Source organism: Lissotriton helveticus, chromosome 10 (genome assembly GCF_964261635.1).
Source record: "Lissotriton helveticus chromosome 10, aLisHel1.1, whole genome shotgun sequence".
Taxonomy (NCBI): Eukaryota; Metazoa; Chordata; class Amphibia; order Caudata; family Salamandridae; genus Lissotriton; species Lissotriton helveticus.
In genome coordinates, this window is record NC_136071.1 from 650,930,710 (window position 1) to 651,002,798 (window position 72,089).

Here is a 72,089-nt window from a genome sequence, read left to right on the forward strand (position 1 = left end):
GCGAGGGCGTGGTTGGCTGATCGGAGGTGGCGTTTCGGAGCGTAGAAGTTGACTCGGCTGTTGAGGTAGCTCGGGCCTTGGTCGTGTAGGGCTTTGTGTGCGTGGGTGAGGAGGCGGAAGGTGATTCTTTTGTTGACGGGGAGCCAGTGAAGGTCTCTCAGAGGTCCGGAGATGTGGCTGGTTCGTGGGATGTCGAGGATGAGTCTGGCTGAGGCGTTCTGGATCCGCTGGAGTCTCTTCTGGAGCTTGGCGGTGGTACCGGCGTAGAGGGCGTTGCCGTAGTCCAGTCGGCTGGTGACGAGGGCCTGGGTGACGGTCTTCCTGGTCTCGGTGGGGATCCACCAGAAGATCTTCCGTAGCATGCGTAGGATGTTGAAGCACGCCGAGGAGACGTTGTTGACTTGCCTGGTCATGGAGAGGGAGGAGTCCAGGATGAAGCCCAGGTTTCGTGCATGGTCTGTCGGTTTGGGTGCGGTGCCCAGGGCGGGAGGCCACCAGGAGTCGTCCCAGGCGGAGGGTGAGGAGCCCAGGATGAGGACCTCCGTCTTGTCCGAGTTCAGTTTCAGGCGGCTGGTCGTCATCCACTCGGCTACCTCTTTCATCCCTTCGTGCAGGTTGGCTCTGGCGGCGGCGGGGTCGTTGGTCAGGGAGAGGATCAGCTGGGTGTCGTCGGCGTAGGAGATTATGCTGAGGTTGTGTTTGCGTACGATGGCCGCGAGGGGGCTCATGTAGACGTTGAAGAGGGTGGGGCTCAGAGATGATCCTTGGGGGACGCCGCAGATGACTTCGGAGGCCTCTGACTTGTACGGTGGTAGGCGGACTCTCTGTGTTCTTCCGTCGAGGAAGGAGATGATCCATTCCAGCGCCTTGTCCTGGATTCCGATGTTGCTGAGGCGCCGTACTAGGGTGCGGTGGCAGACCGTGTCGAATGCCGCGGAGAGGTCTAGGAGGATGAGGGCCGCTGTTTCTCCATTGTCCATCAGGGCTCAGATGTCATCGGTGGCGGCGATGAGGGCGGTCTCGGTGCTGTGGTTGGCTCGGAAGCCGGACTGTGAGGGGTCGAGGGCTCCGTTTGTCTCGAGGAAGGCGGCCATCTGCTTGTTGACGGTCTTCTCGATGACTTTGGCTGGAAACGGGAGGAGCGAGATGGGGCGGTAATTCTTGAGGTCGGTGGGGTCCGCTGTTGGTTTCTTGAGTAGAGCGCTGAGTTCGGCGTGTTTCCAGCTCTCCGGGAAGATGGTGGTGTCGAAGGATGTGTTGATGATGTCTCGCAGGTGGGGTGAGCTGGCAGGAGGGTGCTGGCTCAGGGAGGTGGCGAGCTGGTGTGCAGTGATCTTGTTCCAGCTTCTGCGGGCGGCCTGTTGCTGGTGGTGGTGGGTCGTCGTTCTCTTGAAGGTGAAGTGGACGCAGCTGTGGTCCGTCCATTGAAGCTCAGTGGCGTGGCTGAAGTCGATGTCTGTGCTGGATGAGAAGACTGCGTCGAGTGTGTGTCCGGCGAGGTGGGTGGGGGTGGACACCAGTTGCTTGAGTCCCAGGTTGGCGAGGTTGTCGAGCAGGGTGCTGGTGTTGCGGTCGTTGTTGGTCTCCAGGTGGAAGTTGAGATCCCCCAGGAGGATGTAGTCTGCGGAGGGGAGGGCATGCGGGCTGACGAAGTCGGCGATGTCCTCGCTGAATTGTGTGCGTGGTCCAGGGGGTCGGTAGATCAGGGTGCCTCTGAGGGTGGTGTTTGGGTTGGTGTCGATCTGGAAATGCAGGTGTTCGGCGCTGGTCAGGGTGTTGTCGGTGCTGGTCGTGAGATGGATGGTGCTCCTGTGGACGATGGCGATGCCTCCTCCCATCTGGTTGGCGTTACGGTCCCTCCGGACGATCTTGTAGCCCTCTGGGATAGCGATGGCGATGTCGGGAGCTGAAGAGGTGTTCATCCAGGTCTCCGTGAGGAAGGCAACGTCAGGGGCTGTGGCGTCTAGGAGGTTCCAGAGTTCGATGGCGTGTCTGTGGACGGAGCGGGTGTTGAGCAGGATGCACTTGAGGTGGGTGCTGCTGGTGTTCGACTTGGCGGGTGCTGGTGCGAGGCAGGTCCGGATGCAGGTGAACTTGCAGGCGTGGCAGCTGAAGGGTCCGTGGGTGTGCTTCGGAGTGGCTCGGTAGCATCCGTGGGTCCCGCCGGGGTTGAGTGCGATGAGTGTTGCGGCGGAGTACGTCCTGCGGGTCGGTCGGGATCTTCGTGGGCCAGGGGTCCTGGCGCTGGGCGCGATCCGATCGCGGACGGGCGCAGACGGGCTTACCTTTGGCGCGCCTTCGGCGCACAATCGGCGCGCCCGCTGCGCGTGACCGCTGCGCGTTCGCACGGTCGCCATTTAAGGCGAAGTGCGCGGGTGGGCGGAGCAGCTGGGAGGCGGGAGCGGGGAGGGTTACAGAAGAGAAAAAAGGGGCGGGGACAAGCGGCGGTGGCGGGAAGGGAGGGCGGAGGGCGGCGAGGTAGGCGGACAACAAGGAAGGAGAGCCAAAAACACGGGCAAAATGAAATTAAGCTAAACAGGCTCAAATATACGACAAAACAAGGGAAAAATGAAGTTAAACGAAGTTAAACAGAAACAGGCACAAATAATCGACAAAACAAGGGAAAAATGAAGTTAAACGAAGTTAAACAAAAACAGGCACAAATAATCGACAAAACAAGGGAAAACAATCCCCGCAGCGGAGGCAGCCGGCAACCGGCAGACGAGGCAGCAGCGAGGCAGAGGGCAGGCAGGGGGCACACGCAGCAGCTGGTGGCCGTGCGGCGCGGGGGTGTCCCACAAGTGGGTCACACTCACCTGCGTCGCACGGTCGCCATTTAAGGCCAAGTGCGCGGGTGGGCGGAGCAGCTGGGAGGCGGGAGCGGGGAGGGTTACAGAAGAGAAAAAAGGGGCGGGGACAAGCGGCGGTGGCGGGAAGGGAGGGCGGAGGGCGGCGAGGTAGGCGGACAACAAGGAAGGAGAGCCAAAAACACGGGCAAAATGAAATTAAGCTAAACAGGCACAAATATACGACAAAACAAGGGAAAAATGAAGTTAAACGAAGTTAAACAGAAACAGGCACAAATAATCGACAAAACAAGGGAAAAATGAAGTTAAACGAAGTTAAACAAAAACAGGCACAAATAATCGACAAAACAAGGGAAAACAATCCCCGCAGCGGAGGCAGCCGGCAACCGGCAGACGAGGCAGCAGCGAGGCAGAGGGCAGGCAGGGGGCACACGCAGCAGCTGGTGGCCGTGCGGCGCGGGGGTGTCCCACAAGTGGGTCACACTCACCTGCGTCGCACGGTCGCCATTTAAGGCCAAGTGCGCGGGTGGGCGGAGCAGCTGGGAGGCGGGAGCGGGGAGGGTTACAGAAGAGAAAAAAGGGGCGGGGACAAGCGGCGGTGGCGGGAAGGGAGGGCGGAGGGCGGCGAGGTAGGCGGACAACAAGGAAGGAGAGCCAAAAACACGGGCAAAATGAAATTAAGCTAAACAGGCACAAATATACGACAAAACAAGGGAAAAATGAAGTTAAACGAAGTTAAACAGAAACAGGCACAAATAATCGACAAAACAAGGGAAAACAATCCCCGCAGCGGAGGCAGCCGGCAACCGGCAGACGAGGCAGCAGCGAGGCAGAGGGCAGGCAGGGGGCACGCGCAGCAGCTGGTGGCCGTGCGGCGCGTGGGTGTCCCACAAGTGGGTCACCTGCGGCGCGGGGGTGTCCCACAAGTGGGTCACCATGAGATGGTAGCTGAGGATAGTTCTCACTGAGGCTTGGAGAGTTAGAATTTGTCCCAGAGACAACTAGATTCTGACCTATATCAGTCCTATATCAGTCCACAACCTTGAGATTCCATTGCCTGGTTCAGACCTTTGGCGGTGCTCTGGCATTCCTGAAATGATTTTAGTGTCCTAGGAGCGCAAGTATAGTAGGGTTATGATTCTTTGATTGTGCATTTGTTGAGCAGGGGGCAATTATTATTTTGTCAATATATCAAAAAATGTGAGTAGCATCAAGAAGGCTTGCAGTGTTGATGGATATATACTGGAGACTGGTTTAAGGAGAACATGTCTTTCAGAAACTGTAATACCGGGGGAATATTTATAAGGATTTCAGAACAGGGCAGTGCAGCAAGTCACCCTACTGAGCTGCCGTTCATCACAGGGAAAGGGCAGGAATATGCCGTATTTAAGGCATACAGCGCATTCTTTTTGGCAGCCTAGCATCAACACAGGCACCCTTGTACCATGGTGCCAGCGGGCCTGCATTGAATGCAGAATTGTTATCTTTAGGTAGGGGCACCTTCCTGCACAAAAATCCTGCTTACCGACATATTCTTTCTATGTGTGCTGCAGAGGGCAGCACACATAGAAAGAGGAAGTAGCAAGGAGAAATAAAGATATTTCTCCCTGTTATGCCTCTTCAGAGGAGGCGTATCTTTTTGGCGCATTCCCAGGTTTACCTGGTTAGGTAAATCTGGAAATTCTTCAAAAACCATGGGAGTTGCCTTGGAACACCTGTGCAATGCCCGTGGAACACCTCCCTGGCACAGAGAAATGCAAGGCAGTGTCATTTGAGCTGCGTTGCATTACTCTGGATTTTTGAATCCATTTGAAGCACCGCAAAGTGGCTTTGCGTGGCGTCATAAATCTGACTTAAAGGTTTGTGTCACATATGTACCACGTTGTGTGGTGCAAGCACAACACAAACCTCTCATAAATATGCCTCTGGATGTTTCAAGTAGACGCATGAGCTGCTTGATCATCACTCACCACAGGAGGTCCAAGAAGCTGTAGGGAAACTTCATTGAGCAGGTAGGTGTCTCACAAACTCTTCTGTGCAAGGTGTTTCTTACCTTGCACACAATTTTCCATGTGGAAACCGCCTAAGTGTAATTCGCATAATATGTACAATTTTCAAGTAGATAGATTTTCACCCTAGCTTATATCTCCCTGCGGTGAACCAAATGCGTGACACAGAGTACAGGTAATAACATCCTTTCCATCAACATCCCGGCAGCTGTGTGCTAGCACCTGTAAATGCTACGCACATTCTACGTTACTAGGCCGTATATATATCACATGCCGTATCTGCCTCAGTGTTGAAGAGGTGTGATACGTGAAACAATGCCTTTGCTGTTGTTTTACAATATGTGACAATATCAGACTCTAGAAACATCTGGAATTGCAAGCAGCTAATATGTGTTTCCTTCTATGTACTCATGGTGAGTATCATGGGGTTTTATTTTCTATATCTCCTTCATCGTAAATGGTCACCGCCCTGCACTTTTAGAGCAATGGTGATACATTTTGGTAGAAATGCTCTCTGCTTCTGACCCTTCAGGGTGACAACACACGGCCCTAACTCCTTTTTCAGCTACAATAGTCCAATGAATCACTGACAATTTTCTCATTTACCTTAGACTTGGAGGCCCATCTTTCACTGTCCTCCCGTTACTCCAAGATGGATGCTGTCTTGATAAGTAATGGAGCCAGGCCCTGCAAGAAAAGCCAAGATCTCAAGATTCTATTCCCGCCCTCGAGTCACAGAGACTTTAACCAGTGAACTCAGCAGATATAATGTGACAACAAAGAGTGGACCCATTCAAAGAGACAAGAGAAAGAGAGTTTGTGAGAGGCCATTCATCACCAAGTCCCCTTTACAGTATTTCAAACTCTCATTTCAAAAGATACCACAGGTGCACCTATCATCAGTCACACATTACACACACATGAAAATGTCTGTTCCTTGGAAAGCTGACAGCATGATCGAACATCTGCGGCGGCAGATATGCTTTTGTGAACTTTGCTGAGAAAACGTGCCACTTATCTTGCAGCAAAGGCTGTATTTGTCATACAAAGAAGGAAAGTGTAATCCGGAAAGGGTGCCAAGCTGCTAAAAATGTCCTCAGAATTAGATCACTCAAGGCAGTTAAACAAGAAAAATTGAATCGAATCGCCATGAGCAGAGGCAACATTGAATGCTGAAGCTAAGAATCAATTTCAGAAGAGGCACAGAAATGTGCCATGAAGTTAAATAAAATATTAGAGGTATTCTGGCACTACTGAACAACAAAAAAAGTCGCCCAAATATAAAGGCCTAATCAAAATGAAACCCTTTTGTTCAGAGTTTTCCTACTATCTTTGGTTATGTTAGAGAAAGAATCCTGGAGGTTCTTGTAGAGAGTTCGCAGTGGCCTCTTAGCTGCAAACAATAAATAGTGGGGTTTCTGTGATTGCCGGATTATTTAGGGCCCTTCAGAGTTCCGACTCACGCTTTCCTCCGTGGTTTGTAATCTGTAATTTTAGAATAGATTTGCAGTTAATTAAGGAGGGTCGCCTGCATATTAAGAAATTAAACTTTGACCAGGATTCCGTTTTCTCATAATCTGCACATTTTCGTATAATGTTCAGTGATGTGAATGTCTAATCATGCTGCCTGTTTGCCTGCTAAAGTGCTTTGGTGAACACCCAAACCGAGAAGGTTCAGAAGTGAGACCCACAACATCTTTTCATGTTTGTTTAATAACATGTTTATTCAAATGATATATGATCAGTGCATACTTATATTTAAGTATGACTTTATCTTTAGATTGATCATAATTAGTGATTGTACATTAATGATTAATCGTTAGTTAGAGTGTGTTCACCTTAAGTTAGCCTTAGTCACTATAGGCTTTGATTTGAAAGGCCCCATGTTGAATGAAATCATGTGTTTCTACTTGATATGCATATTGTTTTTCTCCTTTTAGAAGCCAAGTTACAACAGCATGCTCATTATGTTATTGTTACATTTTGTGTGAAGGCCATTGAATTTATTTTTTAACAAGCTGAAGAATAAATCTTAACACCCGCTAAGATGCATCCTCCTTTGCATGATATCTATGAAGGCCATGAAGCTGAAATCTTCCATTGTATAAGTCATGAGGAAGGGGCTGACTCCAGGGGTTTTCAAATGCTTTGCTTTGATTCGTTCCTTCTTGGTGGGAACAGTAAAGAGTGTCTAGATTATTGAATTATATGGTTTAATGGTGCATGCTAAGCTAGACTTGCTAGATTCGCTTCCTGTCCCCCTTTAAAGATGGATGCCCCTCTTTATTTCTGCACATAGGGTTCATTTCTCGAGCAAACACATTTCTTGGTTTGATTGGAACCTTCATTTGGTTCTGCCTAAGAGGCCTTATTTGCTGACACTGACTTCTAAATTTTACTGACTTCACTTCTGAAACCTTAGCTTGGCATTAGGGACTTTCCATTCAGGTGAACTGAATCCTTCGGGGCAGATTTATGATGCCCTTGCGCCTCCTTGCGCCGCAATTGCGTCACGTAATGTGACGCAACGGCGGCGCAAACAATGCGCCCTATTTACAACGTGACGCATCTAGGAGATGCGTCACATTGGAAACCCCTGCGCCATAAGGAGGCGTTCCTGCGCAGGGGGGCGTTCCTGCGCAGGAACGCCTCCTAAAAGTGGCTGAGTGAAATCTATGAGATTTCACTCAGCCACTTTCTACGTCAATTCCTTACGCCTGCTTGAAGCAGGCGTAAGGGTGACGCACAATGCATTGTATAGGTGGCTCCTGTGCATTGCAGGAGTCATGTCGCCCTTGCGACATGACTCCTGCAATGCGCCGCCCGTACGCCGAGAGATGCGTCACGCATCCTCACTGCCTTGCACCATGGTGCGCCACATCATAAATGCGGCGCACCATGGGTGGCGGAGCGCATGTTAACTGGCGCATCCCTGGAGATGCGCCAGTTAACATAAATCTGCCCCTTGGACTATATTGGCCTATGCAGTCATCAGGGGACAATTTATTTATGACTAATTGGACTGATCTGACTTTGTAATTTTGCTAACTTACTAATAAACCTTTATGATTTGCAAATCTATTATTCTCTGTCATTCTTGTGAGGCAAAATGTGCTTCACTGTTATTGATATGCTATTGAACTTTTGAAGCTAAGCCTCAATTCGAGACAAAGATCCATCCACTCTAGTATGGTTGAGACTCAGTCAGTCAAAAATCTTTATTTCGATTAATTAAAATCATAAAAGAAGCAAGAAATATATACAACCATTGTGCATAAAATAGATAAAATATATACAATAATAAGAAGTGTGCATACATTTGCGAGCATTCATATATATACAATATTTACAATTCGTAATTTGTACAAAACACTTAATTACAAATATCTCCACAGAACCTGTGGAGTCGCAATGTGGGCTAAAGAAAAAGCCTAAAAACATTGTATATATTTCCTTAAAAAAGGGACAAGTGTAACCCCGCCTTCTCAATCTGTTATACTCAGTGCATACAAATACTTCTTCTGATATTCACTCTGGTAGCGGCCACCAAAAAACTAGCAACACTAAAAATAACGTGGACGCTACTCAACAATTGGAGATGTAAAAGTGCAGGCCTCACCTGCAAAAACCCAGCGTTACGTAATATAGGCCAAAGGATTTTTTTCCGTGCCCTGGCGAAGTTATCGCAAAACATAATCAGGTGGAGGGTGTCTTGTGACGAGAAATTATCGCAAGAACATGGTGGAGACTCATCTGGTTTACCCCAGTGTGGAAAGGTTCCTAAAGTGAGGTGAATTAAATTGAACCTAAATCGTGTCAATAAAAAGCGATGGAAGGGCTTGGTGACAATCTTAAGGTAAGGTTCAATAGATGGAGAGGGTATGTTACCGTTACAACGAAACTTTTACAACGGACTACTTTTACAACGCAACTTTTACAACGCTGGAACCATTACAACGAACTACCATTACAACGCATTTTTTACAACGCAATACTATTACAATGCAATACCTTTACAACGTAAGTATTGGTAAGTATATTATTATAGTAAAAGGGGTGTAAAGGGGTATTTTTAGGGTTCAGGGCCAGGTTTGGGTTTTTGGGTAAAGGGGTATTTTTAGGGTTCAGGGCTAGGTTTGGGTTTTTGGGTAAAGGGGTATTTTTAGGGTTCAGGGCAAGGTTTGGGTTTTTGGGTAAAGGGGTATTTTTAGGGTTCAGGGCTAGGTTTGGGTTTTTGGGTAAAGGGGTATTTTTAGGGTTCAGGGCCAGGTTTGGGTTTTTGGGTAAAGGGGTATTTTTAGGGTTCAGGGCTAGGTTTGGGTTTTTGGGTAAAGGGGTATTTTTAGGGTTCAGGGCAAGGTTTGGGTTTTTGGGTAATGGGGTATTTTTAGGGTTCAGGGCTAGGTTTGGGTTTTTGGGTAAAGGGGTATTTTTAGGGTTCAGGGCCATGTTTGGGTTTTTGGGTAAAGGGGTATTTTTAGGGTTCAGGGCTAGGTTTGGGTTTTTGGGTAAAGGGGTATTTTTAGCGTTCAGAGCAAAGTTTGGGTTTTTGGGTAAAGGGGTATTTTTAGGGTTCATGGCTAGGTTTGGGTTTTTGGATAAAGGGGTATTTTTAGGGTTCAGGGCTAGGTTTGGGTTTTTGAGTAAAGGGGTATTTTTAGGGTTCAGGGCCAGGTTTGGGTTTTTGGGTAAAGGGGTATTTTTAGGGTTCAGGGCTAGGTTTGGGTTTTTGGTTAAAAGAGTATTTTTAGGGTTCAGGGCCAGGTTTGGGTTTTTGGGTAAAGGGGTATTTTTAGGGTTCAGGGCTAGGTTTGGGCTTTTGGGTAAAAGGGTATTTTTAGGGTTCAGGGCTAGGTTTGGGTTTTTGGGTAAAGGGGTATTTTTAGGGTTCAGGGCAAGGTTTGGGTTTTTGAGTAAAGGGGTATTTTTAGGGTTCAGGGCTAGGTTTGGGTTTTTGGGTAAAGGGGTATTTTTAGGGTTCAGGGCAAGGTTTGGGTTTTTGGGTAAAGGGGTATTTTTAGGGTTTAGGGCTAAGTTTGGGTTTTTGGGTAAAGGGGTATTTTTAGGGTTCAGGGCCAGGTTTGGGTTTTGGGGTACATGGATACAGGGTAAAAATAAATTAAAAATAATATTAAATTAAAATAAATTATATTAATTTTAATTAATTACATTTAAAAAAAATATTATATAATTACCAATACAAGGATACAGGGTAAAAATAAAATAAAAATAATATTAAATTAAAATAAATTATATTAAATTTAATTAATTACATTTTAAAAAATATTATATACTTACCAATACTTACGTTGTAAAGGTATTGCGTTGTAAAAGTATTGCGTTGTAAAAAATGCGTTGTAATGGTAATTCGTTGTAATGGTTCCTGCGTTGTAAAAATAGCGTTGTAAAGGTATGCGTTGTAAAAGTATGCGTTATAACGTCATACATCCAATGGAGAAGTCTGTAAGACATAAATACTTCTTGCACCTTGTTTTTTAAGCTCTACCTCTTCCCTCTCTGCCTCCAACATCTTCCTGAAGTTGTGTTTAATGCACACCAAATCCTCTTTCTTAATTCCCTCTGGGGCTGTATATAATTCTGGACGTCACAGTCTGACACACGCCGCTCTAACGTATGCCAGCCATGGGATGCTGTCTGCCTTATCGAGGGCCAAGCAATCTTTAAGGATAAGACGGTTTAAAGTAAGTTCCTCGTTAAGCCACGTCTTTGTCCAACAAATCAATGGTGCAGCTTTTAAGTAATCTGTTATGTAGCCCAGGCCTAATTCTGAGTGAACAGACAAAGTCGGTGACGACTGGGGGACCGACAGTAGGGATATGAGGAACCTATTTTCTGCTACCTGTATTTTATCCACAGGCGCATAGCCCCATACCGATGCCCCGTAAGATGCGATTGCACAACACTTAGATTTATAAATTTGAAGAATGGCATCCATGGGCCTAGAGCCCAGCCTCTTGGCAAAATTAAGAAGGGCTACTGTGGATCTTACAACAGCGTTGCCTTTTAGTTTCTGCTGAGGGCCCCAGTTCCCCTTTTTATCGAACAGTACTCCCAAATAAGTGAACACTGGAACCCTAGAGACTTCCGCGCCCAGGCATCTAAAAGTTTTAACCTTACTGGCCCTCCAATGGGCCCCAACGATCATGACATGGGATTTGTTGCTATTTACTTTTAGATCTAGGGACTCCATAAATGTGCCGAAATTATCCAATAGTCTCTGTAGGCCCAGGCCTGTACGGGCGATCAGTACGGCATCATCCGCATACTGGAGGACCGGGGTACCCGAACCCCCTGCATGCGGGATGTCCGCACCGACCCCAGCCAGCGATTCTTCCAGGCTGTTGATGTAAATCGTGAAAAGTAAAGGGGCCAAGATGCAACCTTGTCTAACACCCCGCCTGGAACTAAATTTACTAGTACATCTGCCATCCTGCGTGACCCTAATGACTGCCGCTAAATCCTGGTGGAGATCACTAAGAAAGTGAACCAGGGGTGCATCTACACCCATTTCTAGCAAGATGCCCCATAATTTGGATCGGTTCACCAAATCGAAGGCTGATGATAAATCCATGAACCCGAGATATAAAAAGCCTTCTTTTGCTATCGTGTACTTATTGATCAAAAGGTGTAGGTTTAGGCACTGGTCCATGGTACTTCTGCGTTTCCTAAAACCATACTGGAGGTTCGAGAGCACCCCCTGCCATCCATCCAATCTCCCAGTTTCTGGAGAATGACTCTGCCCAGGATCTTAACGGCAGAGTCCAGTAAAGAGATTGGCCTGTAGCAGGCGGGTTCCCCTATACTCCCCTTTTTGAATATGGGCACAATAATAGAAGATGCCCACGAAGTAGGAAAACCCACCAGAGTTGCAGCGTTAAATACGTTGGTTAGGATCTTCGCCCAGAAATTGGGATACATGATGAATAGGTCCGCAGGGACCCCATTGGGACCTGGGGCCTTGTTTTTAGATGTGTCTCGAATAGCCCTTTCTACCTCAACCAGCGCAAACCTGACAGGGTTTGTGGGACAAGCCATGATGGCACTTCCCGAAGTTGGCTCCTGATGTTCCTTTACCCCATAAATGCCCTTAAAGTAAGCATGGGCGTAAAATCCGCTCCGCTCGCGGATTTTTCGGATTTTCGGCAAATCCGCAATCCGCGAACGCTCGCGAATTTGTCGAAAATCCGTGAATCCGCTTGCGGCGGATTTTTTGCTTGGTTGCGGCGCGCGGCGTGGTGCACGGCGTTCACTTTCCGTCATTTAGCGTTTGCCGAGTTGTTTTTCTTTGCGAGTGACGCGCCATTTTAGATCTTGCTGCGTGTTCCCGCGGGAGTTTGTCGCCCGCGAATACGTACTCGCGGCTTGCCACCTTGCACAGCACACCTCGCGAGAGTTCGCAATTGCGAACACGTAGTTGCGGCGGAAAGGAACAATCTCGCACTTGCGAAATAGAGATTTTGCAATTTCGCACAAGAAAATCACCAGCAAACAGGATAAACCTTCAGAAAAATATGATTTTTATCAGAATCACTCCTCAGGTTGACATTTGCATGGCCTTTTTTTTGCAAGGAGTCCATTTTGGGGGGGGGGGAGGAAGGAAGTGCCCCACAGTCTCCAACTTCCTGTTCCTGTCCAGCAGGCTCCTCCCAGTGCTTTGTCCATCTCCTGGTCACTTTCATTTGGATCTGGAGCTGGAAGGATTACTTTTTGTGGGTGCTGCTGGATGTTTGGATTTGAGGCCTTTTTGACTGTCTTTGGATCACTTTTGGATTAGAAATCAACTTTCACAAATAAGTTTGTTTGGGGCATTACAGTTGCTGCAAGTAAAATTTTGGAACTTTTTCAGAACATTAAATAAATTATATTGTGGGTAGCCACAGTATCCAGTAGGACCAGGGTTGGTTAGGGGTGCATGATACAACTGTTTTGTTGAATTTAAACACCATTTAGGCCATGGATGGGCTGGGATTGTGCTGATTTTTGTCCTTTTTTTGGGCCTGCTGGTGGGGCCCTTTGCCCAGGGGTGGTGAGTGTTGCATGGGCCTAGTCTTTCTGTGGGGTGTCTTCTTAAATTTAAACATAATTGAGGCCAAGGATGGGCTGGGATTGTGCTTATTTTATTGTTTTTTGTCGTTTTTGGGGGGCTGCTGGTGTGGCCTTTTGCCCAGGGGTGGTGGTGCATGGACTGAGTGTGCCTGTGGTGTGGTCTCACTCTCTTTAATGTAAACATCATGGATGGCATTGGATTGTGGTGATTTCTGGCTGTTTTTCTGTTTTTTGGGGGTGTACTGTTGATGTGGACTGGCCATGTGGGTGGTGGTGGTGGCCATCTTGAGTGCTGGCTGGTACAGGCAACATGTGCCTGGGGTGTAAGGGGCCATTTTGAGGAGAGGCAGTGTCTGAGGCCTGCACTTATTTTGCCTACTTTTCATCCATTATGCCCAGGGGTAGTGAGTGTTGCATGGGCCTAGTGTTTCTGAGGGGTGTCTTCTTGAATTTAAACACCATTGAGGCCATGGATGGGCTGGGATTGTGCTGATTTTATTGTTTTTGTCGTTTTTTTGGGCCTGCTGGTGGGGCCCTTTGCCCAGGGGTGGTGAGTGTTGCATGGGCCTAGTCTTTCTGTGGGGTGTCTTCTTGAATTTAAACATAATAGAGGCCATGGATGGGCTGGGATTGTGCTTATTTTATTGTTTTTTGTCGTTTTTGGGGGGCTGCTGGTGTGGCCTTTTGCCCAGGGGTGGTGGTGCATGGACTGAGTGTGCCTGTGGTGTGGTCTCACTCTCTTTAATGTAAACATCATGGATGGATTTGGATTGTGGTGATTTCTGGCTGTTTTTCTGTTTTTTGGGGGTGTACTGTTGATGTGGACTGGTCATGTGGGTGGTGGTGGTGGCCATCTTGAGTGCTGGCTGCTACAGGCAACATGTGCTTGGGGTGTAAGAAGGGGCCATTTTGAGGAGAGGCAGTGTCTGAGGCCTGCACTTATTTTGCCTACTTTTCATCCATTATGCCCAGGGGTAGTGAGTGTTGCATGGGCCTAGTGTGTTTCTGAGGGGTGTCTTCTTGAATTTAAACACCATTGAGGCCATGGATGGGCTGGGATTGTGCTGATTTTATTGTTTTTTGTCGTTTTTTTGGGCCTGCTGGTGGGGCCCTTTGCCCAGGGGTGGTGAGTGTTGCATGGGCCTAGTCTTTCTGTGGGGTGTCTTCTTGAATTTAAACATAATAGAGGCCATGGATGGGCTGGGATTGTGCTTATTTTATTGTTTTTTGTCGTTTTTGGGGGGCTGCTGGTGTGGCCTTTTGCCCAGGGGTGGTGGTGCATGGACTGAGTGTGCCTGTGGTGTGGTCTCACTCTCTTTAATGTAAACATCATGGATGGCATTGGATTGTGGTGATTTCTGGCTGTTTTTCTGTTTTTTGGGGGTGTACTGTTGATGTGGACTGGTCATGTGGGTGGTGGTGGTGGCCATCTTGAGTGCTGGCTGCTACAGGCAACATGTGCTTGGGGTGTAAGAAGGGGCCATTTTGAGGAGAGGCAGTGTCTGAGGCCTGCACTTATTTTGCCTACTTTTCATCCATTATGCCCAGGGGTAGTGAGTGTTGCATGGGCCTAGTGTTTCTGAGGGGTGTCTTCTTGAATTTAAACACCATTGAGGCCATGGATGGGCTGGGATTGTGCTGATTTTATTGTTTTTTGTCGTTTTTTTGGGCCTGCTGGTGGGGCCCTTTGCCCAGGGGTGGTTGAGTGTTGCATGGGCCTAGTCTTTCTGTGGGGTGTCTTCTTGAATTTAAACATAATTGAGGCCATGGATGGGCTGGGATTGGGCTTATTTTATTGTTTTTTGTCGTTTTTGGGGGGCTGCTGGTGTGGCCTTTTGCCCAGGGGTGGTGGGTGGTGCATGGACTGAGTGTGCCTGTGGTGTGGTCTCACTCTCTTTAATGTAAACATCATGGATGGCGTTGGATTGTGGTGATTTCTGGCTGTTTTTCTGTTTTTTGGGGGTGTACTGTTGATGTGGACTGGCCATGTGGGTGGTGGTGGTGGCCATCTTGAGTGCTGGCTGGTACAGGCAACATGTGCCTGGGGTGTAAGGGGCCATTTTGAGGAGAGGCAGTGTCTGAGGCCTGCACTTATTTTGCCTACTTTTCATCCATTATGCCCAGGGGTAGTGAGTGTTGCATACTTGCATGTCCGTAGTCTTTCTGTGGGGTGTCTTCAATGTAAACATCAAGGATGGCATGGGATTGTGCTCATTTTTCTGTGTTTTGTCGAATTTTTGGGGTGTATAACTGAACTGATGTTCCTCTGTCTTCCATTGCTTTTAGGTGCACAAGAAGACTCAAGAGAACCACCAGTGCCAGGAAGAAGTCCTGCAGCGGTGTGTGCAGCATAACGTCACGCGACGTCACGTCTGGACACAGAACCCTCTGCAACTCGTGCAACTGCTGCCTGCTGACCTGCTCTGAAGAGGATGGCCCCAAAAAAAGTAACCCGTAGCTCCTCTAGCAAGAAAGGTGCCAGTAAGGAGCAGAAGAAGCAAGTTACCAAGGAGACTGGTGTGCCGCCCGCCCCTTTTTTTGGGAGTAAAAAAAAAAGTATGCCTGCAGCAGCAGCGGGATCTGCTGGGGACCAAGCTGGCAGCACCCCCCCCGCTCCATTGGGCTCAGTGCCACCACCACCACCACGCCAACTTAAGTCCAAGCCCTTGAGTGCTGCAGAGGCAGCCAGTATAGTTCTTCAATCACCATCGACCAGTGATGTTGGCTCATCGCAAGAAAGCAGCAGCAATGTCCCTCAATCAACACAGGTTGTTGTAGCTCATCTGACGAGTGTTGAACAACCACAGCCACAACAACAATCACATGTGCAAGTACAAGCCCAAGTACATGTGGAAGGAGAGGCAGCGCAAGGAGATGCGCAAGCAGAGGTGCATGGAGGGTCACAAGTGCCCACAATAGTTGTTCCTCCCGAAGTAGGGGCACATCAGGAAATCGACAATCAAGGCGAGGTATCATTTGAGGAAGCCACTCCTCCTGATGATCCTTCATTGTCTTCCACAACCCTAGCAAGGAAGAGATCAAGGGTGGTGTCTACATCCTCTTCAAGCACACCTCCTTCTGATGATACGGATCAAACTTGGGAACCAGCACCACAGCCGTCTGAGAGTGAGGCACACCATGATCCAACAAAGGTACTTAAGCGTAAAAGGAAGCTCGTCCAAAGTCTCATAGTTATGGAGTGTGATGAGGCTCAACAAGAAGTGGCGGATACTGCTGCTGATGAAGACTCTGCCAACGACGACCCAGTCATCATAAAGGTCACTGCAGCCCCAGCGGGCATGCAGCAAACAGACATTTTGATCCTAGCCCGAAGAGCTGCTGCGCGTGATGATGATGATGATGTTGTCGATGAGGAGGCAGTGGAAACACCACAATCATTGGAGTTAAGTAGTACACCAACTCGTCCCGCTTCCATATTTCTTTCTGGCAAGAAGAGACCTCCGTCAACCTCGACCTTAATTAGTGGCGGTGAAAGTGGAAAACGTACAAAAGTTGGGCAATCCAGATCCTCCACTTCATCTGGCATTAGCTTCATGACCACCACCACCAGTATCGCCGCCTCCTCCAGGTCCCACAGACACTTCAAGTCCCCAGTTTGGGACTTCTTTACTGTTTGTCCCAAAAATCCAAAGTTTGCCATTTGTACCCTTTGTAAGCTTGCAGTTAGTCGTGGTAAGTCAGGTACCAACTATGGTACCGGCGGCCAGAGTGGTCATCTTGAGAGAAAGCACGCTGTCAAATGGTTTGCGCACCTAGCTGCGATCAAGAAAGGCCAAAATCAAGGAAACGTTGATGTTTCATCTGATGATGACGAGCAGGAAGAAGACGTGTCAAACACTTCCCTTACACCCAGTACCCCTGTCAGCAGCACACCCAATGTGAGGCACACTAAGAGTGTTGGAGCGAGTGAGACACCAACGCACAAAAGTTCACCAGCGAGCAAAATTGGGTCAACGAAGTCATTATCAGCCCGTAAATGCTTGGTCCAGGGCAACATTAGAACAATGCTTACTTCAGACGTGCCATATGAACGCAACCACCCACTGACGCGTCTGTATAACACTAAGCTGGCTAAAATGCTAGCTGTGGACCTTCTACCTTTTTCTTTTGTAGAAGCGGTAGGTTTTCTTGAATTAGTTGCAACGCTCTGCCCTAAATGGAAGGTTCCGAGCCGGTTCTATTTTGCCAGAGTTGCGGTTCCAGCACTACATGAAGATGTGCTGCAGGCGATTGGGGCAGCTTTGCAGAAGAGTGCTGTTCACACAATACATCTGACAACAGACATGTGGACCAGTGGCCCAGGCGATGATTACATGTGCATCACTGCACACTGGGTCTCTTTTTCAGGTGTTAAAGCAAAGCTAAACGCAGGTGTTGACCCGGACCAAGTTTTCAAAGCTGCTCGGAAACATGCAACACTAGCCATGTTTGGCTTGGAGAAAAGTCACACAGCAGAAAACCTTTTGGAAGAGTTTGACAAAAAGGTCTTGACAATGCTATCCCCCCTAAAACGCAAGATTGGTTATGTTTCCACGGATAATGGCGCCAATGTAGTTAAGGCCATGTTCATTGGTGACCATGTTAGAGTGCCGTGTTTGGCGCACTGTATCAACCTGGTAGTTCAAAAATTCTTGAGTGATAAAGAGAGTCCAGCGTTCGAGGTAATGGCCACCTGCCGCAAAATGTGCAACCATTTCAGCCATTCTTTTAAGGCCCGGAAGCATCTGCGGAGACTGCTACTTCAACGTGGAATGCCAGTGAAAGCACTCATCCAGGAGGTGGCAACACGTTGGAACTCAACCTTCTACATGCTTGAGCGTCTGTATGAGCAGTATACGGTACTCGATCACTATTTCTTGACAGAGGCTACATCTCAGAAGGAGGACCTGCGGATGAGTAAGGCGCAATGGGACATAGTTAAAAGCCTGACAGACATGCTTCGTCCTTTTGAGTTCTTCACGCGTGCAGTCAGCCAGGAGGACTGTAATTTGGGAAAAGCTATCCCATTGTTGTGCATACTGGAGCACCAACTGATGGCGGTTTCTTCTGAGTTTGAAAAAGATGAAAAAAAAAAAAACATTTCATTTTGTCTGAGAAATTATTACATCGCCTACGTGGTGATGAACGTCTTCAAAACATCAACTCAGATCAGCATTACATTTGTGCTACTATTCTGGATCCACGCTACAAAAAGGCGCTGGCAGACAACGCATTCTTTCCTTTCGCTGATGCAGATGTTCAAAAGTACAAACATTGGTTAGCCTGGTCAGCCAAGAGGTTTGAAAAAGAACGGCAGGTTATTGAAGGAGAAGCCAGTACATCAGCATCAGCATCAGCAGGCCATCCGCAGTCACAAGAATCCACTTCTGCACCTGTGGCTGGGGCACAAGTGACCTCTCAGCCGTTAAAGACACCGGCAACTGGATCATCTGCACCACACACAATGACAACACTAACAGTGGCTGGGGAGGAGGATTGGCTAAGTTTGATGGGGTATGGTTCTCGGAAAAATGTCACAGGCACAGCAAAAAGTAAGCAAAGTGGAGGAACAGTTGATGACCTTGAGTCGATGGTGCAGGACTATCTGAATGACTCAACAGAGGTCTTCCTTAATGATGAGCCATTGCAGTATTGGCATGGCAAAAAACAATTGTGGCCACAGCTCTTCAACCTGGCTATAAACTATTTGTCTTGCCCACTCGCAAGTGTGTCTTCTGAACGTGTTTTCAGTGCTGCTGGTGGCATTGTAACTCCCAAACGGAGCCGCCTCTCGCCCAAAAATGTGGAGCGGCTGACAATGATCAAGATGAATCAGCACCTCATACCACCAGATTACAAAGTACGAGAAAGCACGCCGCATGAAGACGAGGAGGACAGCAACGTAGATGAGGGGATTTTTTCTCTGTTCGGTGCCACTGACCTCATCCAGCCTGAATTCGCAGAGTATGATGACGAAATCTTGTTCTTATTCCCTGACACCGAGCCCTGAAAATGAGACAATCAATCAAGAACTTTCTTTTTCGTCCTTATTCACTTTTATTCCTGTGTGCTTTGTGTCTCTCTTTCTTTGTTTTGCACAGTTAATTTAATTCAAACTTTAATCACCTAATCCCAAAAACAAGACCATCATCAGAACTGTCTTCACTTGTTTGCTTATTGATTTGAAGGTGCCGCAGTCTACATTCCTCAGGTTCACAAGTTCTGAAGAACATGCTCCTCTATCCTCCTCCTCCAGACTGCGATTTCCCTCCAAGCAGAGTGCTGGATTACGCACAATGAAGAAAGACTCAGCACTTGTGGGGGTGTTGTACTTCTTTGCGGGTGAGTTGACGGATTTGGGCCCATTGCTGTGAAGCTCTAATAATGGACAAAAGTGTTTTGGACCAAATATGAGGTGGAAATTTCTTGCCGTTTTTGCTGACTTGCTTGCCTTTGAGGTGCTCTTTGGCGGGGTTCCGGGGGTTTGTGTGTAATTTTTGGTGTCTGTCGAAGCACTGCTGCGACAGTCTAATCTTGATTGCATTTGCTTTTCAGGAAATCCGTGGTGGAAAACAGGAGTTATGATGATTGATGATGATGACCTAGCTGAACAGCGCCGCATTTGGAACGAAGGCCGAGAGATATTGTAAGTATGAGATTTAGCTTTTTCGCTGTTTGGGGGTGTTGTCGGGTGGTTTTTTGCGGGTGGGTTGGCGGGTCTTGCCTGGGGCATTCCTGGGAAGGTCTAATACCGGATAGAAGTGTTTTGGACAAAATCCATAAGGAACAGCCTTTTTTTTGCTATTTCTTCTGACATCTTGCTCAATGTAGCGTTTTGGGGGGCTTCCTGCTGTTCGTGGGTGGGTTGCGTCCGGGGTCTCTGTCGAAGCACTGCTGCGACAGTCTAATCTTGATTGCATTTGCTTTTCAGGAAATCCGTGGTGGAAAACAGGAGTTATGATGATTGATGATGATGACCTAGCTGAACAGCGCCGCATTTGGAACGAAGGCCGAGGGATATTGTAAGTATGAGATTTAGCTTTTTCGCTGTTTGGGGGTGTTGTGTCGGGTGTTTTTTTGTGGGTGGGTTGGCGGGTCTTGCCTGGGGCATTCCTGGGAAGGTCTAATACCGGATAGAAGTGTTTTGGACAAAATCCATAAGGAACAGCCTTTTTTTTGCCATTTCTTCAGACATCTTGCTCAATGTAGCGTTTTGGGGGGCTTCCTGCTGTTCGTGGGTGGGTTGCGGCCGGGGTCTCTGTCGTAGCACTGCTGCGACAGTCTAATCTTGATTGCATTTGCTTTTCAGGAAATCCGTGGTGGAAAACAGGAGTTATGATGATTGATGATGATGACGACCTAGCTGCACAGCGCCGCGTTTGGACCGAAGGCCGAGAGACATTGTAAGTATGAGATTTAGCTTTTTCGCTGTTTGGGGGTGTTGTGTCGGGTGTTTTTTTGCGGGTGGGTTGGCGGGTCTTGCCTGGGGCATTCCTGGGAAGGTCTAATACCGGCTAGAAGTTTGTTGGACAAAATCCATAAGGAAACACCAGTTTTGGCACTTTTTGTAAGTTAGGGTTCGTTAGGGTTAGCCCTAGCAGCAGGATTGCATGTGTTTAGGGGGGTTCTATTGCAACGCGGTTCTGTTGTTGTAGAGCACTGTTGGAGCGATGCTGGCTATGGATACTTTTGCTTGCTTGCAAGTGGTTTGAATACAATCCACGGTCTGTATTTGGGCCTACTGTTACTTTCAAAGTACGTTTTGTAACCATTTTTCTGCTAGGCATCGTTTTTGGAGATATGATTGGGGTTCTTCTACATTTTTGCGACTGGCTTTAGTAAGGGTCTTGGTGGGAGCATTGCTGGGAAGGTCAAATTTTGTTCTAAAACACAGTAGTACACCCACCTTGAGGGGAAAGATCCGCTATAATATTTTGGCCATACTTATTGATCCTTAAAAAGGTGACTCAGACAGAGCACGCAATTTCAAAAATATTGTACTGTCTATTAGGGAAATCAAAGTGTCACTTTTTGAACCACACAGCGTACATACCTTTTATTTATTTATCAGTGGTATTGTAATAGCACTTCCTGTTTTCCGTTCAATAATTACAGGCCGGGTTTCAGTCAACATCCGCCAGGCAGGCAGTGGACAGGGTGTCTCTTCTGTCAGTGGTCACCACATTGATGGACGAAGCGTCAGCTGGAATGGAGGAGTGCCGCCAATAAGAGGAATTGTTTGCTGCATGCAACTTACTTACCAATTTTAACAGGACAACTCCAACAACATACGCAATACAGATACAGTATCCATTGTTGTCTTTTATTCTATGAGTGTGACTGCATGTGCTTACCTTTAGTTTGTAACCAAAGATTGTCTGTAAACTCTGTATCTTCAATTATTGTTTGTCCATGCTCTGCTTTTTTTTTCTTCTCTCAACAAAACCTACCCAAAAAGAAACCCCCATTCCCATCCATTTTACAAACCCTAACCCTCTTCCCCCGGGCTGTGTTGTTTTGCTTGATGTCTGACTAAAATGACATCAATAATTCCACACACTTGCTGGGGAGGATAAGGTCATAGCAGCAACAGGCTGGTGAAGGAATACGAGGATATCTTCTAGACTTACTCAGCTTCAGTACTATATCTTCTAGTAGTAGTAGCCAATGTCAAATAAATTCAACGCAAGTACTAGTTATACTTGCAAGCAAATACTTTACCATTTGTTAGGCTACATTATGGCACTGTTCTAGTGTACTGTCACCTGCTATTTTCTCGATCGTACCGTAACCGTTGTAATGCTACAGTAAGGAGGACAAACAAGGTTTCGTTTTCTTTTTTTCCATAGGCATGCAACTGCCACTGTGTCACACCACTAGTACCACCGCAATGAGGAAATGTCACCCGCCCAGGATTGACAACGTTAATCCCCATTTCACCTGGAGCCAGCCCTGGGCCTAGCCCTAATTTCTAACACAAATTACAGGTAAGATAAGCGTTTGGTGGGAGGTAGTATAATGGAGTATTATTTCGGAGTAGACAAGAGATTGACGGTTGTACTACTAAAGTCCTACGACTGTTCAGGAAAACAAAGTTACTGTTACACCCCCGCCCCCCACCCACCAGACTGAAAAGCAGTAAAAAACAGGTATGGTCAGATAAAGTTGAAAAATATATTTATTTATCCCTAACAAAATAATCTCCCTCACCCACCCTAACCCCAACGATTGTCTCTGAAACGTCCCAAAACGATCCCAACTCCCAAATCCCACCCCCCAAAAGTCTATAAAAAAAGGGCAAGGGACACTCCACTACTGGAGGGTGCTGGTGCTGGTGCATGATGCGGCATGGGCATCATACTCCTTGCGGAGGGTGGCAAGCTCGGAGCGGAGGCCCTTAACCAAGTTCTTATACCTCAGGACCTCCTGCTCCAGGTTGGACATGCGGACTCGTAGGCGGCGTTGGCGTTCCTTGCAGCTCCTGTGGGGGGCAGCTGGTATTTCGGTTGCTTGGCGGTGGCGGTCGTCTTTCTTAGCCCGGCTCGGTCCCGCTGGCTTAGTCACGGAGGAGGATGCAGTGGTCACAGTCGAGGATGTTGCCCCGCTCGACTGCGTGTCCTCCTCCTCCTCCAGGGCCACCAGCCGCCGATACTCGGCGACTGTGGCCTCCAGCCTCCGTTGCCGGGCCAATCTAGCCTGCTCCCTCCTTGTTGTTGATTTGGAAGGAGCAACTATATGAAGAAAGAAAGACATAGTCTGTAACCAATGCTCCTTATTAATAACACAAAGTGATTGAGCCGAAAGTTGGGTCACAGAGTACAAGTAGCAAATTGAAAGCACAGTACATAACTATTGAGGACAGTATCTATGTAACCTCCCACTTTTGCATCCTTGCTCTAACAGTAGTGGTAGTTTAATGAACTAATTCTACGACCACTATGGACTTCCATTACAGTCGACTATGACAGTACACCAGTCTTATTCTTCTTCTTCTCTCTTGTTTAGGGAAATGGGTACGTTATCTTATGCAAGCCGGCAGAATGACATGGACACAGCACAGTGAAGTTGCACCCGAGAAAAAAAGTTGCACACCATGATGAGTGGGACAGACTTGCGTTACTGTACCGGTCCAGTACATGCAGGTGGTGAAGCTATTACTTTTCTATTACGGGTGGCACTGAGAATACTCTGTTACAAGGGCTACTGCTTAATTAATTTACCTTTCACCCTACAGTGCAAATGAGTACTAGAAAAGGAAACTGAAGAAGCTAACTAATTTGATTATCTATCACTTCACATGGGACGTATTTAATGACAGATGAGATGACTTTAGGTGCTTTGCTTAATATTGAGTGAACAGTGATACACCCACACATGAATGACGTACTACAAGTAAACTAAAGTTATTAAGAGAGGTACGGAGTGTCCACCGTAATAACCAGATATATGCTGTGAATGCAAACGCAATACAAAGTACTGCTACTATTCATGGTAGTATTGGACACATTTACAATTTCTTTTCCTTGCCTTCCCTGCACTGGGACGGACGTGCGGGTGCGGTGGTACATGCTCTTCAAGGTAACACTTACTTCACCTGGCGACCATCTACTCTCTCTAGATACACATGTGCTATCTAAGAGTCAGAGAATACCATGCTCCAGGCATCCATTCAGTCAAAGTATACGCACACATACAGTTTCTGTTTCACCCACCCAGGCTGCTGTCCTTCCACCCATCCTTGCTTCATCATTGACCCAGCCATGCACCATACCATATTCTTTCCTTCCCAGCCACCTCTGGGTCCAAGCAAACACATATCGTTCTTCTTTGCCAGCCATCATACAAGTTCGCGTCCCACTTACTTACACCCTTCTTTCGCTTTTCGTTCATCCCATCCATCACGTTCGTCTAAGAACTTATTGGGATTCTTCTCACCAAAAACTTCACAGCTAAGTCGAAGTACATTTCGAGGAGGCTACTACCTGGTTGATTTGTAATTGTAATACACCCGTGCAGAAAGCACACTATGCAGTCTTCAATCTCAATAAGTAAGGAATATATAGCTTACCTGTTTCCGCCACCACCGTTTGATCCCCCACAGGAACGGCCGCCAGCTCTTCTACCGCCGCCTCCTCCCCAGAGGCCTCCGAGTCCTGGTCCAACACAGCCACCTCCGCGCTGGCCCCGTCACCAGATGTTACACCTACAAAGTACATTTAAGAATGTTAGAATACACCACTCACTACTATATAATATTTGGTCTAGGAGAAATGTTAAAAAAACAGAATACAATGTAATAATTTGTGACTGTCTACTCCATAGTAAAAATGTCCCATTTTCCAGGGAAGGCTGTTGTCTTGCTGCACTTTTATGCACAACTGATGAATGCTTGCTTTTGATTTTTAACACGCACCACTTTTTCTCCTAACAGACAGAAGCTTGACTCCTGAGTCCTAAGAACACGACCAGGATCAAGTTCAAACTAGGTGAGAGTTCGGCTCGACCACAAGAAATGTGTCCAATTAATCGTCAGCACTAACCACTTTTCCGTTTACAGTTAAATAGTTTTATGACAAAGTAGATTTTAATAAATGTGTTTACTTTTAATAAAGCTTTTAAACTTAAATAGACTCTGTGGTTTTTGTTCCTCTAGACTAGAGTGGATGAGCTAAAGGTTTTGGAATTTTTGCAAGCATGAGTGCCTCTGACACTTCTTGACTGTGCTGTGACTCCGTACTACTCTCTTGTCCTGCGTACGATAATCTAGAGATCATTGGGGATCTATAATCGGTGACTTCGGGAGCTGAATGACTCTGCCACACTATCTAGTCAGTAAGGAGACAGTGCATAGAGGTATTGCTGAATATAATGGGAGTCCAATGGAATTGCCAAATGTCCAATCTTAGTTAGCTACACAGACAGACTAATAAGAATAGTCTAGTAATACCACAGGGAGTCATATTCGAGGCAGGATAAGAATTTATATCCAGTCTACAAGAAGATCAAAGACGATTTAGAAAAAATCGAATGAGGAACGCTAGGAAAAAATAGGTACTGTTTATTAAAATGTAAACTTACTGGGGCCAGCAAAGGAGCCCTCGCCTGCCCGATCCTGGCCTGCATCCTCAGCACCCTCCTCCTGTGTCCTCTTGCCCTTGGGGGGAGCTGATGTACAACATGAAAGAAAGAAAAACCAGAAAACATGGATGAGATTTTTCAACCAAATCAAACATTTCACAAGAACAATAACAACATATTTTGGAAAAATAGCAAATAGATAGACAACTATTCCACGGGATCTATCTCATGTGGTATACTACGTTATTCGTATTGCCTGATTTGCGGAACGTTGACTTAGAAAGTTCCTATGTAACTCAATAAACAGACTACTAAAGAGGTTTGCCTAGGCCTGGCACTGCAGGCAGCAGTGCGCAACACGTGACAGACAAAGTCCATCCTGCTTGCAGATCAGTGAATACTCAAACTATCAATCCACCCGCCACCACCGCCACTATTTCTTCTTATAGCCATGTGACTGTCTAAAGGAAGGACTGGACTTCAGTCTGTTGGGGCTGATTTAGAAGTCCCTTGCGGAAGTTGCGGCTGATTTTCCTCCATTGTTGCGTGCCTTTTCTGACGCAGCGGCAGAACAAAAGACTCGCCATGGTGTTGGTGCGGCGTATATATTAAAAAAAAAAACACATATGGGCATATGGGCAATGCATCACGTTGTAAAGCCCTGCGCCATCAGGGGGCGTTCCGGCGCAAGGGAGGGCGTACCTGCGCAGGAACGAATCCTAAAAGTGGCTGAGGGAAATCTACAAGATGTCAATCAGTCACTTTTAGGACAATGATGCATGACTCAAACCCTGCGCGCTTGAAGCCGACGTACGGCTTGATGCAGCATTGGGGAGATAGGGTACCCCAGAGCATTGCTGGAGCTGCGCCATCGTTGGCACGCAACTCCAGCAATGCGCTGCCTTTACGGCACAGATGCGTAAGGCTTCTGTGACGTTTTGGGCCAATGGGTGGTGGTGGCATGGCACACAATTACTGCCGCATCCCTGCTACTTTGCAGGGATGCGCCGGTAATTGAAAATATGACCCTTACTGTCTAGCATTACGCAGTTCTTTTCTTTACAGTACACTCATACATAATTTCTCAGGCCAATGAAATGCTTCTGAACACAACATACAAAACAAAGAAGCATAGTAGCAAGCAAGGCTACTGAGAAGGAGAGCAGTGCACCTGAAATGCATAGAAGATTTTGAAATATAATTTACCTCAATGTAATCGGCAGCATTATTGCTCTTGGTAAAGAACAAAGATTTGCAAATAACAGAGCAGGATAAAACAGAGTAGTAAATGTACTACTACTACTACTCACCAAGCCCGGGGACCTCTACGCCGAGCGCGTCCAGCAAGTCCCGCTCCCGGTCCATGACATCGGTCCAGCGGTGGGTGGCCTGGTTATATGTGCGCCGGACCCCAGAGATCTTGTACATGGCCCGGCACACCTTCTCCCACCGCTTGCGACGCTCCCGGATGCCATAGCCGGTCGCGATCTTGCCGCCTCCCAGGATCGTCTTGGGGAGGCGGCGCTGGACGTGGAAGATCAGTGCCGCCACTTCCTCCGCGCTGAAGATCTCCCTCGGGACCACTTGCTCCCCCCTTAAACGCCCGCACGGGAGCCGGGCACGGGGTGCGGGACCCTTCCCCTTCTCAGGGTGCTTCCCGGCTCCCTTTACCATGGTCTGGGCAGAAATAAACTTAAATGATAAAGAAGAAATAGAATAGTGAAGAAGAAAAGAAAAGAGTTTAAAAAAGTAGTTTAAAAGTAACTAAAAGCTGCAGAAAACACAAAAATATAGAGCTAGAAAAATAGAGGGATAGATAATAAGTAAAATTAGATCAAAAAAACTTCAAACAAGCAAAGGATGGCAGAGATTGAGAGAGGATAGAGAAAGCATGCCCAGAACCATAGCAATGAATGAGAAACAAGATGGCCGCGCCCGTTCACGACCGCGTGGGTAAGTTCGCGCGAGATTTTCCTTGCGAGTACGCGCGAAATTGTACTAGCGAGCAGCACACTTTGCGAGATTACACATAGCGGGCGGAAACGGAATTACGTCACGCCAACAAGATGGCCGCACCCGTGTACGACCGATAGGGTAACTTGGCAAACGTATAGCTAGAAGCGCCTCGCGAACACGCGCAAGATCACGCGAACATACACGTCGCAACAAAAACAATTTTGTATTCGCACGTATTCGCGGCTTCTGAAATCGATCTCGCACGGATTCGCGCCCCAAAAAACGCGCGAAATTGCAGAAAAAACGATTTTAGCTAAACTGAAAGCAATGAGCAGGTGCAAAAGTTCAAACTTAACATTAGTAACATTCAAGGTAGTGCTTCCTGATGGGCCCCTCCAGAGTTTGCAACTATTCTATGACCCTGCTATGACCCAAACAGCAGGCTCATAGAATAGCACCATAAAGGTCCTGTGAAAAAAAAATTTCACTGCAACAAAAAGCAAATTACAGATAAGGAAGGAAGCAGGTGCCAGCCAGACTGGAACTTTCAAAATTACTGACACATTAATGAAACACAAATTAATTGATTGCAGTTGAAGAAGGGCAGGTGTGCTTGCTTTTTTCAACCACCATAATCTACAGTGATAAATAAACCTAATAGGTGCCAGTGAGGATGTACTAGAGGGTGGCATGGGTGTCCCAGAGGGTGGCAGTGGTGAAACAGAGGGTGCTGTGAACCTGTGATGATAAACCAGACGTAGAAACAACATAGTCGCGGCCGTTGCGAGCCGAAAAGTAAGTTCGCAATTGCGAACTTGTCCCAAAATCGGCGCGAACACGCGCCAACACAAAAAACGGAAAAATCCGCAAATCCGCTAGAGTTCGCGGATCTTCGCGGATTGCGAATCCGTAAATACGCAAGTTCGCGGATTGCCAATCCGCAAAATCCGCCCATGCTTACCTTAAAGTGCCGGAGCCAAATGTCGTCGGGAATAACACATTGCGTGTCAAGATTATCGCTTTCTGAGAAGAATGGCTGATTTATCGTGGCCCAAAACTTTCTGCTGTCCCTCAATACGTCCGTAGACTGCAGATCGTTCCAGGCCTCCTCCTTAATTTTATTTTTCCGCCTGGTAATTACTTGTTTATACTCCTTGCGGAGAGAGGACACAAGAGCCCTATCTCTTGGAGACTTCTTAAGGGTGTTAAGAAGCGCTTCATGGGCTTTAGTGCATGTGGAGTCGAACCATTTCTGGGCCTTCCTGGAATATGGCACACTCCCCTTGTGAAGATTTTCCGCAATTTGATTGCAGATTGTCGTAAAGGAGGTTATAGTGACCGCTCCTACAGCACAGTCATCCAGGCAGATACCAATATTGGTCTCTACTTTGGCTACCAGGTTCTTGAAGAAGGTTTCCGGAACTATAGAGTCCCACTTTATATGTCTGCCTTGGTCTTTTGTGGATAAGTCTCTCACTGCCTCCCTTCCTATGTCAGTGGTGGCGCAGGTAACCCCTAGGTCAACTTCCAATACAAGGGGATTGTGATCACTGAAGGTTGATGTCACCACTCTATAGTCCAGGGTCTTAGTCAGGACTAGGGTGGATAAGAAAATGTAATCAATCACGGAGTTAGCTCCTCGAGCTATGAAAGTTGGAACAGTCTCGCTGCCGCTTTCCTTGCCTGGTTCTAATAGATTTAAATTGGATAGCAGGTCTTCCAAAGCCCCACCATGTTTACCATGTTCAAAATGTGGCACCCTCCCGTTCAACTGCTCATCAGATTCGTCACCATAACAGTCCCACAGGCAAGGATGTATGTTAAAATCTCCCATTAAAAACATTTCTGGCACAAAAGAATTATTAAGTTTATAGACTGACAAAAATTGTTCTAATACACAAAAGTGCTCCTTCTGTACGGAGCCCTCCATAGCATTATACATGTTAATCAAAAGAAAATAGTTATTGGAAACAGACCATTCTAAAACGAGGAAATTGTCAGACTCCCCGTTAAGTTTCCTAAAAGTACCGGCAAGGTTTAGGGAAACAAGGAAAAGTAAACCCCCCTTGGGCCTCCCCGCAGACCCCCGAACCGCCGGGGTAGTAAAGCTATGAAAGCCATCCAAGATAAAATTCGAATCTGGGTCCCAGGTTTCCTGGAGGGCCAGGATGTCAAATTGTTTTATAAATTGCAACCAGATAGGGTCAGTATTTTTGGATCTAATACCAGCCACATTCCAGCTTAAGATTTTACATGGGGCTGTCCGCTTACTCACTATATTGGAAATACCATCTGTACCGGGCCCTAGTCCAGGGATTTCGGGATCCAGTCAATCATTAGTCTCCATCTGGGATAAGGGCGAGAATCGATTGCAAAGTTCTACCCTTCCCCTACATTGGAGGTGCCCCAGGGATGCTGCTAGTATGGTTAAAGGTACAGTATCCCTTCCTCAAGCAGAGCCCTGGGCAGGAGCCATCTGTGCGCTCATCCTGGCCTGGTATGATAAAGTGCATTTGTCATTACGGAGAGTGTGGGGCCGGGTAGATAGCTGTTGGTATCTATATGTCCTAGGTGGGGGATAGAAAAAACCCAAGGGGAGTGGTCTGATGCCTTTGTTGTCAAGCTCAGAACCATCCCAAAATAATCTTTCAGCACTAGTCTTATTGTTGAAATTCACCACCAAGCAATCCCCTGGAATGTTCTTAGGACTATGTCTGACCCAACAGACCCTCCTTGCCATTGTAACAGCACTTGCAACATCTGTTCCCCCCGTGCTGAACTGTGCACACAGGTGTCTAGCCTGAGTTATCAGGTCAGTGGTAGTTTCGCTAGAGCCCCCTCTAACCGTAGGCACCCCGGTAAAGACAGCCACTAACGGAGCTGCCTCCGGTGGCAACTCCAGAGTGTTCCCATGATTGCGAGTGCGTCTACTGCTATCATATACCTGTCTGCCTTTGGTGTTGGGTTCAGGCATAGGGTCCCCTGGCACGTCCCTTGCAGTTTCCTGCCGGTATATCTACAGTCCCCGCCAAGCCATGCAAACTACAGGGGATAGGGCTTATGTTCCTAATATCAACTGTGGAAAGGTGATCCGCTGAAACCAGTTGCTCACTCAGTCCCTCCTTAAGCCCCCTGTATTGTGTCAACAACTCATCAATTTTCTCGCATTTGGACAGAAGCCCCTTTACACATGTGTTTAAGGTGTCCACAATGTCCTTAGCAACAGACACAAGTGCTGGTTCCAAGTGTGAGATAAATAGGTCCTTTATAATGTTCCCAATTTGGCCCTTATATCGATGATCTAGTCGAGTGGTCTGGGCCAAGTCTTTTTTCTTCCTGCCCCTTGTTTTTAAAAGCTTACGCTTCCTATGCTGGTTGTGTGGGGGAACAGGAGACGTTGTGTGCAATGGGTGCTGTGTGGCCTCATGTGGGGTGGGTGATGCGTTGTTAGTTGAGTTCACTTTCTGATTGGTGATCACAATGTTTGGCTCCAACGGTATCACCCTGCTATGGTCTGTGGGAGGGACTAGTTCACTCTCCCCTTTGTTAAGGCCCAACTCTTTCTCCGCATTTGCAATCTCCTTAGTCAGTACCCCAACTGCGGAAGTTAAGTACGAGATAATGGACTCAGACTTTCTGGGATATTTAGCTTTTGATCCGTCATCATCCCTGGCACATACCTGTTTCCTCTTGCCCATCGTAGATGTTAGGGGGGTGACCCAACCCGGCCCCTGTCGGCCCCGAACGGCTACAGACGGCCCGCCCTTTGCCCGGGGTTCGCCCGGCGCCGTCCGCGCGCATCCGCGACGCGGAGGAAGCTGTGCGTATTTAAGCGCCTCCAGGCGTGCTGCAGGGGAAGTGGGCGGTATGGTGCTGCCCTCCCAAAGCAGGCTGGGAGTTGTGGTTTGCCCCACTCCGCGGCCGAGCGATGTCACGAGCTCGGCGGCGGGGGCTACCACGGCGTCAGGACCCCAGAGGTGTTTGCTGCCAGGAGATGGGTCGTGATGTCCCAAAGAATGTTGCCGCCGTCCCTCAAGCACTATGCAAGTGCGTATCAGCGACTCATAATTTGGTAGCAGAGGGTGGTTCTCACTGAGACTTGGAGAGTTAGACATTGTACCAGAGACAATTAGAATCTGAACTATACCAGTCCACGACCCTGAGATTCCATTTCCCGGTTCAGACCATTGGCGGTGTTCTGGCATTCCTGAAATTATTTCAGTGTCCTAGGAGTGCAAGTATAGTAGGGTTATGTGTCTTTTATTGTGCATATTGCAATGATGGTGGGTTTTGATGAGTTAGTGCAGTATGGTGTCCATTTGAGTCCAGATGGGCTCAATGTTGCAGGGAGATTTTAGATTCTGTTTTGTATATATCGCTTGTGGTTCTGCTGAGAAAGGTGGTTATTGGGCTCCTCATAGTCTAAGATCCCAGGGTAAACACAAGAGTATATTGGGTTGTAATTTGTCTACTAAGGTTTATCTTGTTGGACTGTGAAGCACCATCAGCTGCACACAAAATAGAGACTTACTAAAACTTCTGTTGTGAGGGTGTACTGAGATTAGGGTTGAATACTTCTTTTGCACAGAGGAGCAGACCACATTAGCCAGAGTGATTTATCTGAATCGAGATTTCACTTCATGTGTGTGATAGTGCCAAGAGGGCATTATTCTCCGATCCCTTTAGAGAGATTGTGAAGTTTGAATTTTGTTTTAGTGGAACAGACAAGAGTTATCAGTTTGTCTTTGAGTTTTCATGAATTTGTTGGTGCCAAGCTGATTGCTGTTCAGTGGGAGCTGCTGTGAGTTGCATCATATAGTACTGTGTTGGTATTGGTCAGTTGATGTATTTGCCGCACTGGGATTGGTCAATATGTCTGAGAGTGCCAGATTGTGAGTGGGCGGTCCAGTGGTGTCATGTTGAAATTAGATGTCAGTGCTGTTGCATATTATTTAGCGATTTGCAGAGGATTGCTGGTTATTTCAATTGAAGTTATTGATTTTGCAGTGCGTCGTGCATAGAAACAATGATTTTTTTAAATAAATTGAGAACTTTGCTTAGTGATGATGTAAGAATACCTGTCCATGAGGGAAGAATGCCCCTCCAAAGAGCATGATTGTGCACTACATGGTAACCAATGTCAGTTTGCACATGTGTATCTGACTCAAGCAGTGGAATAAGAACACTGTAAACAAAGGGTCCTTGCAGTTCCCCCATGAGATAATTTTAATCTGAGAATAATTGAGAATTGGAGGCAAGTGTTGTATGAGTCGAAACCCCCACCAAAACCAGCTCTCAATATAGCTTTGAACGCATTGGGAGCATGCAGAACATGCAAAGGAGAAGGACAATATCAGACTAGAGCTTAAAAACTGTTTGTGGTTGGATGGAAGCAAAATGGGATGTAGAACAGCAGGCCTAAAGAAAATATGTAATCGAGAGCGTCAGGATGCACCACGTGCTGCCCAATGAAATGACAGAAAAATAGAAAGTTCTAGAGTGCGTTAGAGATCAACAGAACAGAATGAGTTGGGTGATAGTGACCCTAGTTATACCTTCTTAGATGACTTATTGGCTTCTCAACCACCTCCGTATAATGTTGTTAACCCAGGAGGAGGAAATCCACCAGTTGGAGGGTATTAGGTAGCCAGAGGACCTCCACTCATTGTTAACCTAGGTGCAAGTGTGCCAGCAGAACAAGTTCCCCTAGTTGGAGGGCTGCACATTGTTACAGTTTCATCCTTTGTTGCACAAGCTCCATCATCAGTAATTCTGAATACTACTATATTCACTCCAGCCTCACTTGTTCCTCTAATCATATCAATGCTCATTACCCCAAGCACTAGTACCAATGTAGATCCAGGAGTGAGATCCTGAATGGTAACAACTCCCATTGTGAGTGGAGCTTTGGTAGAGGTTGATGATAGCTCTGAGTCAGACAACCCAGAATATGAGACTCCTACCCTGGTGTTAGATGTCATGAGAACAAAGACAGAGCTTAAGGAATTTTTAAGGGAAATTTGGTGCTGGATTTTATAAATGGGTTCAACAAGGAGGAACAATGTCCCTGTGTAGAGAAGCTGCTAGGAGTACATATGAGGCTCATTAAGTTTTAGGAAGAATAGCAATAGAATTTGGTGTCGCTTTGTCAAAAAGTCAAACTCTCAGAAGAACTTGATGATGTTTCTAACTGACAAAGCTCTTAAAGATATGCGAAGGACTGGTTTGAAGTTAAACTTGATGGAATTAGTTGTGAGCATCCAAAAAGAGAGTGGTACTCAAAAGATCAAAGATTAATTAAACTGAGGAAGATGAAGAGAGACAGTGGCAATGTATAGCCAAAAGATGAAACTAACAAAAGTGGCTCAGAGGTTAGAACTTACCCACTGAGAGAAATACTTGGGGATGGATTTGTACTTGACCTAGAATCGTGTTTATCTTTTCTCATTTACAAACAAATTTCCAAAACTAAGACAAACTCCTGGTCTTTGGTATATAAAGGTTGACAGATTTGTAAAGATTTGTAAGGCCTTTGAGAGGATTTGAATACTTTCTTTGATATTGTCATCCTCAATGATTTGTGGATTTGTGAGCGGAATATAAAGTATCAGTACAATGGCTGAATGTGGAACCACCAAGAGGTACCAGAACGAATGCTCCGTCTCAGTCATTCTTGGGAAAATATAATCAGGTGCTTACCATTTTGAAAAGCTAAGGTTCCACTAAAAGAGATTGATTGGTTGAAAATATCAAGGACTACTCAAGGGTCCAAAGAGTCAGTGCATGCTTATTATGAAAGGCTTATGCAAGTCTTTCACCAGCATAAAGGTGTTGAAAACCCTGAGCAAGGATATCGAAGTAACTGTATCACAGTTCGTTCTGGGTTTGTGTCAGGAAATTAGTTCACATATTCAGCAGAATTTGATTTGCTGGCAGTCAAAGCCTGAAGATGAAATACTGCAATTCACAAAGTATTGCGCGGCAGAAGAAAATAAAAGTAAAATTCATGTTGACTCAAACAATGTTATTAGAGGAGCGGTTTCAGAATGACCCATGCATGGCAAATCCTGGTCATGTTGATGCTGCAATGCAGGGAGTTGGATATCAAAGCCGTGGTCGGAATATGTAGAATGGGAGAGGTGTCCCAAAGGGTCGGTTGTGAGGAATGTCAGTAGATCTGAATTTTGGGGAGGATATAGCCATTCTAAACAAAATCACACTAAACATCATCGTTGTAAGAAGTTGGGCAACTGGAAGCAAGAGGTTGATTGAATCCGAATTGAATACAACTTGATGGTCAAATGCCTAATGTGAATGTTATGCTAGCTCAGAATATGCAAATGCCAAGACACCAGAATCCTAATATGCCCCAAGTCCCATTACTGCAATAGAATTTGAATAACCTGAGATTTATTGTGCATCTAAAACCCAGCGCTCAACTGAACCTTTTAGAAAGTCTGACAGTTTTCAACAGTTCCTGGTCTGCAACAGTTTTGGAGACCCATGTTATGATCAATCATAATGATGCTCCCTGAGAGGGGAGGAAGATTATGTACTTGGTGCAGTCATTGAAGTAGACTAGAGTGGCTCTAATGTGAGCAGCGAGGTGGACGGCCACCTGAGTTGTTTTATCAACACCCGTGCTATCCACTCTACTGTAAGATCTGTAGAAGTCCCAAACCTTCTCCTGTCTGGAAAAAAAAGTCCAAGGTGCAGGCATATCCAACAAACAAGTAGTGAATCCTGTTTCAGTTATAGTCCATATGAAGACAGGTCCCCTCGAAGAAGACCTTCAGTTTGTAATATGTGATTTGAGCCCAGTTAATTGATTGGGCAGTGACCTCTTATGTAAATTAAACTCTTTGATTTACTGTACACAGGATGGTGTTGAGCTATAAACATGACGAGGACATCAACTACATATTGAGAGCCCAACTGCCAACAATTAGACTGTTCTCGGTTTTGACAAAAGAAGACCTACCCCTTGACTTAAAGTACTCTATGAAGCCTGGGATTATATTGGAAAAGACATTGGCCTGATCAAAGATGTTGAACCTGTATAACGATAAAACAGAATGCAGGGTATTCCCGAATGCCCCAGTCCAACCTCTCACCACAGGCTTTGCCTTGAATTAATAATGTCATTGAGTCAATGCCAGAGAAAGTTATCTTATAAGAGATCTTTTTTTGATAATCACATTTTATTGTTTTCAAACATGTGAAACAAATCAGCAGATACACGTAAATCACTAAATCAAATACATTACTGTAAGGAATGCATCTCACAATCACAAACTCCATAAGACATACATAGATAAGGTATGGAATCAGGTTAATCAATACCCTCCACATTACTCAACCACTTCCCCCACACTCTACGATACTTTTTGTCACACCCCTTGGCCATGTAAAGTGCTTTTTCCTGGGTCGCTCACCCGTCCACCCCTCGACGCCACCTCCCCAGATCAGGTGAATCAGGACTTTTCCAAGCCGCCGCGATGTCCCGCTTGGCCACAATCATAGCTGTATTAAAAAATGACTTTTCATTTCTGGGCCCATCCAGCCCATCCGTGATCCCCAGTAGTGAATGACGTGGGTCACAAGGAACCTCCTAACCCAATACCTCTGTAAGTTCCACCTCGATAGACCCCCAAAATTGTTCCAAGCGGGGGCACGACCAAACCATGTGGATGAAGTCAGCCGGGGCGTGAGTACATCTCGCACATGATGCGTCTGGGCGCAGGCCGCTCCATAAAGGTGCAGGGGGTGAGATACACAGCATGCAGGTAGTAGAGCTGAATCAGTTTAAGTTTAGTGGAGACGGTAACTGTCCTAGGGGCCATGAGATCATCGCACCAATCCACTTCATCCAGGGGGCCCACTCATTCCACCCATTGTTCCCTCAACTGATCTAAAGAGTTGGGGGTGTTGTTAGCTAAAGTGCAATATATGCTGGAGTGGCTCCCTTACCTAAGTCACCTATCATTGTCTGGGCCTCAGTGGGGCTATTTTCGGGGAGCATTGTGTCGTCCATGAGGTGCGTATGGAGGGCATGTCTCATCTGCAGATATTTGTAAAGTTGGGACGAATGTAAGGAATAGCGGGTTTGGAGCTCTTGGAAGGAAAGCATATGGCCTTTAGCCCATACATCCCCTAGCTGTGAGATGCCAATGAGGTCCCAAGTTTAAAATCGCTATAGTCGGCTAAGCTCCCGGAGCCAGGCCCCATGCCAGAGGGGTGTACATTGGGTCAGCTTTCGCGTCTATCCGGTTTGACGCAACAAGGCTCGCCAGGCCAATAACACGGAGCGTGTCACATCAGGCAACCAGGATGAAATGGGCCCCTGTACATCATGGCCTGGATTTTAATTAGTTCTAGTTCGCTCAGCTTAGGCTATAGGACGGGTCAGACCAGCCCCCATTGAACCAGTCGTGGACCACCAGGAGACGTACAGCCCAAAAAATAAAGGTATAAATGTGTCATCCCCATACCCCCATCGAAGGAGGGAATCCGGCATGCAGACAGAGGCAGGCGCGCCCTCCCTCCGCTCCAAAGAAACTTGGTAGTTAGACTGTCCAGTTCCTCGAACCAGGTGCTGGATAAGCAGAAGGGGGTATTTTGAAGGACATAAAGCAATCTGGGGAGGATCATCATTTTAAGCAGGGTCATCCTCCCCAGGGGTTCAGAGGCAGCGCTTTTCATTTATGGAGGTCTTCCATGGCCTTCTTAACCAACGAGGCTACGTTGAGGGACCAGCCCAGCTCGGAAGGAGGGTAATTCATATCCCCAAGTATTTAAAGGATTGTCGCTGAATTAGTATGGTGGATTGCCTGTTAGGCGTAGAACCACAAGATTCCAGATGTTCTGTCTTGAAGATGACTATCCCAATTCCTTCTAAAACCAACTAGCGTGACAAGGATGGAGCTCTTGACACAACCAACTGGTCTTAAAAGGGAAGGGGAAGTGGATGAGAAACAAACAAAGAAACACAGGATCTCTTCTGACAGGAGATGGCTGTAGTTGTTTCTCGTGAAGTATTCTGGGCTTTCTCCTACTGTTAAAGTTCGACTTGAGCTGAGTACTGTAGCTGAATTGTTAACAACACAACACCACTTTAATTACCAACTCTAACTTACACTTCTATCATACCTGTATTTTCTTGGCTTAATATGAAAACATACCCAAACTAGGAAAAACCCATCAAATACTTCGTAGTTGCAAGGTTTTAGCGTTTTCCAAAGTGCATTTGTCACCTACAGAAACAATACAATTAGCGTTGAATTCAAGAAAAATTTACATTACATGGCACTCAGCATTTAACCGGTTAATTGGTGGGTTAGTACTTTTTGTGAACCATCATGCACAACTGGTGTTACCTACCTTGCAATCAACTGTTCTTGCGTTGAGCAGGGATTTCTGTAAAAATAGAGAAAGCAAGAAAAAAGAACACAACCAACTGCTTTCTCTTAATTCCTTAAACTTGGGAATTATCAAGGCTTTCTTAGATTTGCCCACAGGAGTCTACTTCTAAATATAAGAGCATACAATTATTCAAAGGCAACAGTTAAATGGCACTGTTACTGAAATGTTCTGTCCTACAGAGTCTTTTTCCTCTAAGAAAATTAGTCCGACTTGTTTTTACCAAGGTTTGTTCAAGTTTTGCCAACCGACTTGTTTTTACCAAGGTTTGTTCAAGTTTTGCCAAGTCTCTTTCCTCTCTATCTAACTAACTAATTCTTACTTGAATTTCAGTTCCGGAAGCTTGCCCATGGGGAACCTTTTTGCAGGAGGACGAGTCCGACGATGAAAGGGGTCCGCCGACCCAAACCGGAAGTTCGGGCTCCGAAGATGAAGACGAAGGGAAATGGTGAAAATGCTCTGGACCTCTGCCGCTCAGGAGACTGCTGCTGCAGAAGGCTTCAGGTGAGGAGACACGGAGGGGAAGGAAGGCGAAGGGGACTGCGGGAGGCTGGGACTGCGGGAGGCTGGAATCTTGCGGAGACGCTGACGCTGATGAATCAAAGCGAAGCGTCTCTCAAAGCTCAGACGAGGCTTTTATAGTCTCTGAGCTGACGGCAGTTTCCACGTGTTGCTGGTCCTCGGATTGAACACCAGTGCAACGTGCTGACTCTTGCCAATTCAGCCAACGCCCAAAGACTCAGCCAACGCCCCAAGACTAAACAACAAGCATTGCTAACTTCCAATAGTACAAGGGTGAAAACAAGCAACAAGCATTGCTAAGTGTAAAAGATAAATGTTCAAAGAAACCAGCCCACACATTATCAAGGCGTAGCAAGTATATCTAAGTGTTCAAATGCTCATGACAGTTCCCCCCCCAAAGGTCGTCTCACAGGTCGGGGTTTGGTAGGATACATGACATGAAAAGAACGAACCAAACGTGGAGCGTGTACATGATTCTCTGGCTCCCAAGACCTTTCAGAAACATCATAGCCTTTCCAGTCGATCAAATAGTATAAACGCCCCTTAACTCTTTTTGAATCTAAAATTTTCTTGACTTCATACTCAACATGATCTCCCACTACAATAGGAGGGGGTGGGTTATCAGGACGGGTGCTTGGATTTACTGGTTTAATCAAAGATACGTGAAATACTGGATGGATTTTATACTCTTGGGGAAGATCTAGCTTTACTGAAACGGGATTCACCATCCTTTCCACGGTAAATGGGCCAATGAATCGAGGTTTTAACTTTCTAGATCCCTCAATTTGAATGTTTTTAGTGGATAGCCAGACTTGATCTCCTTTTTTATAAATGGGTGATGGCATTCTATGTAAATCGGCATTGGTTTTCATCTTAAGTTTCTGTTTTGCTAAAGTTTGTTTGACTTTTTCCTGGAAATTTCTTAAACTAGCTATCTTTTCTGAGACTGCTGGCATGTCTATGATTTTCTCTGGAAGGAGTACTGGTAAGGTTCTAGGATGCTGGCCAGTAAGAAAATAAAATGGGGAACAGCCAAGAGTAGAATGTAGAGTGTTATTATACGTGAACTCGGCTAAAGGCAAAGCCTCAACCAAATCTGAAGTTAAGGTAGTGGTTAAACATCGCAGACTTTGCTCTAGGTTTTGGTTCAATCTTTCGGTTTGACCATCGGTTTGAGGGTGGAAGGCCGAAGATAATGCTAAATCAATGCCCAACTGACTACTTAGTTTTTTCCAAAATTTAGACAAGAATTGGGGGCCCCTGTCAGAAATAATCTTCTGAGGCAAACCGTGTAGTTTAACAATATTGGATAAAAACACTTCACTAAATTCTGCTGCCGATGGGAGCTTTGGAAGAGGGATGAAATGTCCCATTTTGGACAACAAATCTACAACAACTAAGATTGTTGTCATTCCAGATGATCTTGGTAAGTCTGTGACAAAATCCAAACTAATAGTATGCCAGGGTGTAGGAGGTATTTCCAATGGTCGTAACAACCCCATGGGAGAAGAATGAGAAGACTTTTGTTAGGCACAAACTGGGCAAGCCTGAATGAACTTGTGTACATCAAATCTCATATTCTTCCACCAAAAGTGTCTTTGGCATAATTCTAGGGTTTTATTTAGTCCGGGATGAGCAGCTAAAGCCACGTCATGATTCCATTTAATCACTTGTTCTCTCAAGTTTTCTTTGGGTACGAATAATTTATTCTTATGAAAGAATAAACCATCTGAAATGGTAGACCTTTTTTGTGAAATCCAATCAGTTTCGTTCAATTGTTTAGTTTGTTCTCTAAGCATTGCTAGAAAATCTGTTTGTGAGATTTCAGCACATATTTTTTCTGCCGGAATAATACTTAACAGTTTCTCCCCAGACTCTTGGTTTTTATCACAGACCAATCGTGACAGTGTGTCTGATAACAATTGCTTGGTCCCTGGCCTGTACGTGATAAGAAAATCGAACTCACTAAAGAATTGTAGCCAACGCATCTGTCGAGGTGTAAAAGCCTTGACTGTGGAATAGAATTGCAGGTTTTTATGGTCTGAGAAAACGGTTACAGTATGTTTTGCTCCTAGGAGATGATGCCTCCATTCCTGGAAGACTGCCTTTATTGCAAGAAGTTCACGCTCCGCAATTGTATAGTTCTGTTCTGCTGGCAGTAGTTTTCTAGAGAAGAAAGCTATCGGATGAAAATGCCCTGAGTTAACGTCTTTTTGTAACAAGACTCCTCCAATGGCTGTTTGAGAAGCATCTGCCTCTACATAGAATGGTCTGTCAGGATCTGGGTGTTTCAAAATAGGAGCGGACGTAAAAGCTTGTTTTAAAACATTAAAAGCTGATTCAGCTTCCGCATTCCACTGAAATTTCTTTCCCTTCTGTAAGAGACTAGTAATTGGAACTACTATTTCAGAAAATTTTGAAATGAATCTCCTGTAGAAGTTTGCAAACCCTAATATCCTTTGAACTTCTTTGACTGAAGAGGGAGAAGGCCAGTCTAAGATTGCTCGCACCTTTTTTGGATCCATGACTATTCCTTCGGGAGAAAGCCAGAAACCAAGAAACTCAACCTTAGAAACGTTGAACACACACTTTTCAAGTTTGGCGAACAAAGAGTTGTCCCTCAATTTTTTAAGAACTGCTTTTACGTGTCCTTCATGCTCCTCAGGATTTTTTGAGAAAATTAAAATGTCATCAATATATACAATGACGCAGATGTCCAAAAGGTCGTGCAGCACCTCGTTGATGAAATATTGGAACGCTGCCGGGGCATTGCAAAGACCAAAGGGCATCACTGTATATTCGAAGAGTCCAAATTTTGTGCGGAAAGCCGTTTTCCACTCATCACCTTCTTTGATGCGAATTAAGTGGTAGGCTCCGCGAAGATCCAATTTAGTATAGATTGTTGACCCTTTCACTTGATTTAAAAGAACCGGGATCAACGGTAAGGGGTATCGATTTTTAATTGTAGCTTTATTGACTGCACGATAGTCAATACAGGCCCTCAAATCACCAGTCTTTTTTGCCACAAAAAACAAAGGAGACGAGACAGGTGAGGTGGAATGGCGAATAAAGCCTATTTCCAAGAGTTCGTCTAGGTAAGATTTTAGATACTCATTTTCGGGTTCAGTAAGGGCATATATTCGACTGCACGGCAGAACTGCACCAGGAACGAGATCGATTCTACAATCGTAAACCCTATGAGGAGGTAATTTGATGGCCTTCACAGGGTCAAAAACATCAGAAAATTCTTGGTATTCAGGTGGTAGTTTTGGAGCGTCAATCTGAGCACTCGCACAAATAAGAGGATAGGCTGGGTCCCTGTGCTCTTGATAACAGTGAGTCTTGCAAAACACTGAGTCTAAGGTCACGGTGCGTTTCTCCCAGTCAATTTTGGGATTGTGGAGTTCCAACCAAGGAATCCCTAAAATAACTCCAAAGGCTGGCGTGTCGATAAGATCGAAACTAGTTAATTCAGTGTGTCCGTTATCAGATACCAGAAGTAAAGGTGGAGTATGGAATCTGATCAAGCCAGAAGAAAGTGCTGATCCGTCTACCGCTCGCACAGGTTCTGGTTCTTTTTTGGGTACTCGAGTTAAATTTAGTTTTTGGGCAAATCCCAAGTCAAAGAAATTACCTGTAGCACCTGAGTCAATTAAAACTGGAATATTGTGCTTTTGCTGATTATCTAAAATCAAAATCACTCTAATAATGAAATGTCGAGGTATCGTTTTTTGAATATTCAAGGCTTTCTGCGAGGTCTCTACACAACTTTTTCTCGAGGAATCGACCTCTCCTTCCGTCGAGACGCTTAGTTTTCCGTTTCCTGTGTGGAATCTGGAGTCACAGTAAAGACCTTCTTTTTGATTGGCCTTACGGAACATTCTCTGGCAAAATGCCCTGCTTTTCCACAGTATAAGCACAGGTTAGCCTTTCTTCTTCTGTCCTTCTCCTCTTGTGATAAAGGTCCCTTAATTCCTCCTATTTGCATCGGTTCAATTTGAGAATTCTTATCCTCTATACTTTTCTTTTTTGTTTTGAAATGTAGAGCCCTAAAGTCATTTCTAGGTCGTTCATTTTTCCTTTCGCCTAACCTGTGGTCCAACTTGATCACTAAATCCTGAAACTCGGTAAAATCCTCGGGCAAATTCACAATATGTGATAAAGAATCTTTTAATTCCTCTCTGAGTCCTCTATAAAATAAAGATACCCTCTTATCCTGAGGCCACTGAGTTTCTGCCAGCAACCGATTAAAAGTTGTCACATAAGAAATTAGATCTTTGGAACCTTGACGCAAGTTTAGCAACTCATTATCGGAAGCCTGCAGAAAAACATGTTTAGCAAACAAGCCAGACATGGTGGCCTTAAAGTGTGTCAAATTATGCAGCAACGGGTCATTCTTATCAACTAGAGGCATAGCCCAATTAGCTGCTACCCCTCCAAGATAAGAAATAATGAAGGCTATCTTAGTGGTATCAGTAGTGAAAATGTTAGGTTTGCACAAGAAATGTAACTGGCATTGACTCATGAAAGTCTGAAAATGAGCACTATCACCTGAAAACCTCTCTGGATTCACTAAGGGGACAGGCTGTGGAGATACTACTGTGAACTGGACAGGTTGATTTTGACCAAAACTTGTCCCCTGGGTAGGACCCTGAAAAGGAACTCCGAATTTTGGCGATGTCAGGATTGGTCTTTTAACTTCCCCTTTTTCTCTCCAGGACGTAAAACCATCCCTGGTATTATCTAACTCTTCTCTGGTGCTTTCTAATTCTTGTCTAAGGGATTGATTCTCTAGACGCAATTCCTGTACCTCATCATTCATCTTTCACACCAGCTCGGTTAACTGATTGATATCCATTAACAACTATTGAAACAGTCAACTCCAAGAGAGAACAGGATGTTATGGCTTCGCTTTCTGTTAGGCGTAGAACCACAAGATTCCAGATGTTCTGTCTTGAAGATGACTATCCCAATTCCTTCTAAAACCAACTAGCGTGACAAGGATGGAGCTCTTGACACAACCAACTGGTCTCAAAAGGGAAGGGGAAGTGGATGAGAAACAAACAAAGAAACACAGGATCTCTTCTGACAGGAGATAGCTGTAGTTGTTTCTCGTGAAGTATTCTGGGCTTTCTCCTACTGTTGAAGTTCGGCTTGAGCTGAGTACTGTAGCTGAATTGTTAACAACACAACACCACTTTAATTACCAACTCTAACTTACACTTCTATCATACCTGTATTTTCTTGGCTTAACATGAAAACATACCCAAACTAGGAAAAACCCATTCAAATACTTCGTAGTTGCAAGGTTTTAGCGTTTTCCAAAGTGCATTTGTCACCTACAGAAACAATACAATTAGCGTTGAATTCAAGAAAAATTTACATTACATGGCACTCAGCATTTAACCGGTTAATTGGTGGGTTAGTACTTTTTGTGAACCATCATGCACAACTGGTGTTACCTACCTTGCAATCAACTGTTCTTGCGTTGAGTAGGGATTTCTGTAAAAATGGAGAAAGCAAGAAAAAAGAACACAACCAACTGCTTTCTCTTAATTCCTTAAACTTAGGAATTATCAAGGCTTTCTTAGATTTGCCCACAGGAGTCTACTTCTAAATATAAGAGCATACAATTATTCAAAGGCAACAGTTAAATGGCACTGTTACTGAAATGTTCTGTCCTACAGAGTCTTTTTCCTCTAAGAAAATTAGTCCGACTTGTTTTTACCAAGGTTTGTTCAAGTTTTGCCAACCGACTTGTTTTTACCAAGGTTTGTTCAAGTTTTGCCAAGTCTCTTTCCTCTCTATCTAACTAACTAATTCTTACTTGAATTTCAGTTCCGGAAGCTTGCCCATGGGGAACCTTTTTGCAGGAGGACGAGTCCGACGATGAAATGGGTCCGCCGACCCAAACCGGAAGTTCGGGCTCCGAAGATGAAGACGAAGGGAAATGGTGAAAATGCTCCGGACCTCTGCCGCTCAGGAGACTGCTGCTGCAGAAGGCTTCAGGTGAGGAGACACGAAGGGGAAGGAAGGCGAAGGGGACTGCGGGAGGCTGGAATCTTGCAGAGACGCTGACGCTGATGAATCAAAGCGAAGCGTCTCTCAAAGCTCAGACGAGGCTTTTATAGTCTCTGAGCTGACGGCAGTTTCCACGTGTTGCTGGTCCTCAGATTGAACACCAGTGCAACGTGCTGACTCTTGCCAATTCAGCCAACGCCCAAAGACTCAGCCAACGCCCCAAGACTAAACAACAAGCATTGCTAACTTCCAATAGTACAAGGGTGAAAACAAGCAACAAGCATTGCTAAGTGTAAAAGATAAATGTCCAAAGAAACCAGCCCACACATTATCAAGGCGTAGCAAGTATATCTAAGTGTTCAAATGCTCATGACATTGCCAACCAAAGCAATCCCTAGAGAGATGCAGGGGGACCAGAACTGATTTCCCAGGGTTTAACCGCAGACCTGAGGCCTGCTTGAAAGGTTGTAGGATCTGGAGGCAGTATGGCCCGGAGGAGGCTGGTTCAGCCAGGAAGACCAGGACGTCGTCCGCATACAATGCGATCTTGTCCATTTCGGTATTGGGTTGCGGATGCGATCTTCAGCCTGCAGTAGGGAAGCCAAGGGCTCCATGGCCAGGGTGAATAACAATGGGAAGAGGGCGCAACCCTGCCTATTGCCCCTGGCAATGGGAAAGGTCTCTGATAGTACCCCGTTGAACAGCACTCGCGCTCTAGGGTGGGCATAAAGGACACAAACCAGAGCTCTGAATTGGGGTCCGAACCCCATCTCGGCCAGCACACCCTGCAAATATGTCCAGTCCACTGAACCAAATGCTTTTTCGAAGTCTACAGACAGGAGTGCTAAGTATGGGGTAAGCAAGTGCCATTGGGCTAGAGCCAGCTGCAGCCTCCGGAGGCAGCGGTGGGTCCCACGTTGAGGCATGAACCCACATTGGTCTGGGTGGACCAGCAGGGCTAAGTAGGGTTTCAATCGTTGAGCCAGCATAGTGGCATACAGCTTAATTTTGTGTTGAGGAGGGAGATGGGATGGTAGTCCGCACATCTACGGGAGGGAGGCTGGGATTTTGGGACAACCACGATGGTGGTGATATACCTTTCTGGTGGAAAGGAACCTCTCTCCACGGCTTCATGAACTAGGCTGGCCAGCTGGGGCATTAGAGTGTCGCAGTATGCTGCATAATACTCCTGAGGAAGACCTTCGGGCCCAGGGTCTTACCTGAGGAGGTGAGGGTCATTGCTTCTTCAATTTCTTTCTATGAGATGGGCGGTCTAGGTCCTTCTGAGCAGCTATGTCTAGCCTAGGGAGATGCACCCTACCCCGTTCAAGGAGAGCTGGGAGTGATAGCTCGGGGGTGTGCGCTGTGTATAGTCTCCGGTAGTAGGCAGTGAAGGTTTTGGACATCGTCATGGGGCACAGTGCACCCCTCCAGTCTTGTCAACCACCTCTGGGATAATATGGTTCGCCCTGGGGTATGTGGTCAGCCTGTGCAGGATTGTACCGTTTTTATCCCCCAACCATAGATTCTCGCCACCGAAGACCTCCAGAGGAGCTTAGCAGCATCCAGGGATAGTTGTCTAATGTCGGCTCAAATCTTATAAGAGATCTTTGAGAGTCCCTGTAATTTCCCGATTATGGGCCTTAAGAAAACAAATAAAAAACTGCAGGTCAGGCAGGACCTGTGAAAGATAAATAATATTGTCCCATGTTGTTCTATGGTACCGAATCCGGCAGTGATACTGTTCCAAATACCCTGTGATACTAAGTGGTTAATGGTCATTGACCTGTGCAAAACATTCTATTCCATCTCGTTACATGAGGACAGCCAGTTCCATTTTGCATTCCAGTTCCAAATAAAGTTTCCGCTTGGTGGTGAGTTCCATAAAGATATTCAGCGAGCCTCTCGATTTTCAGATCCTGAAAAAGAATCTGCATACTCTGCAGTTGCAGTGCAACTCAGTTCTGGTCCAGTATAGCGGCGACCTGTTGGTGGTTTCAACAACACTAGATGCATGCAGACAAGATACTATTGCCCTGTTGAACAATCTGGCTGAAAATGGACATAATGTGTCACCTACCAAATTGCTGTACTGTCCGAAAGAACCCCTGCATCTAGGACATCATATCATGAAAAGAGCATGAAAGGTGTCTCAAGAGAGAATCTCTTTCAGATTGAAAATTAACCCTCCCTAGGTGCAGAGAGAAGTCAGGATGTTTCAGGCGATGAAGGGCGGCTGTCTTCAGAAGGTTTCCAACTTTCCCTAATGGTAATGCCACTACAAAGACTTAAGCACAAAAATGTCCCTGATCCACCACTATGTGACTATTAATGCAGGTGTGCCTTCCTCAAGCTGAAAGGAAGTTTCTGCCACTCCCCCACTATAGGAATACCCGACTATGAGAATGACTTTGTCTTGGTTTGCAGCTAAAGGCATGGGTGCTCCCTCACTGTGCTCACTGGACTCATGGTAATTCCAAACATCGTATTGCATATTTTTCAGCCACTTCTGACCCAGTAGCTGCAGAGCTGTAGGGTTGCCTAAAGGAGGTAGCTGTAGTGTGTGTCGGCATTCAGCAATGTGAAGGATCGTGATTGGATATTCTCTTACTGAGATGGTCCCAGACTCTTATGAAATCCTACTTACACACACTCAAACCCAACATGTTACCAACAGCAGACTCACATGATACAAGCAGGTTATACTCCCTGTGGAGAACATTACTCTGAGGAGATGCTCCTGTCTCAGCCCTGCTACATTGTTTTCTTTGCCTGTTAATAATGAAAACGATGATGGGGGTTGCATGATTGCTGTTATGTGACAGAACTGTATACCAAGCCAAGACCCGACATTGAATATGTCCCTCTGGAAGAACCTGCTTATATGTTGTTTGTGAACGGCTCTTGCTTAACAGATGCAAAGGGGATTTTGAAAGCTAGCTATACCTTTGCACCTTAGAAGGTGTAGTGGAAACGTCTGGTTCATGCAATATAACTTCTGCACAGGTGGCTGAAATGGTGGCTCTTACTAGAGCTTGCTGTGTCTCTGGCAATTTAAGAGTCATCATCTAGAACACAGATACTCAACGTGCAGCCCTCCTGACCTTTACATGCTGACCCCTGATCAACAGAAGCACCTGGCTGCTGTTCACTCGACTCAGCACTAACATTAACGATATGTTAAATATACAGGTAAGCCTTTATTTAAAAGTTAATTGAAGTTAAAGAAAGGAAGTAACTAGGGTGTCTTGACCAGTTAACTTTATTTTCAAAGCCATCCTGCAGCAAAAGTGTAAAAATATGATAAGGTTTCCTCAAAAGTTCAAAAAGTGCAGAACAATTTCACCTCAGTATATCAGATTACATCAGTGCATTGAGAATGATTTTTTTAAGTGATAGTTTTCAAATATGAATTTAGAAACATACATTCTTTCTCCACACTTACAACAATGCCAATAGTGAACTAAGAGGTACGTCAGTTGGTATTTGCACTCTTAGGGTAGCCTCCTATTATACATTAACAAAATAATAGTGTATTAAATCAAACACAGGAGAAGGTTTAGTGCAGTGCACATCCTGAAGTCATGTATTTCGAGGTCCATTATATGTGCTAATAAAAGAAAAAGGAGGGAAAGTGAAATGAAGCAATATCAAAGGATCACAGATTTGGTAAAGTGGGGAAGCTGGGATTAATCCCAGGGTTTCTGGTCTCACTTTGTGCAATTCTGCCACTTGATGTATATGCTTCACTTCCCCTATTCACAACTTACCGCCCTCCCCCGGGTCGCCTCTCTGCTGGCATTGATATAGGGCTCTGTCACATCACAGACCAAACTTTGCGACTCTTGGGCAAATGTTTGTGAGTGCCCATGATCTACACTGATAGTCAATATGGTTTTGGTGTGGTCCATGATTTTGGGCAGTTGTGGTCTCTGAAGAGTTTCATGACCTCCTCTGGCCCTCCCATCAGAAATGTAAATAATGCCATGGATTTGCTTGAGGTCCTGCAATGGCCTGCAGAAGTAGCACACATAAGCAGATGTAATTTTGTGACTGATGACAACCTCTATGTGAACAAAGTAGCCAGATACCCTGTTGTACACGTGGCTCTGAATTTATATGGTGCTGCACGCATAGTTCGAGATGCAATGACTCATCTATTTAGCACTTAATGGTTCGATCCCCAGTTCTGTGTTATTGCAATTGTGTCCCGATGTGCCACATGTCAGCAGTTAAAAGCAGGAAGGAGAACGGTGTTTCTCAAGAGCCGCAGGTGGCCTTTTCAATCACATGCAACTCAATTTTGTTGAAATTCTCATGTGTAATGGGCTCTGCTATATTATGGTGGTGGTTTGTCTCTTTGCCCGATGGGCGGAGGCATACCCCACCTGAATAAATGACTGTCTTATTGCGGCCAAGCTATTGCTGAGGGAATTGATCCCGCAATCTGGCATACAGATTTTTCATGAATCAGACCATGGCAGTCACCTCAAGAATGAGGTGATGAAAGTTTTGATTGCAGCTTTGCAAGTCGATCAGAGATTTCACTGCAGTTACAGAACTGATGCTTCTGGCACAGTGGAACAAATAAACAGGATAATTAAATCCTGTCTGACTAAAGTGTGTGCCTAACTGATGTGACGGGTTCTGTCTCTCACCAAGTTGAGTTGGTGGCTCTCCATCCAATGCAAAAAGAGCGCCACGACCTCAGTCCTGATTACTGTCTTCTGTTGACGAAGTCATGCTTGGATCCTCATATGTGTGACTCCTATCATGTGAATTTGCTGACAAACACTGTTGTTAAATGTGGAGACCTTCCAAACTGGATTCATGCCTCGCACATCAGTAGAGTGAGACAAGCTGGTGAAGAAGAGGTGACGACTGCCACTCGTTTGCACAATCATACTCCAGTGCAATCTAAGTGCTCAGACAGGTAAGAAGAGGGCACACAAGTGTTTCAAAGACAAACCTAGACATTTGCAGAGCCTGAGGTGAATGAGGCAAGAGTAGCTACAGTGAACTAAGCTGAAGATGCTGTAAGCACAGATTCTGAGACTAGAGAAGGGACATGCGATTCAATCTGAGGGGGCCAAAAAGTGAAAGGTATGCAAGAAAGGGTGAGGGACGGAAAGTCGCTGTGTCTGTGGAACACATCCCAGAAACCATTAACGAAGAGACAAGTGAGCAAAGTGAACAAAGTGACAGTGATTTTAAAGAGCCAGTAGTCAGGAGAATGAACACAACATGGGTGACTAGTCATAGGTATTCAGCCCATAATGGGCATACTTTGCTGATAGACAAAACTACATTGAAAATGCATGAGACTGGGAATCCACAAATGTTTGTGAAAAAAACTCATGATTGGGGGCTGACTCTGAACACCAATGGAGATGGCCCCCTGAACTTTTAGCTCCACTGCCCTGGGAGGTTCTGGAGAGAGAAGTGCCAGCACCCAGCGACCTCTGGCAAAATGTCAGATGAAGTCCACAAGATTTTGGCAACACCCTGGGTGGCTCAGAGCCCATACCCTGAGCTCCTGAGGCCAGGAGCAAGAACAATGAGAAGTGGGCCGGCTTTGGTGAGCTTGCCCTCGCTTAAGGTCCCAGGGAGTTGCAGCACCACATGGAAAGGAGGACCAGGACAGCATGATGCATGCTGTCTGCCACCATTTCTGCCTCCAGGCGGATGTCACGGAGGGGCTGGGGACACCTACAGATCACTGTGCCCCATCCATTCCCAATGCACAAGAGGGAGGATGGGCTCCCAGATGAGGGTCCTATGCAAATTAGGCATGCTGCCTGCCCTGACCATTGGGCCTTACAGCAGTGGCAATACCCTGCAGCTGACCGAAGCACTCCCGAGTTGGAGGTCGTGTGCTGAGAGGCTGTGGGTGCATGGCCAGGGGTCCCCAGCATCGACATCTTGGGCATTGTGTACTGAAGACTTGACGGCATCTAGCCTTGTGTAGTCAGTTGACACATACTGCACAGAGGTCCTGAATGATGAATAATACACAGTGATATTTGGAGACAAATGGAAAGGCCTTTGTGTTGCTTATGGTACCCAGATCAAACCTCTTCATGGAGTGTATTGATTATGTCTGGGGGGCTGACATTTTTGCGCACCTTTTTGATTCTTGACTGCCACTCACTGTCTCCCACCCTTTCTCCCCACCTTCATTTAAGTCCTGCATCCATTCCAACTGCTGCACACGTCTGGGAATGGGTGGATGCTGGGCCTTGCCCATAACCCCTAGGCTGCCCTATTATGTTGAGGAGCCCTGATCTCCGACCAGCGATGCATTACACACCGGTGCTGAACCTCACCATAACAGATCACACTGCTGGGGGGGGCCGATGAGAACACACTCACCCTAGACACTTCTGCACTGGTCAATGGAGTTGGGGGCCACAGAGTGAACAGGGGTATGCCTTGACATAGGTGAGACTTTAGGCCCTTGAGTTCATTGGCCCACTCATACCCTTGCCTCTCCACTGATCTGTGCTTCTGCAGCATGGTACTGTCTGGACTGCACCCAAAATAGCTTTCTGGGCTTATTAGGTAGGCTAAATAACATGGGTCCCATCGGGGGCCAGCTCCTCCCTGCCTGTGAGCTCCTGTTTGGAGTTGGCCAGACAACCTGTGCACCTACAGACAGCCTCCCAAAGAGCCTGCATGGGTCCCTCATCAGAAACGCCCACACACAACTCTGCAAGCAGTGTGGGACAGCCAAGGGGTAGTACAGTGGGAGCTTGGGCCCTGGTGGCTGCTCCACCTTCGTCCTGTGCCCTTTAGACCCTCTGGCCCCACTTGCTATAACATGTGCGGTGCCACCCCCTTCCCTCCTTCCTGTTTCTCCGCTATGGTGCCTCTGCAAAACAGCGGGGCAGTGTGAGTGCCTCGATCTGTGCTCTTCCTCTGTGACCCCCTCCCCTAGTATGCTGGGCCTTTGCAAGACTGAACCACATTCTTTTTGGTCTCTTCCTAGGGGTAGTCGCCAACCACCTCCCCTGCAGCTTGTTGCTCAGGCAAGGGGAACCCTCCTGGGTTGGTCACCTATTGCAGCCCAATAAAAATACCCCTCACCTGGCCCACTGCTCTGACTACAATCGCTTGAGGGAAGCCGACAAGAGATCTGCTCTTCATGGTGGTGGTCTCTCAATCCAAATCGCCCCCCCCCCCATCGGACCCTCTAGAGGCCACAATGGAGCTGACCCTTAAAGAAACAATGGCGGTGGGGCACAGGCTGGGGGACATTCAGGCGAAAATGACTGACCTAACGACAGAGACGAATTTGATCTGTGTGGAGCTTGCCAGCTTCTACGACAAAGTGGAGAGTCTGGACCATCGCTTGTCTTCCCTGGCATCCAGAGTCGAGCTCCTTCCAGGTAGAGAACCAGAGCTTAGAGCCCTGTGTGACAGGATCATGAGGACAGGAGCCACAAGGACAATGTCTGTTTCTTCGATAGCTAGGAGAAGGCAGAGGGTGCCAATGCCAGGCACTTTCTCTTCGATTTCCTGCCCAACCTTCCAGGAACACCTTCTCGCACTCACTGGAAAGGCAGAGGGCCCACAGACTCCAGCCATGTAGGCCCCTGGTGCCGATGGGTGTGCGGACCATCATATCATGATTCCTTCGCCGTGAGCAAGCCTGACAAATACTCGCAGTGGCAAGAGCAGATGAGCCCTATGACCTTGAGGGCCACAAGATTCAAACAGAGTCTGACTTCTCCAGAGAGACAAATGACAAGTGGAGGGGATTCCTTTCTCTCAGACTGCAACTGCCAAGTGGGATATCAAATTTGGCCTTTTTGAACCAGCACAAATGTGGATCATTAAGGACAGCAAATCCAAGGACTTCTACGACCTAGAGGCACTGCAAGCCTTCCTGGATGGACTGTGGGACGGAGCCATGGATACGACCCTGTGCCAGCCTGGCCTGTCTACCATAGCCGTGGGCCAGCTGCCTCCGAAGAGCATAGACACACAGCATCGAGGGCCCTGACACTAGGATAAGGTGAATGGCATTCAGAGTGGCAGGGGTGGGTACTCAAAGCTGTGGCGAAACTCACACAGGACAGAAGAAGTGACAAGACCCAAGCCGGGGATGCCGTTGACTGATGGATCCAGTGCCAGCCGCTCCATATCTGATATTTAGTATCCTGTGGCCTGAAGACTGAGTATAGCATACCTGTTCAATATTGATGGTTTAAGGTTTGATGCTTGGACTTTCCTGTTTGTAACACAAGTTGTCCACCTGCTGCATGCCCCGGTGCTGCATGTGTTGCCACACATGCTGCAGCTGTCCCTTCCTCCCCATTGACATCAAGTTTCAATACACCTCACCCACCCAAATCAGACTTGAATTTGGCGTTCTGAAACAATCACTTGCTAGACAAGGGGCCTTTATCATCACTTGGGACAAAGTGCGAAGAGCAAAATGTGGCACGCTAAACGAACAGTTGTGGAAGGAGCTACAATCACACCCCGCATTACCAGCCACGGAATTTCTACACAGCAGCCTTCATAATTTGAGGCTAAACCAGCTCTGGGAGACACCGACAACCACCCCTTCTTTCAAAAAATTAGTGTGGAAAACTGTGAAACTCCTTTCATGGCTGGAGGACAAGGATGCACTATCAAAGAGATCCCACGGCTGGATGACCCTGAACACATACACGAAGCCGGGCATGCAAACCTACTTCAACTTGGGTTATGATAAAAATGTAAAAATTGCTTTTATGAGATATAGGCTCGGACTGCTCCCTTGCGCCGAGCATCTCCCTCCCTGGCTTTGGATCCAAGCTGGCTCTGCGTGCCACCTATGTGGATCGGCTCAGGAAGACATGCTGCACCTACTATGCGCCTGTAAAGAACTTACAAAGGAACGAGAGAAATTTCTGAAACAACCTTTCAATCAACGAGGGATCCGCCCCAGGAGGCAAGCTTTTGCTAGCATGTTTTGAACCGAGCGACCCACAATTAAACTGTAGAACAGTAAAATATCTTAGACTGTGCGGCAGCAAGATGCCAGAAATACTGACAATAGGAACCGAACCAGAAATAGTACTTGCATAAACGCAAGGGGTCTGCGAACACTCTGAGTATATGATTCAGGAATTTAGACAATATGGCTTTTTAGATACAAGAGTTTTAATTATGTACATGACAGTTTTTAAATGAGTATATTTTTTGTATTGAAATGGTTTTAATTAACAATGCAAATAAATTAAACTTGAAACTTGTAACCCATTGACATCATTACACCTTATGCTACGATACCCCATGCATGACTTTTCACTCACCTCAATAATGCTGGGGGGCGCAGATGGCTGTGCCCCTCAACCTTTCCCTCTTCCCTCCCCTTCATCCTTGCCATTCCAGGCTCATAGTACTGAGCAATGGCCACTCCTCAGCCCCTCTCCTAACTACAAACCATGATCGAAAAGGGGGGTGCACCCTACCCCCACCGGGTGCCGGACTTCCTCATCTTACTCTCCCGCCTATCGCTATCACTTTCTCTGGCATCCTCCCGGCAACACAACAGGTCTGTCCCTCTCCCACCCTCTAAACCCTCCTTCTTGCCCTTGGGCCTTCTGGGCCCCACCGCTCCTCAGGTTTAGATGGATTGACTACAGCTTGAGGGAGCGTTGCCTTCCAATTTCACTTAGAAGTGCAATTGGTTTTGATTGTTGTGTTTTTCAGTGCTTTGATCTCCCTTGCCTTTCCTTGTTCTTTCTCCTTTGCTCCCTTGCTTTGTTTCTTTTACCTGTCCTTGTCCTGAACCTTTACTACCTCTATTGATTGCCACTCCTCATTCACTTTCTCCAGACCGGTGGAGCGTCCTCTCCCTGTCCCACCTTCAAGTGGGTCTGCCCAATGAGCAAACAGGCAAATGTATAGCTGCCCTTAGGGTCTATCCAGGATGGGCACTGTGTGGGGTAGGGTTTTGCGAATCAGTATGGCCACACCATGTTTCCGGGACCCTACCTGGCCTGAAGAGGAAGGCACTGATGGGACTGAAGCGCTCCTTCTTCCTTCAGCTCACCTGAGTTCTGATGGCAATAGATTTTTGTTAGAGGGTGACTGGAATCTGGCTTGGTATGCGGTCATAGGTATATGGGCCCTATCAACATGGTTCATAATGTGGATCGGGCTCTCCTGAAAGATAATAGAGCAGACCACAGCCTTTTTGATATATGGAGCCTTCTGCATCCGGGGACAGGGAATATACCTAGTTGTCCCCAATACACAGGAAGCAATAGAGGTTGGATTCCTTCTTTATGGCCCAACCTCTGCTCCCCCTTGTGTGTGACTCCTCCATACGGGATGACGTGCTCTTGGATTACTCCTCGATCTGCCTGCTGGCCTATCTGGGTCCCATGTGGCGATCCGAAAATCCTGGCTCCTTAGCCTCTTTCACTAAAATCCCCCTACGGACAAAGAACAGCTCAAATCCCACATTTGTACCTATCAAGAGCACAATCAAGGTCCAGTAGAATCAGCTCTGAGCCTATGGGCAGCTGCAAGGCAACTGTCAAGGCCTAGCTGATAAGAGACACCGCTCTATCCAACAAGCAAAGAGAGGAACGTCAGAGAATGCTGGCAGGAGACATAGCCCATCTCACGTATGCTTACACAGCCTACCTCTCCGATGCTGCTGGGCACAGCCTGGTGAAGGTGCAGATGTCCCTCAACACCTTCTTCACCTCCAAATCTGAATTGTGCTCAAGAAATTGAAGTAGAAGCATTGTGAGCAGGGGGAGAAGCCGGACAGGCACTGGAGGTGCAGCAGAGGTAAAGAGAAGTGGGGATGGCTACACCTGCCCTTACCACTGATTCTGAGGGCGTTGCCCTCAAACTGCTGGAAATCATAGACACATTTGCCTCCTATCACTGGGCCCTCTATTCCCCCAAAACGGTCACTGCTACAACACAGGACGCTTCCTTTCGGGACACTGTCCAAATTCCCTGCCTTACCATGAGGGCAAGGAACTGTTCCAGGGTTCGATTACTAAAGAGGAGATTGCATAGGCCATATATACTCTTCCCTACCATAATGACACTGGGGAGGAGGGCTACCCATCCACATTCTAGAGGTGGACTAAGACGGAGGTGGTGGACCTCCTCCACAAGGCCGTTTTAGAGGCAGACCAGTCTGTGTTCCTGGGCCTTATTCCCAACAAAGCGCTGATCACAGTCCTTCTCAAACCAGGGAAGGACCCCCTCCTCTGCAGTAGTTACCATCTCATCTTCCTCCTCAATGAAAATGTCAAGGTCTTGGCCAGTGTACTGGCAGCCCACCTCAAACGGGTTCTTCCCTCCCACATTCATCACACGCAGGGGCCACTCATCGTGCAACCACATGCAAAACCTGGCCCATGCGGACTGGATGACAACAAACCTGCCACAGGTGGCCTTGGTTCTGTCGCTGGATGCCAAAAAGGCCTTTTAATTGATAGAGCGGGACTACCAGCTTTCTGCACTCTGGAAATTTGGTTTTGCACAGATTTTATCTCTAAAGTTCACTTGCTATATGACTCCTCCTTGGCACAAGTCAACTGTGGTCACTTCCTTTTGGATCCTTTCCTGGTCCTCTGAGGCATGGGCTAGGGATTCCTGCCCAGCACTTCTGCTGTTTCTCCTCATCATGAAGCCCATGTGCCAGTCAGAATGTTTGTGGGTATACGCACACCCGGGGGACTCTCAACCCTCTCCTTACATGCAGATGGTATCTTGCTTACCCTCTCAGCACTGCCCTCTTCCATCCCCATTGACTATAGATGCGTTCTTTGCCATATGTGGGTCTCTCAAGGGTTACCACCTGAGTCAACATTGCTGGGTACTGTACCAGTGCAAAGCTACCCAGCTCAAATACCTAGGCATCTATGTTACCAGGGGTTTGGAACTTGTGGAGATGGGAGTCGGCATTATAGATGGCTGCCATCCCTTGGTGTATTTATGTGCCCAGCATGCTCCCCCTGCTGACGTCCCTTACTGTGCTCCGCGAGGTAGACAGGGACATCAAGGCCTTCATCTGAAGTCCGATGAGGCCTGTCTGGCCATTAGGAAACTCATTGCCAAAAGGACCCCAGGAGGCCTTGGCCTTCTGTCCATAGAGCATTATTGCATGACCCTCCACCTGGCACAATTGGTGTAAATGCACCCTGGGCACCCCAGTTGAGGATTACAATACAGAACCAACTCATGGATGGCCCTCTGGGGATATACTCCCTCTACCTTCCCAACACCTTTGGGGCCTGGACTCCATAATTCATGCTGCAGGCAATTTACAGGATGTGGACACAGGCTCACATGTTCCTCTTTGCGAACGCACACCATCATGACAACACGCACATTCGGTGCAACCATGGCATCCCCATAGGTGTGGCCATGCTTAATTGGGGCCTTGGTCCATCTCCTCAATCCTTTGTTGCATTGCAAGAAGAGTTGGGCATGCCTCTTACCCCCTGACGCACTACACACAATTGTGCCATTGCCTTATAAGGAGGCTGGGCCCGCAGCCCTAGTCTGCCCCTTCCTCCCTAGTGCTCACCTTCCTTAATACTTGGAAGTTTAAGTGCGTGATGTCCAGGGTGAATAGCCTCCTGATTCGAAACCTCGACTCCCAGCCGCTGGTGGTGAGCCTAAGGGCAACCTGGCAGCCACGCCTTCAGGTGGAGTGCAAGGAGAAGGAGGTCTGGGCAGAGTTTCTAGAGAACCTGGGTGTGAGGACTCGGAGGACACGGACTCTCTAAAGACACCCTTGGGGCACTTTTCCCCTCACTGTTCACCCCTTCTATATTCACAGATTGTCCCCGGGGAGTACGGGCCCTTTAACTCCTCTTCCTGGGCCGGTCATGTGACAGGGTCAAATGTTGGAGGCGCGCTGAAAAAGGAAGACGCGGAGGAAGAGCGGCGTTCGGTGAGTCCCGTCTGCAAGGAAGAGATGCTGGTGGCAACCTTTGAGGTATTCCCGTGGAACCAGAACACGTCACCGACGGAGGATAAAGATCCGGCTGCTGGCGAGGAAGCCTTGTCACTGGAGGGAAGAACGGACGACCGGAAAGAAGGGCAGCCAGACCCTAGCTGGCAACGCGCTATCGCCCGCCACGGCCCAGGAGAAGGGTCGTGGCTCCTCAAGGTACGGGGACACCTTGGGCTAATGTGGGGAGGAGACCGGGTGGAGCGGAAGGGTGGGGGTAGCGAGGAAGAGTAAACCTAGAAGCGCGTTGTCCAATGCAGTAGCGCTACACTGGTGACGGTAGTGGTGACTTCCATACACTCCCCCCCTCGGCACGCCCGCGACGTTAAAAGGAAGGAAACACCTTCCTGACTATTCTTTTCTTTTCTTTTCCTGGGGTCCACCTCACGGAACTCCGGAGCAACCACTGAAGGAAGAGGCTGCCAGAAGACACGGAGGAGGTTGACCAATAACCCAAGAAGCAACCGGACTACATCTCCCATAATCCTTTGCCTGTGAAGAAGTTTGAAGACTCGCTAGTAGCCCGATTGGGAAGAACAGTGCCTGTTCTCTTCTGTTTTGTTTTGGTTTTCGGCCCCAATAAAACTTGCCTTAGTGAACAGTACCCCACTTTGTCCTGGTCTGCTTCTCGCCCACGTCACACTGGGCCATGGGAGGCCCGGATGAAGTTTAACCTTTTCAAGATTCTTCAGGGGTGGCACTGGACACCAGCACAGCTCCAATCAGCAGGATTACTACATTACTCCTTTGCTGGTGATGTGACCAGATGCCTTGTGACCTTGTCGATCTGCTACTTGAATTTATCGTCATCTGCTGAGGGAGTCCATGCCCATGCCATCCTGCTACAGGGCCCACTGGTCCTTCTGCAGGACCTGGAGGACCTCCCACATTTAGCTCATCATGCCCACCCACCCACAACGCCACGCCCATCATTTGCACACCACCGCCTTTACGGCAGCCTATTTTTGCATCTTCCTCCATTGGCGCTTCCCGCAGCTGCCGACACATGGCTCAGGTCTATATACAAACTGTCTCCTATGGAGCATAATCTACAATTAAATAAACAAGGCCAATGTGTTTCTTTTTATCTGGTACCCTTTCCTACAGGAGGATTGAAGTGGAGTGCAACTGTGCGTTCCATAGCTGCCTTGGTGGCCTGCTCTCTTGTCCTGTCACCCCCATAGACCCTCTCCTCTCCTTTCACCCTTTTTCCCACATGGCCCCCCTCTCACACCTCTTCTCCATATCTCCCCTGCCCTCCCTTCCTCCCCCTCCCTCCTTTGCACTGTCCCCTTGCCTCACTGTGTCCATCCCCCCTCTCTTGCCCCACCCCTTGTCTCCTCATCCCCCTCAGCTCTTATTTTGAGATGTTCACCCCTGCTATTCCTCCACACTCCAGTTGCCATCCTCCCCTCCTTGTGCCTTAGTTTTCTTTCCTCCTTTTCTTCACATCACGCTTTGCCTCCCGTCATTGATTTTGTGTTGGATTGACTATACCGTCTTGTTGGAAACGCATGCACTGTTATTAACTGATGTAACTGTGCATTGCCTTCTCTCTGCTTGTGCCTCTTTGTATCCTTGCTGGATGTACATGACAATGTTTTCCTTGAAATGTGAATAAAAAATTACGAGAAAAAATTCATGATAAAACCTGCTATGATGGAAATTGACTAAATTTAGATTTTTGACTAATTTAAATTAACTGACATTTCCACACATTTGACTATTGATATTGAACTTTGGGAACATTCATAGGGTAAGGCTCCAGCAGGAGAGTAGGGTTGTCATTTTAGAAGAAGATTGACATTGGATCATGGATTGACTTTGAAGTAAAAGAACTTGATATTCATTGGGAATTAAGTAACAGTTCTATAGATTTGCACATGTAGAAGCAAAAGGAGCATTGTTTGTTTCATGGTTTTTTGAGTGTTATATTTTTTCTTTCTGATGTAAGAGAAACCATGATAATTCTTTCACAAAATCAGCATAGAGCAATAGTCATTATTGCATCAATCAATTCTATTATCTTTATTATTCACTTATTAATAAGTCTGAGTTCTGCTTTAGAACAGGTTATCCTAAATCTAAACCTAACCATACTCGTGTAGAAGAGCAGCATAGATTTAACCTCAAAGCTCCACATAGAGGAAGTTATGAGGGAAATTTTACTCTAAATGTCTTTTTCAATCTGTTGCATGAGTACTCTTGTGTAATACACATAGACAGAATTTGACATGTAAGATGTGTAAGACTGAAAAGAATTTCATTGATGATCTGGAAAATAGAAGTGAATAAATTCTATTGAAAGCAAAGAATGGAAAGGGTGAACCCAAGGGTGCGTGGGAAAGGAAGAGGAGAAATAATAAATTATCTGGAATACACCCTAAATCGAGTCTAGATTGGCAGCCGCAAGGGAAACTATGTTTCACAGGGAGAAAATAAACTATTTGGAATTTGGATGCTGGGTTGGAGTGAATGCCCACACAGATTGTAAGTTTTAGGAGAGGGAGATCAGATATTTGGAGGAAAGGATCCTGTTGTTTCTGCAGTTTATTATGCGTTTGGATAATATGCATATTTTCAGCTACCTGAAAATTAGGTCAGGAGGTGCTGTTTAGTGTTTTCCAAGGTGTATCATGTAGAAGATGTAAGCTACCAGGGAACTGGGGGTCATATTTACAAGTTAAGAGGCGAAGCTTGTCGTTAAGCCAAGAAGGCTAACAACACGCTCCGTCACTTCAGAAACGCAGGGCTGCACCATGTTTACAAGAAATATGATGGAGCCCTGCAATTCCCCCTCTCCTAGCATTAAATGTAGCTGCCTAGCACGAACACAGGCACCCTTGCACCATACTGCAAGAGTGTCTGTGTTGCAAGGGAAGATTGTTTATGTGTAGGAAGGTGTCCCTTTCTGCACATAAACAATTTTTAAATGCAGTTTTGTAACTTATATGTGTGCTACTCAGTGCAGCACACATAGAAGTTGCAAAATGTCCTCTGTTTATTGATTGTTTATTTGCAGGAAGGGTTATCTTCCTACACATAAACAGTCATTGGTGTTATGCTGTTTCCATAGGTGCGGTACAAAAGGGGGTGGTGATGAACGGAGCATCTGAACCAATCAAACACTCACACCCAGTCAAACGATCTGGGTTTAATCCATCACCGTTCTTTAGCCCACTCTGCCACCCCAGTTCAGACATGGCCATATGCAAATCAGTCTGACCCTGTGCCTCATGGGAACAGTCCAGCCCGAACTGCCAAGCCATGCCTTCCCTGGACCGGAATCAAGCTTCCTAGGACCGGTTTCTGGCATTACAGCCGTCTTCAGCCCGGCTTGCTTGAATCCAGTGGCAAAGTGAGCAGGGGACTCACGTCTGAGCACACCCTGCCACACTTATGGCGGCCAAAGCGGTACAAAAGGGGGTCGTGCTGGGCGGAGCATCTGAACCAATCAAACACTCACACCCAGTCAAAAGATCTGGGTTTAATCCATCACCGTTCTTTAGCCCACTCTGCCACCCCATATCAGGCATGGCCATATACAAATCAGTCTGACCCTGTGCCTCATGGGAACAGTCCAATCCGAACTGCCAAGCCATGCCTTCTCTGGACCGGAATCAAGCTTCCGAGGACCGGTTTCTGGCATTACAGCCGTCTTCAGCCCGGCTTGCTTGAATCCAGTGGCAAAGTGAGCAAGGGACTCACGTCTGAGCATACCCTGCCACACTTATGGTGGCCAAAGCGGTACAAAAGGGGGTGGTGATGGACGGAGCATCTGAACCAATCAAATACTCACACCCAGTCAAAAGATCTGGGTTTAATCCATCACCGTTCTTTAGCCCACTCTGCACCCCAGTTCAGATATGGCCATATGCAAATCAGTCTGACCCTGTGCCTCATGGGAACAGTCGGCTCGAAATGCCATGCCATGCCTTCCCTGGACTGGAATCAAGCTTCCGAGGACCATTTTCTGGCATTACAGCCGTCTTCAGCCCAGCATGCTTGAATCCAGTGGCAAAGTGAGCAAGGGACTCACGTCTGAGCATACCCTGCCACACTTATGGCGGCCAAAGCGGTACAAAAGGGGGTGGTGATGGACGGAGCATCTGAACCAATCAAACACTCACACCCAGTCAAAAGATCTGGGTTTAATCCATCACCGTTCTTTAGCCCACTCTTCCACCCCAGTTCAGACATGGCCATATGCAAATCAGTCTGACCCTGTGCCTCATGGGAACAGTCCAGCCCGAACTGCCAAGCCATGCCTTCCCTGGACCGTAATCAAGCTTCCGAGGACCGGTTTCTGGCATTACAGCCGTCTTCAGCCCGGCTTGCTTGAATCCAGTGGCAAAGTGAGCAAGGGACTCACGTCTGAGCATACCCTGCCACACTTATGGCGGCCAAAGTGGTACAAAAGGGGGTGGTGATGGACGGAGCATCTGAACCAATCAAACACTCACACCCAGTCAAAAGATCGGTGTTTAATCCATCACCGTTCTTTAGCCCACTCTGCCACCCCAGTTCAGACATGGCCATATGCAAATCAGTCTGACCCTGTGCCTCATGTAATGTAAGCATGGGCGTACAATCCGTTCCGCTCATGGATTTTGCGGATTTTCGGCAAATTCACAATCCGCGAACTCTCGCGAACTTGCCGAAAATTCATAAATCCGTGCAAAGCAGATTTTTTGCTTGGTCGCACTTGCCAACTAGAATACTATACAATTTTGCGGGAGTAAACACTTGCTAACACATAGATGCGGCGGGCAGCGACAATCTCGCAATTGCGAGATTGCAAAATTTGCAATTTCGCACAAGAAATCCACCAGCAGGCAGCATAAACCTTGAAAATTATGATTTTTATCAGAATAACTCCTCAGGTTGACATTTGCCTGCACTTTTTTTGTTGCAAGGAGTCCATTTTAGGGGGGGGGGGTGGGAGGAAGGAAGTGCCCCACAGTCTCCAACTGCCTGTTCCTGTCCAGCAGGCTCCTCCCAGTGCTTTCTTCATGTGCTGGTCACTTTGATTTGGATCTTGACCTGGAAGGATTACTTTTTGTGGATGCTGCTGGATATTTGGATTTTTGCAAAACTGAAAGCACTCAGTAGGTACAAAAGTTCAATCTTATCATTAGTAACCATTCCCTGTAGTGCCTGGAAGGATTACCTTTTGTGGATGCTGCTGGATATTTGGATTTTTGCAAAACTGAAAGCACTCAGCAGGTGCAAAAGTTCAATCTTATCATTAGTAACCATTCCCTGTAGTGCTTCCTGAGGGGCCCCTTCAGAGTTCAGTAGCCTACTTGCAACTATTCTATGACCCTGCTCTGACCCTCACAGCAGGCTCAGAGAATAGCTACAAGTATACAACAAAGGTCCTGTTAAATAAATTACACTGCAACAGAAAGCAATTACAGATAAGCAAGCATGTGCCAGCCTGGAAGTTCAAATTCAGTGACACATTAATCAGCCCCTAATTCATTCATGTCAGTTGAGGCAGGGCAGGTGTGCTTTTCCCCCGATAATCTACAGTGATGAACTAGAGGGTGGCATGGGTGAGCCAGAGGGTGGCATGGGTGAGCCAGAGGGTGGCAGTGGTGAAACACAGGGTGGCAGTGGTGAAACAGAGGGTGCTGTGATGAACCAGACGTAGAAACAACATGGTCGCGACCGTTGCTACCCGACAAGTAAGTTCGCGTTTGCAAACTGGTAAAAAACCCTTGCGAAATGGCAGAAACACTTGCGAACACAAAAAAAAGGAATCCGCAAAATTCGCGAATCGTAATCGTAAATACGCAATTTCGCGGATTGCCAATCCGCAAAATCCGCCCATGCTTAGCCTCATGGGAACAGTCCAGCCCGAACTGCCAAGCCATGCCTTCCCTGGACCGGAATCAAGCTTCCGAGGACCGGTTTCTGGCATTACAGCTGTCTTCAGCCCGGCTTGCTTGAATCCAGTGGCAAAGTGAGCAAGGGACTCACGTCTGAGCATACCCTGCCACACTTATGGCGGCCAAAGCGGTACAACTGGGGTGGCAGAGTGGGCTAAAGAACGGTGATGGATTAAACCCAGATCTTTTGACTGGGTGTGAGTGTTTGATTGGTTCAGATGCTCCGTCCATCACCAGCCCCTTTTGTACCGTTTCCATAAGTGCTGCACAATGCAGCACACATGGAAGCAGCAAAAACTAGGAGAAAATAAAAATGTCTCCTCTTTTCACCAGTGTAAGACCAGGTTTTCCCTGGTCTTAATTTTGGTGCTGCCCCATATTTATGCCGTCCTTGTAAATATGGGGCAGCATCAAAATCAACGGGGGTTGTGGTGGAATGCCTAAAGCAACAGTCATTTCCCTCCCCTTTCACGCTATGTGTAGCGGGAAAGGGTGCCTTGTTTACAAGGCCGCCATCAAACGTTAAGTGGTGTAACTCTTCCTTGTAAATAAGATGAAGCCCCTATTGCCATCACAATGTCCTAAAAAGTGACGTTGTGGTGGCGATAGGGGCTTGTAAATATACCCCTGGGTTTCATAGGAAAGCTGAGCGTAGTGTTTCACAAATATTAGGTGACATTTTGGGAGCTATAATTTCCTATCTATGAGTAGTTGTAAATGATCTGAAGATTAAAACACCTTCTACATTGGTCAATTGACTTGCAACCAATTCTGCTGGAGGGCTTTTAGCCATGAATACATAATTAGTAGCCATTGGGACAATGGTTTTGCAAAATAGGCTTGCTTTAGACATTTTGCTCCTGACATAAGGTGATGTTCATAAGAAGCTACTAGTCCATCAATATTTTACTTATGTTCTAGATAGGAGCAGGGAGATCGACAAATATGTAAAGAATATCACTGATCTAGTTAAAGATTTGCAGGAGCTGGAAGAAAAAAGTGCCTGGGAAGAAATTGGGAAAGGATTTTCTGTAGTGTGTTGCTGGCTTAGAGGGATTGATAGAGGTTGTTTAGGTGCTTTATTGAAGCCCACAATAATATATTTCAGTTTGTATTAATTGTTTGTTTTTGATGATTAATCAAAGTGAATCAAGCTGAAGAAAGCAAAGAATGGAGTAGGGTACAAATGAGGACAGAAATAAACTGAAAGCAAAGGAATAAAAACAAAGCAGGGGGAGAAAGAGTTAGAGGAGAGACAATGTAATTTTTATGATTAATTGAATGAACTAGACAAGTTAGACATATGCAGCAAAGGTGAAGAACAGATATTTGAAATGGTCGTGATGGAGATTTGTGAATTTTTATGGGATGGGTCTGTGAGTCATTGGAGGAGAGACTGGTGATGCTTTGTTATCATTTTTAATTTTTGTTTGAATCCATGTTAATGCACATCACATATAATAATGTATTACTTATGCAGAAGTGTGATTTTATATTTAGATTGATCATAATAAGTGATTGTACATGAATATTTAATCATAGAGTGTGTTCATGCTAAGTTAGCCATGGTCTCTGCAGGCCTTGATTTGAGTGGTTCCATGTTAAATTTTGATGTGTTTCTGTTTGCTGTTCATAATCTTTTTCTCATTTCAGAATTTAAGGTCCAATAGTATGCTCATTGGAACTGTGCTGGGATAGTTAAATTCTGTGTGAAGACCATTGCATTTTTTTTTCATTGAGCTGAACAACCAGCAGACATTTGTTCTCCTTTGTTCAATACATATGAAGGCCACAACACTGAAATCTTCCATTGTATGAGTCATGAGAAGAAAGCTGACACCAGGAGTTTGTGAATGCTTTGTTTTGATTGGTTCCTTCTTTGTGGGAACAGTAAGGCCTGTGTAGATTGTTGAATTACGTTTTAATTGTGCTTCACTATGTTAGACATCCTCACTATGTTAGACATACCTATAAAGGCGGATGTCCCTCTGCCTCTCTTGAGGCTCTATCCCTATATTATTTCTGCTTATGGAATTAATATCTTGAGCAAACATCTCTCCTTTGTTTGATTTGAATTTTCATTTGGTTCTGCTTTAGGTGCATTCAAGCGAGGCTATAAGGACGTGTTTTTTGCTACGGGATATACACGAACATGACCGGAATCTATTTCAAAGGAGATCGTGTATGCCCGTAGAGTGGCCCTGTTGATACACCCCAACATCAAAAGTATAGACTGCGTGACATATATCGTCCATTATTTTCTACGCCTATCAGACAATGAATACTGTTTTTAATAAAAAATTGGCCACATCCATATACCACTTTAGTCAGATGAGTGTTCTTGGGACATCTATCATCTGGATTTTTCCTTGCTTTTAACGTTATATAAACATCCTTGATGGTGGCACCTATGAACTTTCCCAAGTTGGCCTTGGAGATCAACCCTTAGCGAAATTGTCGCCCCTATAACTGACTTACAAATGGATACTTATTCCAACCTGTGCTGTCAATAAGAATCCAGCGTAAATATCAAATTTTAGTGCAATAGACGGTCACCTGATGAAGGCAGCAATGCCGAAATGCGTGTAGTCCACATCTACCGCATTGCCTCCATCAACTCCACGTCTATCGTATTCACCTATGGAATTAATTTATTTATGTGATTTTTGTTATATGTATTATGTGAGATAAATGAACTCTTTTTAAAAAAACGAAATTTAAAAAAACAAAGTAAATTTGGGAATTCAAAACAATAATAACTTGCATTGAAAATAAAATGAAATATATTCTTTCAGATTAATTAGTGTTTATATATTTTGTGTACCAGTGGTTACTATCTACAGAGAGATTTAGAAAAGGTGTTGTTCAATATCCGATGTAAACTAGCTATAGACCTTTACTTAAAGATGTTGTGTTTGCTAACACCTGCTGCTTAAATTTCCCTGACTTCACTTGGGAAAACTTAGCTCAGCATTAGGGAGTTTCCCTACAGGGGAACTGAATCTTTCATGATTTGCCTACAATAATCTTTAAATAACTTGGTCTTGTATTTGCTACTCTCCCATGCTTGGATTATATTGACATGCTGCGATCAGGTGATTATTGAATTATGATTAATCGGACTGATCTGACTTTGTATATTGCTAACTTGCTAATAAACCTTTAAGGTTGTACATATGTAATTTTCTTTTTCATTCTGTTGGGGTGAAATGGCTTCACTGTTATTGATATGTTATGAACTGTTGATGTTCAGCCTTCGATCGAGACAGTGATTCTTCCATTCTGTAATGGTCGGGGCACACAATTTGCACCAAAGCTTTTCATAGAGAAAAGCCCGTCCCTTTGCTCCATCATAATAGAGAAGCTATCACGGCAGAAAACATTTTAGATCACTAAAGCAATGAAAATGTGTAAAATACAAATTCAGACAACAAGTTACAGATGTCCGTGTTGCTCCCAGACCTCCTTCCCACTGTGTTTACAAAAAACTACCTTTGTAACCTACATTGCACTATGTGGTGAAAATCTTCTTTTTCTGTGCTAAGTTATGTATGGGTGGAGTTTTGCTCACTTTTTACAAAGACTACATACTCTGCTGGTGCTAATGTTTCCCAGCACATTTTGCACACTTACCTCTTTCTGATGGTATCTGTATTTTCCAAACTATAAGTTTATGTGTGTAGTGTGTAAAAATAAATTCAGATTGCCATACAATTAGTGATTTGAAAGAAAATGTGAAACCGTTTTTTATGAAACGAAAAAGGATATTTTCAGTGTTTCGCCAGTGAAAAAGCCACTCTTCGGCATACAGTTACTGATAGGGTGCTCCAAATACTGCTCTTTATTAAATGAGACAGATGACAAGTTTAACTGATACAGTCACTTTTAGCTGCATTAAGTGCACCAAATATTCCTAGAGATGGTAGGGTGATGCGAGAGATGGCGGCCGTATGAAGGTCCCAGCTAGAGGAGAAATGGACAACTGCCTGTAAAGGTCTCTTTATGAGGTCCCCATTGGTAGGTCTGCAAATCCACCCCAGGTTAAGGTGGGGTTACCTGATGATCACAAGTGTGATCCTGAGGGTCCCCTTATAAAAGAGGAAATACTGGGGAAAACGTATTACTCTTGATTCCCCCAGTCATCCCCCAGAGTTACACATCCGCCCAGGTGAAATGTGTATTGCGCTGGTGTAAATAGTGTAATGTTTGCAATTCTACATTACTCGTATCGTGTGAAATGCCCCAAATTACTCTTTTACACCACATTGCATAATTACCTGACATTCACAGTAAAAATGTACAGCAAATGCACTGTTCACTGTAAAAAATGACCGCAAACGTATAAAAACAAGGTGAACAACAGAGCAACAAGTGACTGTTGTTCGTGATGCTTTCGTTTTTTTCATTATTTATTCCAATAAGGTGCAAGTATGCTTCTCGGGCTAAAATATGTAGTGTTGAGGAGACTGGAAGAGTCCACATCTCCTCCAGTGGTAGGGGTGGTCCTGTTGACCACCTCCCCCAGTAACGTCACAAAGTGTGCCGGCTAGGCGTACGCCGGCGTGACGTAGGTAAAAGTAATGATTAGCCATGGGGACCCTGAGCGTGGCAGTAGTTGGCTGGCCACTAATGTAATTATGTCTCCTGTGTGCATTCTTCACTGACCATGCTAGGTCCCTAGCCAGATCACCACACTGGTGACAAGGTAGTGTAGAGGCCTGCTGCCCGCCTCCCCCCTCACTCACTGTGCTCAATGCATCTGCCGCTGTGAGCGCCCCTGCCGCGCCTCACTACCGTGACCTGGCGTGCCCCCCTGCCCTGTGGTCGACCGCGCTGTGAGCGGCGACGTCCTGGCGGCCTGCTGTTGGCCTCCCACATGGCCCTGATCTCCACAGCACGAGCCCGCCTGCTGCATTGAGCCCCGCCGAGTCTTCATACGTGCACGCACATGCAGGACGTCCTGGATTCCTGCCGGCGTGTGCCTGCAGCGCTATCGGCCTCATCCTGCCATTGATGTCACCGCTGCGGACCCGGTAAGGTGCATGCCTGAGCCCCGCTGCCTCCCGGCATATCAGCCCTCTGCCAGCATTCCAGCGCCTCCATCTGAGCATCGTAGGCCTGCGCTCCACCAAGCTCGCTACTGCTACTCTCTGCCCACTTGGCCCTCAGCTCCTGGAGTCCCATCGCTACCGGCTGTGCTGCTCAAACGGCCTAGGCGCCCTGCTGCCATTGCCTGCCCTGCTCAACAGGTGGCTCCCTGGTCCTAGGGTTTGCCCACCCCTTCACCCTGTCCATCTGTGTGAGCCTCCCAAGCGACCTGTTGACTTTACCTGCACTGCCTCCTCGGCGCTGGGCCCAGCCACCTGACCTCTGCCACCTACTCTGGCCCGCTCTCCCTGCACTAGTCTCATCTAGCACATTCCGCTGCACCCTACGCCGCAGTGTGGCTGCGCCACCCGGTGCCCGGCCAGTAGTCTCTTTTTGCTGCCCCCCTGCTAGTGGGCATGTCGTCCATCCCACCACTGGAGACCTTCACCATCACCGGACCACCGCCGTCTCAAGCTGCGCGATGGAAGGCGTGGTTGTAAAGGCTAGAGACTTTCTTTGATGCTGCTGACATCCCTGCCCCGCGACGGAGACCCATGCTACTCCATCTGGATGGCGTGGAGATCCGCAAAATCGTGAAGACCGTCCGCGAGGCTGGGCCCCCGAGAAACTATGCCTCGCTGTGCGACGCCATCACCGCGCATTTTTAGCCCTACGCCAGCCCAGATTAGGGACATTTTCTCCTCCGTCAAGCGAAACAACTCCCAGAAGAGTCTGTAGACGTGTTCTACGCCCGCCTCAAAGACCTAGCCAGCACCTGCACCCTTCCTGATGAGGATGATGAGGTTCGGGCCCAATTCATTCAAGGCTGCTCTTCCACAAAATTACGCGGGCATATCCTGCAGGAACACAACATGCCGATGAGGGACATCCTAACACTCCGACGCTCCAAGGAGCTGTCCAAGGCCAGGGCGGCCCATATGGAAGCGAAAGCAACAGCGGCCGTAAAAGAGGAACCAGTCTGTGCCGTCCGCACTGAAACCCAACAATGGCCCAGAAGACCCTCGGCCAACAACTCCAAACAGAGCTCAAAACCTCGTCTCTGCAGATGGTGCAGCAGCCCTCTTCCACACGACGGAGCCTGCCCAGCCCAAGAAAAACCCTGCAGCGCATGCGGAAAACTCAACCATTTTTCTAAGGTCTCCCGCTCAAAGCCACAGCGACAACCACAAGGCACACCCCACCACATGCGTGCACTTGAGCCACTTCCAGATGACTCCGCAAGCGGCGACATGGACGAAGACGAGGCCGCCACTGTGCATGTGGTACACATGCTACATGCCCTCTCGAGCTCCCCGCAGGCCGCGCCCATGTGCACTATCAAGGTACAGAACCACCCAGTAGCGGCATTGACACCAGTGCAACCATTAACCTCATGGCTGCCAGCGTCTACAGGCTCTTACCCAACTTGCCAGCCCTCCGCAACACCAACATCCAGGTGTATGCCTTCGGGACACACACCCCCCTCAGGATCTGTGGTGTTTTTCAAGCCGATTTATCTCACGACCAGATTCACCAACGGTCCAAGGTATACTTCTCACAGGAAGGGGCTGGATTCTTGCTCAGCTGCCGCACGGCACAAGACCTTTGTCTCATCCACTTCGCATTTACCGTGATGGCTCATGGTCTGGAATGCCTGCTGACCGAGTACACACCTATCTTCGATGGGATTGGATGCCTCAAGGGCCCGGCTGTCAAGCTACACATAGACAAGTCTGTAGCCCCAATTGCCCTCAGGCACAGGAGGATCCCCTTCCATCTTCGCCCCAAGGTCGAAGCCGCCCTCCGTCTGTTGGAAGCTACTGGAATCATCGAGCGAGTACACGGGCCCACCCTGTGGGTGTCCGCAGTTCGCATCTGTGTGGACATGCGAGTCCCAAACCTGGCCATCAAACGGGAGCGCCACTTGACACCCACGGTAGATGACATCATTGACGAACTCGCAGGGTCCAAATGATTCTCGAAGATGGACCTCCACTCTGGGTACCACCAGATCCCTCTGCATCCGTAGTCTTGCCCGATCAACACCTTCTCCACCCACGCCGGGCCTGACCCAACCAAAGTAAAAGATCGCCAAGATGCACCAGCCACCACATCGGTGTTTCTTGGGCATGGTCAGGTATTGTGGCCGCTTCATCAGGAACCTGTCAGATCTGACTGGCCCCCTGTGTGACCTCACCAAGACCACCACCCCCTGGACATGGGGCTTGGAACAAGAGACCGCATTCCAGCAAACGAAAGCCGCCCTCTCTGCGGACACCACGCTTGTCTACTTTGACCCGCGGCGCGACTCCCAGCTGGTTGTCGATGCCTGCCCCACCGGCCTTGGGGCTGTTCTGGCGCAACAACAAGACTGTGGTGAATGGGCACCTGTCGCACATGCAAGCCGGACCCTCACACCTACCGAGCAACGCTATTCGCCAATTGAGACGGAGGCCATTGCGATCCTGTGGGGATGCCACCATTTTCACAAACCACTGTTCCACTGTTCCAAGGCTCGTCGTCTCGCCCTCCCCCACGAATCGAAAAGTGGATCCTACAACAACAAGAGTTCCAACTCACTGTGGAGTACAGATTTGTCACCCGGAATGCAGCCGACTTTTTGTCACGACACTCCCGACCTGCCACCCTCCTAGAAGCCGCTGAAGCAGCTGCCACAGAGGATTACGTGCGGCTGGTAGTAGAACGATCCCGGCCCATCCCGATGTCACTAGAAGAGGTCATCGCAGCCACAAAAGACGACGACTGCCTCCAAATCGCCATCCAAGCAGTCAACTCGGGTGACTGGAGACTCCTGCGAAGCCCGTCATCTTGGAGAACAGAGTCAGCTCAAGCAACCCTGAAAGCCCTTCACCAAGTCCAGCATGTACTGTCAGTGTCTGCCGACGGCTGCCTACTTCGAGGCCCTCGCCTTGTCCTACCGGAGAGCCTGACCAAACAAGCGGCGCTTCTAGCACATCGGGCCCACCAAGAAGTTGTGAAGTCCAAGAATAGACTCCGCCGCAAAGTCTGGTTCCCAGGCCTAGACCAGCAGGTAGAAGCAGTCATCCAGCACTGTCCAGTGTGCCTTGCAATGAGCCTGCCAAACAAACCAGCACCTGTCATTACGGAACCCGCTCCGAGCACCCCGTGGGAGAGAGTGAGTGCTGATTTTGGCAGTGTACCTGGCGGGAAGTACACGTTTGTGGTAGTAGACGACTTCTCCCGGTACCCCGAAGTCGAGTTTGTCACATCAACGTCAGCGGCGGAGATAATCCAGAAACTCAAAAAACGAATGGCAACTCATGGACTCTTTAGCGACATCCATACAGATAACGGTCCACCATTCACCAGTGAAGAGCTAACCGACTACCTTGCATCCCAGAAAGTGAAACACCGCAAAATCACACCGAGATGGCCACAGGCCAATGGTGAAGTGGAGCGGCTAATGCGGACTAATGCGGACTCTGAACAAAACAATACAAATTGCTATAGCCGAGGGAGTCAACCTGGAGCAAGCAGTATACCAGTTCCTCCGTGAATACCGTCTCACGCCGCACCTCACCACGGGTATCTCCCCGAGTCGGCTGTGTTTTGGTCGGGCAATGACTGACTTCATACTTCATCACCCGACATGGGCAGAAACACCCAATCCCCCGAATCAGTCCGACCACCGACGTGATAAAAACAGAAAGGCAGCGTATTTGAAGAGACATGCCAAGGAGAGTCCTATTGCTGTCGGCGATCGAGTGTTGGTGCAAGCTCGCCATCCTGGTGGAAAGTGTCACCTACCCTTCGAGCTTCACCCCTGGGTGGTCATGGTGGTCAAAGGCACAATGGTGACAGCTCAAAGAGAACAAGAGAGAGTAACGAGCAATGTGTCCTTCTTCAAAAGAGCCCCCTTTGATGATGACAGTGACTTCCCAGTATCCGAGATGCCCCAAGAAACCTCCTTCAGCGGGCCATCCAACTCCAACGATGAAATGCCCGAACCCGACCTACCTACCAAAGAAGATCAACTACCCGGTCCACAGACCGTACCAGCGCAAGCTCAAAATCCTAGTATAGCTGAAAGTCTATCTGCCTGCGGAGGGCCTCGCGAATAAACCCCAATGCCTCTGCCACCAAACAACCAAAGCAGATACAACCTGAAGCCGTGTCCGAAGCCATCCCAGAAATTCAAGGACTACGTATCCTACGGCTAATCGGCGACACAGGGTCGGGTCGCAGCCGGCAGGGCAGTTAA